The 70,751-nt window shown below is 45.8% G+C and overlaps 2 protein-coding genes and 1 long non-coding RNA gene across 7 annotated transcripts; 2 read left to right on the top strand and 1 right to left on the bottom strand.

Annotated features, from left to right (window-relative positions):
* Positions 1-16,674: 16,674 nt before the first annotated feature.
* CAPG (capping actin protein, gelsolin like) lies at positions 16,675-31,717 on the top strand. 4 transcript variants are annotated; one of them, XM_079955201.1, is made up of 10 exons: positions 16,675-16,833; positions 21,133-21,166; positions 22,281-22,453; positions 23,148-23,302; positions 25,109-25,276; positions 27,715-27,864; positions 28,703-28,795; positions 29,335-29,467; positions 29,763-29,851; positions 31,546-31,717. In XM_079955201.1, the coding sequence occupies exons 2-10, from the start codon at positions 21,144-21,146 to the stop codon at positions 31,609-31,611; spliced, it is 1,050 nt and encodes a 349-aa protein (XP_079811327.1). In that variant the 5' UTR covers positions 16,675-16,833; positions 21,133-21,143; the 3' UTR covers positions 31,612-31,717. The 4 variants fall into 4 exon arrangements, with proteins under 4 accessions (XP_079811327.1, XP_079811325.1, XP_079811326.1 ...); XM_079955199.1 differs by lacking the exon at positions 16,675-16,833 and adding an exon at positions 16,867-17,012; XM_079955200.1 differs by lacking the exon at positions 16,675-16,833 and adding an exon at positions 16,898-17,012 and having other exon boundaries at positions 21,130-21,166.
* A 952-nt stretch (positions 31,718-32,669) lies between these two features.
* LOC307203856 (matrix metalloproteinase-17-like) lies at positions 32,670-61,145 on the bottom strand. Of its 2 annotated transcripts, none has more exons than XM_079955055.1 (11): positions 60,954-61,145; positions 58,186-58,621; positions 55,792-55,924; positions 52,147-52,324; positions 50,906-51,189; positions 49,066-49,242; positions 43,654-43,744; positions 41,096-41,178; positions 38,001-38,153; positions 36,349-36,606; positions 32,670-34,745 (listed from the first exon to the last, which is right to left on the bottom strand). In XM_079955055.1, the coding sequence occupies exons 2-11, from the start codon at positions 58,375-58,377 to the stop codon at positions 34,447-34,449; spliced, it is 1,848 nt and encodes a 615-aa protein (XP_079811181.1). In that variant the 5' UTR covers positions 58,378-58,621; positions 60,954-61,145; the 3' UTR covers positions 32,670-34,446. The 2 variants fall into 2 exon arrangements, with proteins under 2 accessions (XP_079811181.1, XP_079811182.1); XM_079955056.1 differs by lacking the exon at positions 32,670-34,745 and adding an exon at positions 35,212-35,575.
* LOC307204042 lies at positions 38,168-59,745 on the top strand. Its single transcript, XR_013833485.1, has 2 exons — positions 38,168-38,356; positions 59,457-59,745. It is a non-coding gene; the product is annotated as an uncharacterized lncRNA (long non-coding RNA).
* Positions 61,146-70,751: the final 9,606 nt, after the last annotated feature.

Here is a 70,751-nt window from a genome sequence, read left to right as displayed (position 1 = left end):
AAACAACTTTAACTTCAGCTTTACAGACACGTAGATCATCTGTACCTACTCTGCCGTCAGCAGGGGAAGAAGAAATTGTGTCTACTCTGCCGTTGGCAGGGGAAGAAGAAACTGAGCAGCTACGGTTGGAAGATATGGCCTCAGGAGCAACTGCTTCAATTCTAGAGAAAATTTATGAAAAATTGGAGTCTCTGGATAAAAAAGTAGAATCTTTGGATAAGAAAGCAGATGAACAAACAGCCAAAATTGACCAAAATACAGCTAGTCTAAATAAAATAACTGGACAGGTGGCACAGAACGTACAAGCAATTGGGCAGCTAACTGAGGCCACTGTAGAGAATCGTAAATTGGCTGAAACTACTAGCCAAAAGGTTGAAAATTTAGAACAAGAGGTAAAACCATTCTATAATCAAGTTGGAGAGCAACAAATGTATTTGTCTATGATAGAACTGCGGAATCGGGAAAATAATTTAAGGTTAAGGTCAATACCAGAAGTTGAAGAAGGAAACTTAGCTGAGTTCCTGACCAAAGAATTTTCCAAGTTCTGGCCTATCCAGGAAGAAAAGGACTTTAAAATTGTGTCGGCCTTCAGACTAGGAAAATTTGCAAAGAAAGATAAGCCCAGAGACTGTTTGATAACTTTGAGATCGAAGGAGGAAAGGGACAAGATATTGGGCCAACACTACGAAAAGTCACTGGACATTTTGGGTAGAAGAGCTGAAATTTACAAGGACATCCCGAAACAACTGCTGGACCTTAGATCCGCCTATCTTGAATTGGTCAGATTGTTAAGGAGCAACTCAATCATCTTTAGGTGGGAATTTCCTCAGGGATTATCCTTCACCTTCAGAGGGAAGAAAGTCAAAATTAAAACAATTGAAGACAGAGATAAATTTTTCACTGTCTACGGAGAGGACCTTCAGAAAGGAATTGAAACACCTTTGGGGCCTGGAGCATCCCCTGTACCTTTACCCTTGGAACCTGAAGACCCAGAGAAAAAGATACCACCCTTAGAGAAATAACAGAATTGTTCAGGATGTCTCTGCAGCTGTTGAGTTGGAATATTAATGGGTGCAATTCCCCGGAAAAAAGGAGAAAGTTATTTCATATATTGAAAAAAGAACAATTGGACATTATTTGTTTGCAAGAAACACATGTGACTAGGCTACACAGAAAAGTGCTAATAAATAAAAGATTAGGCCAAGAATTTATTTCTTCGGATCGAGTTAAGAAAAGAGGAGTGGTGATCTATGCAAAAGAGAGCCTGTCACCTAAATTTTTGTTTAAAGACGAGCAAGGAAGAATTTTGGCAATTGAGATACAGCACCAAGGAGAGAAGTTTTTGATATTAGGAATCTATGCACCAAATGAGGGGAAATCGGAATTTTACAAGAAGTTGCATGAGAGCATCCTGGACTATCTGGACTATGACAACATCATTATGATGGGAGATATGAACGGCGTGGTATCAACCAACATGGATAAGTCACAAAACCAAAATGTTACAAAAGATGGCAGACTACCTAAGACCTTTTTTGAACTGACCGACAATATGGACTTGATTGACATCTGGAGGACAAAGAACCCCTTGGGAAGAGAAGGAACATTCTTTTCTGAAGCCCAACTGACATGGACGAGAATCGACCAAATATGGATATCTAGAGGTCTGGCACCTAAGACCAGAAAGGTGGAAATCTGCCCAAAGACCTGCTCCGACCACAATGCTGTAAAGATGGATATGACACTACTACCAACCGGCTCCTTTAGATGGAAGATGAATGACAATTTGTTCAGAGACCAGGAGATTACCAAGAAGGCCCAAAAAGCCCTGAAGGACTATTTTGAGATAAATTTGAACACTACAGTGGAAAAAAGAACTATCTGGGACGCAAGTAAGGCTGTGATGAGGGGTTTTTTGATACAACAGAATGCTGTAAAGAAAAGGACACAAAATGAGAAAAAAGATAAGATTTTGAAGAAAATTAAAGAATTCGAGAAGAAGTTAAGATTAAATCCGAAGTCACAGCCGATTCTGAGAGAAATTAAACTTTATCAAGCACAATATTCCAAATGGATAAACCAGGAAATAGAGTGGAAAGTTAAATTAATGAAACAAAGAACATTTGAATCGGCGAACAAATGTGGAAAACTGCTAGCATGGCAGTTGAAGAAGAGACAAAAACTAAATACTGTTACAAATTTAGAGATTGAAGGAAGAAATATTCAGAACCCTGTGGATATCAGAAAATGTTTCCAGAGATATTTTAAAAAATTATATTCTCAAGGGCCGCAAGATGAAGCTGAGATAAAACAATTTTTGAAAAAGAATGGACTATCAAAATTATCACAAGAAAATAGAGTAATCCTGAACTCTAAAATAACACGACAAGAGATTGAACAAGCCATTCAGAACACGCAACTGGGCAAATCCCCAGGGCCAGATGGGCTCACCTCCAAGTACTATAAGACATTGAAAGACTATTTGATATAACCATTGCTGGAGGTTTGCAATGAAATTTTGGAGGGGAAGAAGGCGCCGGAATCGTGGAAAGAAGCGTTTATCACATTGATACCAAAAGTGGAAACTGAAAAGACCCAACTTAAGAACTACCGCCCCATCTCTCTTCTAAATGTGGATTACAAAATATTTGCAGACATTTTGGCAAGTAGATTTTAAAAAGTTTTGAACCAGGTAATTCACAAGGACCAGGCAGGCTTTCTCCCAGGTAGACATTTGTTTGCTAATACAAGGAACATTATTGATATTTTGGAACTCTTGCAAACAAATATCAATACAAAAGCAGTGTTAATTTTCATCGATGCGGAGAAGGCCTTTGATAATATTTCTTGGAAATTTATGGAGGAAAATTTGGAAGGGATGGGAGTGGGACGGGGTTTTGGAAATGGGATAGATGCAATTTATTCTGAACAAAAAGCTAAACTGATAGTAAACAATGTGATTACAGAAGAGTTCAAAATTGAAAAAGGAACACGACAGGGCTGTCCTATTTCCCCATTGTTATTTATTTCGGTCCTGGAGGTGCTCTTGAACACGATCAGAGGGGACCGGTTGGTTAAAGGGATTGAGGTCGGAGAGAAACAATATAAACTTAAAGCGTTTGCAGATGACCTAGTTTACAGGAGCCAGAATCTAGTACGAAAAAAGTATTACAACTAATTCAAGAGTTTGGTCGGGTAGCGGGATTTAAATTAAACAAGCAGAAAACTAAGGTGCTGGGAAAAAAATTGACAGTTACAGAGTCAGAACGGTTTCAGAAAGAGACAGAGTTAAATGTGGTTAAAAAAGTAAAATACCTAGGGGTGAACATAACAGCAAAAAATCTGAGTCTATTTAAAGATAATTATGAGAAATGTTGGGTTGAAATTAAGAGAGACTTAGAAACTTGGACAAGATTGAAACTTTCCTTGTTAGGCCGAATTGCTGCTGTAAAGATGAATGTATTGCCAAAAATGCTGTTTTTATTTCAAACATTACATTGTGGACAAAACAGAGTGTTTCCGGAAGTGGCAGAGAGATATTTCCAAATTTGTCTGGCAGGGCAAAAAGCCCAGAATTAAGTTTAAGATATTAACTGATGCGAAAGAAAGAGGGGGCTTTGCCCTGCCAGACTTAAGGTTGTATTATGAATCAGCAGCTTTCTGCTGGTTGAAAGATTGGCTGCTTCTTGAGAATACTGATGTATTAGATTTGGAAGGTTTTGACAATGCGTTTGGTTGGCATGCATATTTATGGTATGACAAGGTTAAGATTAATAGGAATTTCAAGAACCATATTGTCAGAAAAGCATTGTTTAATGTCTGGACAAAATATAAAGACTTATTGGAAAATAAAACTCCAAGGTGGCTTTCACCATTGGAAGCTAAGGCCCGAAAAAGACTCAATATGGAGGCAAATGGCTGAAGTATTGGGAAATATTAGAAAAAGATGGAGACAACTGGAAATTGCAGAGTCAGGAGAAAATGAAAGACAAAGTGCGAGATTGGTTACATTATGCTCAGATTAAAGAAGTTTTTAAACTTGATAAAAAATTAGGATTCCAGGTGGAAAAATCGAAGTTAGAAACGGAACTGTTAGAGCCTAAGACTAAGGTACTTTCAAGAATGTATAACTTGCTGTTAAAATGGAACACACAAGATGAAATGGTTAAATCGGCTATGATAAAGTGGGCACAGGACATTGGGCATAATATTATGTTTGAGGACTGGGAAAAATTGTGGGTTACTGGGCTGAATTTCACTGCATGTAACGCTTTGAAAGAAAATGTAATGAAAATGATATATAGATGGTACATGACCCCAGTCAAACTTGCAAAAATATACCACTTGTCTGATAATAAGTGTTGGAAATGTAAGGAAAATGAAGGAACGTTCTTTCACCTTTGGTGGACTTGCCCCAAAGTGAAGGCTTTCTGGGAAATGATATATAATGAGCTGAAAAAGGTATTTAAGTATACCTTTCTTAAGAAACCAGAGGCCTTCCTTTTGGGTATTGTCGGCCAAGGGGTATTAAAGAAGGATCGAACATTTTTTATGTACGCAACAACAGCAGCAAGGATACTCGTTGCCAAGCATTGGAAAACTCAAGATCTACCCACACTGGAGGAATGGCAGATGCAACTGATGGACTATATGGAATTGGCCGAGATGACGGGCAGAATCCGAGACCTGGGAGAGGAGACGGTGGAAGAAGATTGGAGAAAATTTAAGATATATTTGCAAAAGTATTGTAAATTGTATGAATGCTAAGCAGGATGTTTGATCATAAACAATTGGGCACCATGGAAACAGATGAAGTGAACTATGAAGATAAGTTAAACTTATGAAGAAACCAAATTTTTAGATAACTATTGGATTAATTTTAATGCGCCAAAGAGGAAACAAACATATCTAAAATTTAAGATATAATATTGTAAAAATTGACTTTAAGGTGGGGATAAGGTGATAAATTGCTGGTTTAATTTTTATAAACTTGGAATGCAGGAGCGGGAGATGTGAGGAAGTCCAAAGAGGATTAGAAAATATGCTATGACACATGATATTTTTGTATGTTTTATTCGGTTTGTTGTATTTAAAAAATCCTTAATAAAAATTTAATATATATATATATAAAAAAAAAACCCCTATCCTGGCAGCATTACTGCGTATCTTTGAATAAAGAGAGCAGTCCTAGGCCAGACTCACATGGGACACATTTGCAGAAATCTGCATCTCCAAACGGGCTGAGAAATCACGAGGATCTGTGAATGACTCAGTCGCGTGTCTCACGAATTCATGCAGAACATTTTTCCATGTATGCAGTCATGGGAATTAGAAGCGGGGGGGGGGGGGGGACGGGACTGCTCTTCTAAAGAAGAGTAACATTTGAGTTGGCTCTGAGATGCATCACAGCAAGTGTCCTCTGGGTGGTTATGAATAAGCCGAAAGGTCTGAAAGAGAAATGTCAAGAGCTGCTTGGAACAGGCATCCTGGCTGGCTGCTCTGTTGCAGTGCTGGTCAAAGGCAACGGCGATGCCACCTCCTGCCGCTCTCTGCATTCTGATGTTTGTTTTCATAACAGCTGGCCAACATGGCTTTGGCTCATTTTCCCTCCTGATCCCTCTGGAGTCAAAGCCAAAGTCAAAGTCCTTGCAGGCAGAATAAAAATGCAGATCTGGTTATTTTTACTAGGGAATGGGAGGTTTTAGAGCAGGCGTCAGCAACCTTTTTTTTTTTTAAAGATAATATTTATTACCTTTTCCAACAATTTAAAAACTACAAAAAATAAAAACAATACAATACAATACAATACAAAAAAACCCCACTATATTACACTAACCAAACACTAACATTAAACTAACAAAACAAAACAAACACAGTTTAAAACACATCAAAAAAATTCAATATCTTATCTTTCATTCACTTATTTCCGCGACCTCCTCACACCTCCCTTTTTGTATTCCACTTCTATTAATTTTTCCAGCAATTCCTTTCCATCTTCCTCTATTTTTAATCCTATAATTATCTTAACACATTCTAACCTTATTTTCCCTTTAATACTCTATTAATCTATTTATCCTTAATTCCTTATAACATTTCTACTGAAGCCATATAACTTCATTCCAACATTTTCTTAACATTCATTAATCTTACAGTATTTCCGTAAATAGTCTTTAAACTTTTTCCAGTCTTCTTCCACCGACTCTTCTCCCTGGTCTCGGATTCTGCCAGTCATTTCCGCCAATTCCATGTAGTCCATCAACTTCATCTGCCATTCTTCCCGGGTGGGTAAATCTTGTGTCTTCCAATATTTTGCAATGAGTATTCTTGCTGCTGTTGTTGCATACATAAAAAATGTTCTATCCTTCTTTGGCACCAATTGGCTGACCATGCCCAGGAGAAAGGCCTCTGGTTTCTTCAAGAAGGTATATTTGAATACCTTTTTCATTTCATTATAAATCATCTCCCAGAATGTCTTAATCCTTGGGCATGTCCACCAAAGGTGAAAGAATGTACCTTCAATCTCATTACATTTCCAACATTTATTATCGGGCAAATGGTAAATTTTTGCAAGCTTGACTGGTGTCATGTACCACCTGTAAATCATTTTCATTAAGTTTTCTCTTAGGGCATTACATGCCGTAAATTTCATACCTGTGGTCCATAACTGTTCCCAGTCAGCCATCATTATGTTATGTCCAACATCTTGTGCCCATTTAATCATAACTGATTTCACCATTTCATCCTGAGTATTCCATCTCAGCAACAAGTTATACATTCTTGACAAATGCTTAGTTTTTGGATCAAACAATTCTGTTTCCAATTTTTATTTTTCCACCTGGAAGCCAACTTTTTTGTCCGAATTATATGCCTCCATTATTTGGTAATAATGAAGCCAATCTCACACTTTATTTTTCAATTTTTCAAAGCCCTGCAATTTAATCTGTCTCCATCTTGTTCCAAAATTTCCCAATATTTCAGGCGTCAGCAACCTAAGGCCCATGGGCCACAAGCAGCCCACAGCGTTGTTTAACTGGCCCCGAGCCACCCCCGAACCAAGCTACTCGCTTGGCGAGTCCCCATGTGCTGCACTAAACCAGGACTTGCTTCTGCTGGAAGTCGTGTCTGCGCCGGAAATCGCGGGTGTGCACTCATGCGCGTGCACGATCCAGCCCACGGAAGGATCTCTGCTGGAGTGAACCGGCCCAGGCAAGGTAAACCTTGCTGACATCAGATGGGAAAAGAGCAGCAGCGGCAGTGAGAGGGGTCTGGGTTCTCATAGGTCCAGCTGCAGATTTGGGATTAAGAGCAGCTGGCATGGAGGGGGATGCTGTGTGGACGAGAAAGGCAGGAAATTAGATGACAAGTGGTCTGGCTGGTCAGAGCAGGTCATCTGAGTGCCCCATTATATCTGGAGCCCATCTCAGGAGGAGGACATTCATGCAACACAGAAGCAAAGGAATGCCACTCATGACAGGTCACCTCCCAGTCAGACTTTGCAAGGGTGCTCCCCAGTCTGCGTTGGACCCAGGCTACTCCGCATTAAAGGGCTGAGGATAACAATGAAAAAGAATCCCCTTAAGTCCACAAGAGTCCTAGGGATGCCAACCATCCATGAGAGGTGATAGGGAGGTCAGACATTCCTGGTTCCACAGGCAGGCCAGACAGTACCTGGGCAGGGGATCAAGGTGGTGGTTCAGTATCATCAGCGGGTGGCGCTGTGGTCTAAACCACTGAGCCTCTTGGGCTTGCTGATAGCAAGGTCGGCGGTTCGAATCCCCATGACGGGGTGAGCTCGCATTGCTCTGTCCCAGTCCTACCTAGCAGTTTGAAAGCACACCAGCGCAAGTAGATAAATAGGTACCGCTGTGGCAGGAAGGTAAACAACGTTTCCATGCACTCTGGTTTCCATCATGGTTCCCTTGTGCCAGAAGTGGTTTAGTTGTGCTGGCCACATGGCCTGGAAAGCTGTCTGTAGACAAACGCCGGCTCCCTCGTCTGAATGCGAGATGAACTCTGCAAACCCATCGTCGCCTTTGACTGGATATAACCATCCAGGGGTCCTTTACTTTACTTTTTTTTTTACCTTCAGTATCACAGCTAGCCAAGCCTCAGCACTTCATTCACACCCCCTGTCTATAATCCTGGACCGTCTCCCGCCAGTCCGTGCTGACAATATGGAACTAGATGCACTCAGTAGGCAAGGCTGCCTTTAAAGCACCATGTCATTAAAGAACAAGGCACTACCTCCCAGCCTCAGAAGAATTCTGGGTACAGTGGTACCTCGGGTTACATATGCTTCAGGTTACAGACTCCGCTAACCCAGAAATAGTATCTCGGGTTAAGAACTTTGCTTCAGGATGAGAACAGAAATTGTGCTCCGGCGGTGCAGCAGCTGCGGGAGGCCCCATTAGCTAAAGTGGTGCTTCAGGTTAAGAACAGTTTCAGGTTAAGAACGGACCTCCGGAACGAATAAAGTACTTAACCCGAGGTACCACTGTACTGTCATTTGTTAAGGAGTGCTGGGAGCTGTAACCCTGTGACGGGTAAACTGCAGCGCCAGAAGTCCTTGAGGGGAGGATATGTGCTTCGGATGTTTACTACAGGTATAATTGGGTCCACTTACGTTTTTGTTTCGAGGAGACTGGTTCCATCTCAGCCTTGAAGCTGCTTTGAGGTTTAACACTCATTGTTTGCTCCTGCTTTTAATGAAGGCTGCTGGCATCTCGGCTTGAGCCACATGAATCATTTCCATGCCCACATCCCTCCTTACCAGGATGCCGCTCTGCATGTGATGTGGGAAGAGAAGCATCTTGTTGTTTGCCCTCCCTGCCCCCTCTCCCTGCTAGAGAGAGAACCAGATCTCCCAGCAGAAGTCATGTTCAAGCCCTGGGTGGATTGTCTTGCATGAACGTCCTCCTCCTGAGATGGGCTCCAGATATAATGGGGCACTCAGATGACCTGCTCTGACCAGCCAGACCACTTGTCATCTAATTTCCTGCCTTTCTCGTCCACACGGCATCCCACTATCTATGCCAGCTGCTCTTAATCCCAAATCTGCAGCTGGACCTATGAGAACCCAGACCCCTCTCACTGCCACTGCTGCTCTTTTCCCATCTGATTCCTATTATCCTGCCAGATGTCTTAGGCTGGATCTACACCGATCTGTAAAAATGCTATTAAAGGCTATTAAAAAAAATTATATAGCTCTCAATGCAATTGCTGGTGGAGCACTGCTCTGCAGCGCCCTCTGGTGTCACATTTTTATAACACATTCTTAACGTTATAGCCACACCAGTGTAGGTTAGCACCTACTTTCAAACCATCCTTTGTCAATGGCTTCTTGGCTTCTCCGCCACTGGGACAACCTACAGAAAAACCCACAGAGAGTGTGTTTGTCGAGAGCCAGTGTTATGTACTGAGTTGAATAGGCTCCAAAAGGCAGCAGTCTGCTTGGTTTCAGAACAATAGGATTCAGAATGCAGCTGTCTGATTGGTCCTAGAACAATAGGATTCAGAATGCAGCAGTATGATTGTTCCACAGGAGCCACCCAATTCAGCTCCTAGTGGAAGGGAATCCACAAACTGATTGGCCTACAGTAGAATCCCGGAATTAGCCAATCACGTGGGGCCCATTGTGTAAATAATGTACCATATTTTTCGCTCCATTGGATGCAGTTTTTCCCCTCCAAAAATTGAGGGGAAATGTGTGTGCGTCCTATGGAGCGAATGCAGGCTTGTGCCATAGCCGCGCGCAACCCCTCCGGCAGGGAGAGGCTGCACGGGGCTGTGGCTTCTTTAGCCCTGCGCAGCCTCTCCCGGGGCTAAAGAGGAAGCCAAAGCAGCCAGCGGGATCCATCCTGCTCGCTGCCTTGGCTTGTGCCAAGCTGCTCTTTGGGGCTGGGGGGGGGAAATATTTTTTTTATTGATTTCCCTGTCTAAAAACTAGGTGCGCCCTATGGTCCGGTGCGCCCTATGGTGTGAAAAATACGGTATATAAGGCAGACATTCTGGGGGAACTTCCATTCCTCCTCACCACTATGAGCTGAATAAAGAGCATGAAATCCACTCTCAACTCCAAGTATATTTCAGCCAGCCATTCAGCATAATAGCTACAGAGCCTCCATATCCAGGAGTATGGTGCTGGTTCCAGACGCTGAGGACAAACAACATGAAGGCAGTGTGTCTCTGAATGCCGGTTTACTAGGGATTGTAAGTGAGGAATGAGCTCCTGAACCTGGAAAGCTGTCTGTGGACAAATGCCAGCTCCCTCGGCCTGAAAGCGAGATGAGCATCACACCCCATAGTTGCCTTTGACAGTCCAGGGGTCCTTCCCTTTTTTTTTTTTAACCATAATAACGTTGCGGTGAGGTGCTGATGCACACTTCTGCATGGAAGAGGAATTAAAGACAGACTATGTTTAGAAGATGGGACGTAGGTGGTGCTGTGGGTTAAACCACAGAGCCTAGGACTTGCCGATCAGAAGGTCAGCGGTTCGAATCCCCACGACGGAGTGAGCTCCCGTTGCTCGGTCCTTCTCCTGCCAGCCTAGCAGTTCAGAAGCACATCAAAGTGCAAGTAGATAAATAGGTACCGCTCCGGCGGGAAGGTAAACAGTGTTTCCATGCGCTGCTCTGGTTCGACAGAAGCGGCTTAGTCATGCTGGCCACATGACCCGGAAGCTGTACGCTGGCTCCCTCGGCCAATAAAGCGAGATGAGCGCCGCAACCCCAGAGTCGGCCACGACTGGACCTAACGGTCAGGGGTCCCTTTACCTTTATGTTTAGAAGGATGCCCAAATTTCAAAGGTTTGAGGTGATCCAGTGCACAGGTAGACATGAGACAGTTCAGGTGGCCTTGCATGCAAGAAAGCTGGGAATCATCTGAGTAAGCTCACCCAGATCTGCGTTCAGAGGTTTCAAATAGCGAGCCACACTAGATGCTGCATTTGGGTCATGGAGAAGAGAGGAGAGACACCGTGGATTTGAGGTAATATAAGGAACAGTCCTCAAACGCAGAAGAGACAGCGTCTTCTTCTATCGCATCAATCACACAGACAGTCCTGACATTATCAGGCAATATCGATTTCGCGGGTCTAGCTCTTCTCCTTAGGGGGAGGGCGACACCTTGTGGTCACAGGATAGTAGCACAGCAAACTTTTTATAAAAGAATAGAAATGGTTCATTGAATATTTACAAATAAACTGTAAACATATAAGAACATTGGCAGGATTATTGTAATAACCTGCAGTTTCATCTTTGAAGATGAATAAATGAACAAATTAAGTTAATTTGGATATGCAGAAGATATTAAAAATAAAAGAGCGGGAAGGAAGTCAAGTTTTGAAATGTCAAAACGATTGTAAAATCAGTGAAATGTATAAATTTGAAAAGTATAATTTTTTTTTTTAAAAAAGGATAGTAGCAGAGCCACGATGTGAACAACCCTTTTAAAGATGTCTGGGGAGAGGACTGAATTTTGTGCCTGATTTTTGTACAAGGAAGTTCATATCCACAGCTGAGACGGGCTGCCAGTATGCTTTGTTCTGATACACTCCGTCATGATGTGGTCGCTCAGCTTTTCAGTACACCCTAGCAGTTTGAAAGCATGTCAAAGTGCAATTAGATAAATAGGTACCACTCCAGCGGGAAGGTAAATGGCATTTCTGTGTGCTGCTCTGGTTTGCCAGAAGCGGCTTAGTCACGTTGGCCTCATGACCCAGAAACTGTATGCCGGCTCCCTCGGCCAATAAAGCGAGATGAGCACTGCAACCCCAGAGTCAGCCACGACTGGATCTCATGGTCAGGGGTCCCTTTACCTTTACTACCCTCCTTCTCAGAAATGCATATGACCATATGTGTTGAAATGTGACGTGATGAACTGCAGGCAGCTGTAGGATGGGATGTATGGGAGAAGCCTTAGGAAGCTTCCTAGCTCTGTACTGTCAGCACTGACTGGCAACAGCTCTCCAGGGCTTCAGAAGGGGTATCATTTCCCCCCCCCCAACCTGGGGGCGCTGGGGGCTGCTCCTCTTGCATACTGTTCCCTCCTGAGCTGCTTTTCCCGAAGTCTGTGCCTACGCAAAAAGTGAAGAACTTGCCACATTCCAGATGTTGTTAGACGATAACAACTACTATTACTACTATTCTGTGGTTGAAGCAGGCTTAGGCACAGGTCTTATCCTAGTAAGACTGCCATCGCCCTCTCAAGATTTAAAGGCTTCAGGCTAAAAACAAGGCCAGGGATGGCTAGAACAGCATATTTCTGTTCCGTGCAAGCTTTACCTGCAATCAATCAAAAGTCTGTTCTGAAGCAATTTCAGCTTTAAAAAAAAAATGGAAAGGGGAAAAACCCACACTTCAGTTGTACACATTTTTGTACCCACTTTCTCCTAAAATATACCGTATTTTTTGCTCTATAAGACTCACTTTTTCCCTCCTAAAAAGTAAGGGGAAATGTGTGTGCGTCTTATGGAGCGAATGCAGGCTGTGCAGCTATCCCAGAAGCCAGAACAGCAAGAGGGATTGCTGCGCAGCGAAAGCCAGCTGTTCTAGCTTCTGGGATTCAGAATATTTTTTTTCTTGTTTTCCTTCTCCAAAAACTAGGTACGTCTTGTGGTCTGGTGTGTCTTATAGAGCGAAAAATACGGTACATTTCTAAGCACTTCAACACATATTTTTGTATTTTTGAACTGAATGTGCATTGCAAAATTCAGAGCAGGACACAGTTTAATTGTTAAGTGCGTTCCAAATCTCATGCAAGTCCAGGGACCTGTTTTCTGCCTTACAAACTTCCCCCTCTTTGTTTAACATAGGGAAGGACAAATCTGTTGTTTTTTGTTTCTCTCCCTTTCAAAGACCCACTACCATTTCTGCAGAAGGGTCCCAGAAGGGTCCCTGGCTCCAGCACCCAAGAGCCACCTGGTCAGCACAAATGGGGAGCTTTGAAGCCACTAAGAGGGAGACTTTGCACCCTTTGTGCTGATTGAATTGGAGTGAAAGGAAGTGAGTCAGCCACTGAGAATTGGCTCCTGGGAGAAGGAGCGCAGGAAGAACACCAAGGAGCTGTTGTTGTGTATGCTCCAAAGGTCAGCATTTAGGAACACTGAAAACGAGATGTTTCAGTTCCTAGTGGATGGTGCGCAAGTTATAATAATAATAATAATAATTTATTATTTGTACCCCGCCCATCTGGCTGGGTTTCCCCAGCCACTCTGGGCGGCTTCCAACAAAGATGAAAAGTACACTAAAATGTCACATATTAAAAACTTCCCTGAACAGGGCTGCCTTAAGATGTCTTCTGAATGTCAGGTAGTTGTTTATCGCTTTGACATCTGATGGGAGGGCGTTCCACAGGGCGGGCGCCACTACCAAGAAGGCCCTTTGCCTGGTTCCCTGTAACTTGGCCTCTCGCAGTGAGGGAACCGCCAGAAGGCCCTCGGAACTGGACCTCAGTGTCCGGGCAGAACGATGGGGGAGGAGACGCTCCTTCAGATATACTGGATCGAGGTCGTTTAGGGCTTTAAAGGTCAGCACCAACACTTTGAATTGTGCTCGGAAACGCACTGGGAGCCAATGTAGGTCTTTCAAGACTGGTGTTATATGGTCTCGGCGGCCGCTCCCAGTAGCCAGTCTAGCTGCTGCGTTCTGGATTAGTTGTAGTTCTGTTATGTACAATGGAACGTCAATGGAAATGGAACTTAATTTACTCAAAAGAAGATGATACAGGAGCCCTCCAAAGCATTTCTGCATTTATGTGCAGAGAAAATAGTATATCTCGTCAAAGAGCAATGCATGGCAATCTGCACTGATCATTGCGATGCATCCCAAACAATAAGTATTATTGTATAATTATAAGATTATTGTATAAATCTTAGAAGGTTGTATAACCTGGCGGGGGGGGGCTAATTGGGTTGTTGTTTTTACTTTTATCAATCAATCAATCAATCAATCAATCTTTATTAGGGTCCAGAGGCCCAACAAATCGTTACAAAGCAATGCACAATTCAGACAGCCTACCTCCAGGTTAAACAAGCGTTTTGTTCAGACTTAAAGATAGGGATCATTGGTTCTTGCAACCACCAATAAAAACTTCGCCACTGCTAATGTTCTAGCATTTGTCCGGTCTTTTATTATGTATTTTGTGGTTTTATATCTTGATTTTATTCTGGGAACCTGAATAAGAGACACTCAGGTATAGGGCTGTATATTATTATTATTATTATTATTATTATTATTATTATTAATAGAAGCATGGCTGCAATTACCTGCATTTCTGAATTTGCCACTACACTGCTGGTATCCACCCTCAGTTGAGAGGACTGGAAGAGCTGGCCTGGAACAATGTTGTCACAGAGTCTTTGATGTGCCACATTATTCACAGGGCAAAAGCCACTCTGGTACGATTCCTCACCCTTACCTTGGGAGCAGAAACAAGTCGTGAGTGCCTGCAATGCAAAAATAAAATTTAAAAACAAAAACTTAGATAACATTGTATCAGATAAACATTTACAGTTAAAACTGTGGTTTCCTTGGCACGAAGCTCCCAAGAGATTTGATTCCCTGATATCATTGCAGCAAATCAGATTAGCATCTAGACCTTCATGGTGTTGAGAAACACGCAAGCAGTCATTTCCCTACCAGCAGCAACCGAAAGCCATAGATATTTGTGGGTTGTTGTAATAAATCACAGGGACAAAAGGACTCTAGGCAGCAGAATCTGGACTGTCCCTTGCTACTTCCTCAAGCACCACCAGGAGAACTTTCAGACAAAAGTAGTCAGTGGCCCAGTGAAGTGTTTCTCAAACATGAGTCTCCATCATCCCTGACCACTGGTCCTGCTACCTATAGATGATGGGAGTTGTAGTCCAAAAACAGCTGGAGACCCAAGTTTGAGATTGACCCAGTCTCTCTACTGTGCTGCAAATGCAACCCTCACCAGGCCCACAAAGGCGACACTGCCCATGTGAAGACCACCTGGTGGAAACCCTCACACATATGGTTCTTAATTGTAAACTATATGCTGATCTCCGTCAGCAATTTCTAGATCAACTCTGTATCCTCAAATGGAAACCAGACTTGGAGGACATACATTATCTCTTACTGGGGAACGATCAGGAGCTCACCAAGTTAGTGGCTAAATAGCTCTATTTGGTTTTTGTCGTCGAAATACACTGCAGACGTCTGATCTCCCTGGAGACCTGGAGATGTGACGATAGACTGCTCTGCCTCCTTTCTTTTAGCAAAAGTTTTTACCACTGGGGAAGTGGTAATTCTGTATTGATTTGTTTTTGATCTTTGTATGTGATGCCAATACAGTGGTACCTCTGGATCCGAAAGGGATCCGTCCCGGAGCCCCGTTCGCATCCTGAAGTGAACGCAACCTGTGGGTCATGATTCGCTGCTTCCGCGCATGCGTGTGATGTCATTTTGAGCGTCTGCGCATGCGCGAGTGACGAAACCCGGAAGTAACGCGTTCCGTTACTTCTGGGTCGCAGTGGAGCGTAACCTGAAAACGCTCAACCCAAAACTACTTCAAACCCAGGTATGACTGTAAAAGGTTTGATGATGATGATAAAGGTGACAGTTTTCCATCAATGTAGCTGTGCCAGTCGAGCTAAGGAACGCTAAGTCACTCTGGCGTGCACCCCACTCCCATGCGTGCCCTGTCCCCATGGCGCAGTGCGCCTGCCCACCCCAGGTGCTGGCACGGCTCCCTACACCACTTCTGGGAGCCCAGGGAGGTGGTCAGACCAGGGAGGTGACCTGGGCAGCTCCTAGGGCTCCTGATCCGTGCCTGCCTGGCCCACCCCAAACACCAGGCCTGACACTTACCCACAAAGATGAAGGAGAGTAAAATTACAGAGTTGTATCCAACTAACACCTACGCAGAGCAAATCCACTGAAACTAATAGGCCTAAGTTAGTAGTGTCCATCAATTTTAGTAGGTCTACCCAGAGTATGAAATGGGTTGGATACTACCCATTATTTTAGCTTCGGGCAGCAAAATAGTTTGAACCAGCCCTGGGCAGCAAATGCTGATGTGGTGTTGAGCCCAGAAAATAAGAGACACAACAAAACATGTAAGTCAATACCTTCTGTGGGCTCAGTTCTTGTTATTGGACCTCTAGTTTATTGTGTGAGAAGGAACTACTGAAACATAAGTCAACTTTCCTGAGATGATGAATGAGTCCTGGTGGTGTCTTTGGCCAGGCTCTCTCATGGACATAAATGGGATTGGGGGGGGGCAGCCAAAGTTGTTGAGTTTTTCCTGGGAAATCACAGGTAAAAATAAATAGGACATTGTGGAGAGCAGGTTTCTGCTAGGAGTTGGGGACATAGAACCTCAGATTATTGAGTACTTTCATTTTTTTCAATAACATTTTCAATAAAATATGCCCCCCCCCCGGCTATGCCCACGGGCTCTCTGTAAATATTTTCGTGTTATCTACGGTGGGGCTCGGCTTGGAATATAGGTGTGCCAAAAACCAACAACCCTGGAATGTGATGACGCTTAAAGAGGAGACCTGAAACGCGAGCCGATTGGGTTTCCGCTCTTGGCTTTGCGAGGGAGAAGTGTCTCATTTCCCGGCATAAAAATTGCAGGATGTTTGTAACTGTTCCACTTTGGTGGCCTGCATAAAGAGGCAAGCCCCAGTCTCTGCTCAAGCAAACGACAAAGGCTTTGCGGCTGGACTTCATTCGAGGTGCCCTTGACCACTGTCCGTGGCTGCCCTATGGCAAAGTGATACTGGCAGGGTCAAAGGGCATCAGCAAAGCAAGCGAAGCCCAAGGACGCAGGACAAGAAGAGCAGAATGATGGCAGATCAGAAGTGAAGTGAGTCACTCATCTCCTCGACCGCATTTTTTTTCCCTTTCCCCTGCAGCCACGAAAGAAGTGAGGCAATGAAAAGCTTCAATAGACAGGAAAGTCCCCGCCCAGGAAATCTAATATTACATCCCCTCTTCTGAAAAGTTTTGCTTTAGCAGAGGCTGCCGGGGAGTGGACCCGTCTTGGTGAGTGGATGCAAACCTCTTCCCCTGCGCCGTGCAGATGTTTAAAGCTTAAGCTAGGGCTGGAAGGCTGCTTGTGCCGGGGTGCCTGTGGAAAAGATTAGGCTTGCAGGCAAAGATATTTGCAAACAGCCCGGCTGAATTTGCACAAGCAGTTCCTGGCCGCTTTGTTCTGTCTCTCAACACCTCGCACATCCCTCCCCAAGAATCCTGGGGACAGTCGCTTGTCAAGCATTCTTGAAATTGTACCTCTGGGGGGAGTGAACTACAGTTCCCAGGATTCATTGCAGGGGGTGCACTTTAAATGTTTGGTGCGTGCAACGCCTCCCTCCTTCAGCAAACCCCCAGTCAATATTCTGAGAGGGGAAGGGGGGGTTGGGGGGGAATTTACCATATTTTTTGCTCTATAAGACTCACTTTTTCCCTCCTAAAAAGTAAGGGGAAATGTGTGTGCGTCTTATGGAGCGAATGCAGGCTGCGCAGCTATCCCAGAAGCCAGAACAGCAAGAGGGATCACTGCTTTCGCTGCGCAGCGATTCCTCTTGCTGTTCTGGCTTCTGGGATTCAGAATATTTTTTTTCTTGCTTTCCTCCTCCAAAAACTAGGTGCGTCTTATGGTCTGGTGTAGTCAATCATACCTCCCTCCTTTAAGCTTTCTCAAAACAGTAGCTAATGGGACCATCACAAAAAAAGGGGGTTGCCCACCCCTGTCGTTTCTCTACCCCTGGTGATTGAAGTACTAGCATAACCTCCATGTGTATTTCCATTTTTGTGGCTGGCTGATTCATCACAGCTTCCCCGTTTTCAGATAAGACCGAAACAAGTGGGGACCTGCAACAATTTGCAGTATATCCCCAGTTCCAAGCAGTAGCTTGGAACAAGAGGAGCCTCTTAGCCCATTGCAGATGGGATCAAGTGGGACCAGTTTTCTTCGTTCCTATTCCTTGAGGCCTTTCCTGGCTGCATTAAAAGGATCAGGTAGGAGATGAAGAGAAAGAGTTTTGCCGTAATGTGCCAGCCTCCAGAGTCCTTTCCCCTATTAGGTGTGAAAAGGGTTTTTGCCTGAATACAATGCACAGAGCATGAGATCTGCCCCTGATCTAGGCGTCTGGTCCAGCTGAGAGCTTTCTTCCTTTAAAATAAGTAACTAAGTAAGTAAATGGGGAAGTTAGCATCAACTGGCCCAACTGCCCTTCTCCATTGCAACAGATTGGCACCCCCCCATCAGAAGCTATCAATGTGGCAATGGGTGGCATGTGACTTGAGCATATTTTTCCGAGCTTAAAGCACATTACAAAACCCAAGGCTGGTTGCTTGAGTCATTTCCATGCCCCTGGGACATGATCAGCCACAGCTGGCTGCTAACTTTGCAAATAAATTGCTTCAGCAGACTGAAAGGCAGTACTTAAACAAGGACTTAGGAAGATGAGCCCTGCTGAATTAGATCAAGGTCTTTTTGGCCCAGAGTCTTGCCTCCCATGGCAACTGGTCAAATGCTTCAAGGAAATTCTAAGGGTAGTATGATCATCCCCCGCAATGGAGTGCAAAAATGCTCCCCTTGACCTTGACATTTAGCCATTGTAGCCAGTGATCACAAACAAACCTGGCCACTGTCATCTACCTCCAGGCTAGACTACTACAGTGCACCCTCTGTGGGGCTGCCCCTTAGGTTGACCCAGAAGCTGCACCTAGTGCAAAATTGCGTGTCCTAACTGCTCATTGGGGCAGAATATTGCCGCATTGCTGAAAGCACGCTGGAGGCCAATTTCTTGCTGGGCTAAATTCAAGATGCTAACGCTGGTACCCAAAGCCTCATACAGCTCAGAAGCAGGATTCCTAAAATGCCATCCCCTGTGTACCCAACTGATCACTGCACTCTGCAGGAGAGAAGGCCACCTCAGATACCATCATATCAGGAAGTCTGTTCTGTATGATATAGTTATGGGACCTTTTAGTGCAGTGAAACCCACCCTTCAGAACTCCCTCTCATTATATCACAGACAGAGCCATATTTGTCTTTTGGACCTATCTTTTCCAACCAGTGGAGATTTATTATCCCAGCTTTTTTCTTCATCGGGCTAGGAACTGTATTTATATATATATGTTTTTATTGTCGATGGGTTTTTTTTATTGTTGAATCGCTTTGGGATGTTTCATGGGAAGCGATTCATGAATGAATGATGAATTAATTAATTGAAGTAAAGCAATACTCCGGGAAGTTGTCTAATCCCCACCGGAAAGCCCCCTGAGCCAGTGGCCCTCGCTACTTTCCGTAAATTTATTTGCCAGCAATGTCTCTATATTAGTGGCCAGGTATTCCATGCTGCGCAGAATATTTTACATAACGGAGGAAGGAAGGAAGATCAAGAAAGAGACTCAACCAAGGATGGGGAACCTGGGGGGGGCACTAGGTGGCGCATCAGAAGATGCCTGACAATAACATCTCTCTGACCCACACGAGGTAATTTGGAGGCTATGATGGGGGGTAATTAGCCTCCTTAACCCCCCCAGTATTGTGTGGGGGACAGCCCTTGCCTGCTGTGCCCTATACCACCCCTGAATTTGTGGGGGTGGGGGCACTAGGCACAAAGCCCTCCTGTGAGATTTCGGCACTCCTGGACGCCGTCTCTGGTCCGCACCAAAAGAAACAATTTGGATGAGAAGAATTGCACATACTTCAAGGAAGGAGGGGGAGTAAAGACTGCTGACAGAAGAGATCTCTGATAACAAGACAAGAATAAAATATGAGAAGATATGTCAATATACGGTACGGCTTAAGGGGAATAACAGAAGAGATCGTAAAAGAAAAAGAGAAATTATATGAACAAGATATGATGTGGAAACACCAAGATAAGACTGGATAGAATTATGAACTTTGTCTGGACTGATTGGGACTGATTTGGACATTAACGCAGTAATAAGAAGATGATTTGAATCCCCCTTTGGATCTTGAAGTATGGGTTCCCCCAACAAAATTTAAAAAATTGGCTTTGTAATTTGGAATTTATGTGATGTGATTTAATTTGATGTGATTGGCCAGTTAATAAAAATTATTTTTTAAAAAAACAAGGATGGGGAACCTGGGATGTTCCAGTTGTATCATCAACATCAATTGGATTTCTTACCAGGTCTTCACTATTAGGTCCCAATTACAATAATGTAAAGCTACAATATTGTAACAAACAGAAATTATATATATATATATATATATATATATATATATATATATATATGGCGCTGGGTGGCGCTGTGGTTTAAACCATAGAGCCCTAGGGCTTGCCGATCAGTGGTTCGTATCCCTGCGACGGGGTGAGCTCCTGTTGCTCGGTCCCTGCTCCTGCCAACCTAGCAGTTCAAAAGTATGTCAAAGTGCAAGTAGATAAATAGGTACCGCTCTGGCAGGAAGGTAAACGGCGTTTCCGTGCGCTGCTCTGGTTCACCAGAAGCGGCTTAGTCATGCTGGCCACATGACCTGGAACCTGTACGCCGGCTCCCTCGGCCAATAAAGCGAGATGAGTGCAGCAACCCCAGAGTCGTGCATGACTGGACCTAATGGTCAGGGGTCCCTTTACCTTTACCTTTACCTATAATATCAGTTGAAGCAATTTGCAACCAGTTTACACTCACACATACTGTATCTGTTAGGTGTCAAAGGCCAGTAAGAGAGCTGTATCTCCAGAAATTGACAAAGGCTGTATAGTGAAGGTACCAGACACAACTCTGTAGGTGGGGAATTCCACAGCTAAGGGGCTGCCACAAGGAAGGCCCTGTCCCAGGTCGGCCATCCCTGAGCTTTCAAGGGCAAATGAACTATGAGAAGGTACCCCCTGCTGATCTTAACATGCAAGAGGGAATGCAGGGAAGGATGTGGGGTTCTCCCCCCCCCAAAAAAAATATTTGATACACATTGTCATCTCAAGTGCACCCAAAGAGACATGTGGTCCAAAATCAAAAATTGCTTAACCGCACCACTGATTCAACAGTCAACCTTCGATATTCTACTTGCCAAGCATACACTTCTCACTGAGCTATGTCCCCTCTGTCTCATTCAGGGTGATAGCAATCTGTGGGTGGACTACTCTGTTCCAAGCGTGATAACCCTAAAATGTTTATTTCTCTGCAGATCCCGGAACCATGTACACAGCAATCCCCAAAAGGTAATGAACTTTTTTCACTGCCCATCCAACAGCATGTTCCAGACAGGCTCCCTGGAACTGTGTTTTATTTAATGTAAAATCGGCTAGTTTAAACACCTTTTTAAAATAATAATATTTAAAAAGCTTGTTTACTATGTAGGGCACTCCCAGACTGTTGCTGTTTTCGGGTGGGATGGAATCACAAACCGGGTAAATTTAAGTCGCACAATTGTAATTGGTTGGGAGGTCTTGCGCAACAAACCCACTCCCCCGAAATACTGGACTTTTTGCAATAAGGAAAATGATGTGGAAATGCCCTGGAAAGTGTGGAATGTTTGACACATTGTCATCTAACCTCCCTGCAAACAAATCAGAAGAAATACTAATCAAATCTTCCTGCAGACAAATTGGGATGGATGTTCAATAAACAGGTCATCAGGAAGCACCCATAGTTTGTTCCTCAGTGGAAGGTTCCCCAGTTTGAGGTTCAGAAGGTAATTGGCTCTATTACCACTGTGCTACCATTTTGCATCTGACTCCAGCTCATGGACCTTGAGATGCTAATTAAACAAGATGCTAATTAAACAAATGCAGACGGAGTCCAGAGAGAAAAGAAACTGATAATACTTTACTGGGTAAACAACAAAAAAGCAGTAAATAAGATGGGAAGAAATAAACAGAGATTTCTTGCCTTATTTACAAGCCTTGTTCAGAGTAAGGCATACTCCCCCAGAACTACACAGACAGAGCACAAATGACCTCAGCAAAGATCATGCCTTTCTGACTGGTTGCAAGGCAACATTTCCTCCACCACCCCCTGGTCAGCTGACTGTCAACAGAATTAACCCTTAAGCGACAAACTGAATAATCCTTGCTGTTGTACTTCCAACATCATCTGTCCCAGCTATCATGGTCAATGATTAAGAATGATGGGTAGTTGTAGTCCAACAACATTTGGAGGAGCACAGGTTCCCCAAAGCTGATCCATCACTTTTCATCTTGTCCTCTTCGAAGTCTCTCTTCCTTTTCGCTTCTCCTTCTCTACTTGCATCTTATTCTCCTGTTCCTTTGGTCTCATCCTATCCTGGCCCTTCTGTCTTGCAATCCATTGCTTTCTTCCTTTTTTGCATGGCAGTGGCTCACCCTTCGATGCTTCGGTAAAAGAGCCAGGCCTCCACATCTGGCGAGTGGAGAAGATGAAGCCTGTGTCGGTACCAGAAGAGATGAAAGGCATCTTCTATTCTGGGGATTCTTACCTGGTTCTTCACAATGGACCTGATGAGCAGTCCAGTGTGCACATCTGGATTGGTAAGCAGCAAGGCTTGGCAGAGATGAGACGAATTATCCATATGCAGAACGCATCTGTGGGCTGATTCAGTAGGAAAGCAGCCTCCATCCGCACTTTCTCTTGAGCCAAATATTAAAACATGAGGAAGTGACACACATCAGGATATGAAAAAAAGTGAGCTTATAGGGTTGCCTTATTTCAAGATCACCCAAAAAGTTGATGAGCTTTTTTTCTTTCTTTTTTGGCAACACTAGATCTTTTTCTTTCTTTTTTGGCAACACTAGATCTTAAGACACGATGACATGTGTGACACAGGTTGTACCTATTGGAGTTTAGGGAAATCTCTCTCCCATGTTATTATTATTATTATTGGGCAGTGTCCAACCAACATGTCTTGTCGGCACAAGGATTTATGCTTCTGTAACAGGACTTTTTCCTCCAACTCCTTCTTAGTTCTCAATGAGCTGTTGCCTCCCCCTTGGGGTTTTTCACATGCTCCCTTTGAACTTCTGCAGTCCTGAAGGTTTATCTGAGCATGCTCATGCTACGCTCTTGTTTTCCAGTGGCCCTATTTTGGTCTCATTTCTGTCTGTGCTCAACACCCAAGTTTGCTATTTGAGGGAGTGGTATACACGAGAATTATCCTGGGAATATCCATCAGAAGTGGAGCTGGAACGATTCCTATCAAATAACTGCTCTCTCCCTGTCACCCAGGTCAGAACTCCTCCCGAGATGAGCAGGGAGCCTGTGCTCTGCTCTCCACCAACCTCAACTTCTTCCTGAAAGAAAAACCTATCCAGTACCGGGAGGTGCAGGGCAATGAGTCCGACATTTTCATGGAGTACTTCCCCCACGGCATCAAATACCAGGTAAGACAGGCCCGACCTAACAAGTCTTTCAGGTTTCTGCTTCAATCACCTGGGAGCACTGTTGCCAATTGCGAGCACAGTCACCTTATGAAAGAAGGCTTAGGCAACAAATCACGTGCTCATTTGTGCCACATTTATCTGCCCAGGCCAGATAATAATAATAATAATAATAATAATAATTATTATTATTATTATTATTATTATTTATACCCCGCCCTTCCTGATTCAGAAAACTGGGCTCAGGGCGGATAACAACAAATTAAAAACTCTTAATTTATGCAACAAAAACAGCATAAAATACAGTAAGGTAAAGGTAAAGGGATCCCTGACCATTAGGTCCAGTCGTGACCGACTCTGGGGTTGCGGCGCTCATCTTGCTTTATTGGCCGAGGGAGCTGGCATACAGCTTCCGGGTCATGTGGCCAGCATGACTAAGCTGCTTCTGGCGAACCAGAGCAGCGCACAGAAACGCCGTTTACTTTCCCACTCTTACTGGAGCGGTACCTATTTATCTACTTGCACTTTGACATGCTTTCGAACTGCTAGGTTGGCAGGAGCAGGGACCGAGCAACGGGAGCTCACCCCGTCGCAGGGATTTGAACCACTGACTTTCTGATCGGCAAGTCCTAGGCTCTGTGGTTTAACCCACAGCGCCACCCGCGTCCCTATAAAATACAGTATAAAACGTGAATAACAATAAATTCAGAATTTAAAAATCAATTTAGGGGGGAAATCCATCCAATAAACATTAGATGATCACCAGGACTAGCTATCTAAATTAGTCCTATTTGGGCCAGTGAGGAGACCAGGGGAGAATTAGCTGTGGGAGGGGAGGGGGAGCGAAGGAAGGGGAATAAAAGATCAGGCTAAGTTCAGATTGAAAGCCAGGCATATGAGAAGCAGCAATTCAGTCTAACCTACCTCCTAGGGATGTTGTGAGGATGAAATGAGGAGGGCAAGAAACCCACATCTGCCACCTTGACATCTTTGGAGGGCAGAAAGGCCATAAAGATGCTCAAGAGAAACAGAAAAGTTGGTTTGTGCACAGTGCTTTTCTTCCGGGGGGGATGTGCCAGTACTCCACAGCAGCCTTTTGCCACCCTGGCACCATCCAGATGTTTCAGACTACAACTCCCTACACTGACTGGGGCTGATGGGAATTGTAGTCCAAACACCTGGATGGGTCCAGGGGGGCAAAGGTTGCTCTTGAGCAGTGTTTCCCAACCTTGGGTCTCCAGCTGTTTTCAGACTACAATTCCCATCGTCCCTGACTACCGGTCTTGCTAGCTAGGGATGATGAGAGTTGTAGTCCAAAAACAGCTGAAGACCCAATGTTGGGAAACACTTATCTAGAAGAAATGACAAACAACCAATGCACTTTGACCAGGAGTTGGTCTTCTTCTGTGGTCTAGTAATATCACAAAAAAACCACAACGTACAAAACTATGGAAAGCAGTATCCTTATTCTAGCCAAATCTGCCAAATTCAGGGCGGATGGAATAGTGTAACAGCAGTGCCACCTGTAAACGACTCAGAAATTGCCTCTTTAAAAAGGCTAGAATGTGGCGTTAGATAATTTGGAATTTAAAAGATATAAAATAGCGTGGTGTAGTGGTTAGAGTGTTGGACCTTGGAGACCAGGGTTTGGATCCCTGCTTGTCCCTGGGTGACCTCAGGCCAGTCACTGCCTCTTGCGACAAACAAATTAACAGCTTATCTCAAGGAGCCTATCCCCTTCACCACGCCAAACTCCAGCATCCTCCTGCTTCCTTACAGACCTCAACCTCTTTTGTCTGTGCTCCACAGGAAGGAGGTGTGGAATCTGCCTTTAACAGAACCCAGGCCAGCCAGCAACCCAGTCCTATTCGCACACTCTACCAGGTGAAGGGGAAAAAGAATATCCGAGCCACTGAAAAAGAACTGAGCTGGGCTAGTTTTAACACCGGCGACTGCTTCATCCTGGATCTAGGAGAGGTGAGCCTGAAAAGAGGAGAAGAAGAAGCCTCTCTCGACCTGTGTCTGCTATTTATAATTGCTGTGTTGTTTTTAATGTGTGGTTTTGGTGGGGGGTTTTGCATACAGTGGCACCTCGGGTTAATTCGTTCCGGAAGTCGTTCTTAACCTGAAGGGTTCTTAACCCGCAACATGCATTCCCTACATAGGCCTCCCGCGGCCCCGGAAGCAGATTACGTTCGTATCCTGGGGCAAAGTTCGCAGAATGAGTTGATTTTAGAATGCATTTCAGTTAATTGATTGTGATTTTATGTAAATTGTGTTACTTTTATTGTTGTTAGCAGCTCTGAGCCTGGCTTCGGCTGGGGAGGGCAGGATATAAATAAAATGTTATTATTATTATTATTACTTGCCCAGTTTGTAATCGAAGCATTCGTAAGTAGGACAGTTCACAACCCGAGGTACCACTGTATTTTAATTACAAACATTTATGTTTTAACATTTTTATGGGGTGTGAATGTGTGGGTGGGTGTTAAATATGGTTGCTTATCTTTTAATGTTTGCTCCATTTGCTTTTCGCACATAAACCGCTATTTTGGCATTTCAGTGGCACATAAATAATGTTAAGAGCATAAGAGGAGCCTGCTGGATCAGGCCAAGGGCCCATTTAGTCCAGTATCCTGTTCTCTCAGTGGCCACCCAGATGCCCTTGGCAAACCCACAAGATGGACCAGAATGTAAGGACAATCTCTCCTCCTGCAGTTCCCAGCAACTGGTTATCAGAAACATTATTGCCTCCATCATGGACAATGTTGATGGTGCTGTGGGGAAGAGAGGGGAAACATACAAGTTTGGAATATGGGCTAGCATGTTCTGCTAATGCCCTGTGAATAGGGATGGAAGGAGGCAGCTCTTTGCATCCCAGTTCGGTGTTCATCAACGTCAGCCCTCTTTCCACTGCAGTTCAGCTTCCCCTAATTCCTGCATAGTCTGTCTTGCTATTTGCTATTCAGTGGTACCTCGGGTTACAGACACTTCAGGTTACAGACGCTTCAGGTTACAGACTCCGCTAACCCAGAAATAGTACCTCGGGTTAAGAACTTTGCTTCAGGATGAGAACATTAATCGCATGGTGGTGGCAGGAGGTCCCATTAGCTAAAGTGGCACCTCAGGTTAAGAACAGTTTCAGGTTAAGAACGGACCTCCGGAACGAATTAAGTTGTTAACCCGAGGTATCACTGTATCTGAAACTGATGCAATTAATTGCATAATCAATTTGAGTAGAAGGGAAGCATCAAAGACGATGCAGAAAACAATGTATTTATTTATATGATGTTTACAAATTAAGAAAAGAACAGCATATGCTCCTACTCGCTTGGGTCATTTTCATTACTGACCCCTGACAAAAATGAGAATTGCAGCAAGTCTCGCTCCTGTTTCCTTTTCCGACAGTATTCTCAAACATCCCTAGTTAGGAGAGTGCACAACTACGTACATTGGGCGGAAAGAAATGTGCTCCTTTGTGTAGGATCAGGGTGGGTGTTCTGGATGACCATTAAGAGTCTGGATGTAATCTTCGACACCTCCCTTTCCATGGAGGCGCAGATTGCAGCTATAACAAAGGCGGCATTTTTTCACCTCCGCCAAGCTAAGCAGTTGGCTCCTTACCTCTCTCGCCCTGACCTAGCCACTGTGATCCACACAACGGTCACCTCCAGACTGGATTATTGTAACTCGCTCTACGTGGGGCTGCCCTTGAGACTGACCCAGAAACTCCAGCAGGTGCAGAATGCTGCGACGAGACTCCTTACGGGATCCTCGTTGCAGGATCACATTCACCCTGTGCTATACCAGCTGCACTGGCTCCCAGTGGAGTACAGGATCAGGTTTAAGGTGCTGGTTTTGACCTTTAAAGCCCTATATGGCCTAGGACCCTCGTACCTACGGGATCGCCTCTCCTGGTATGTCCCACAGAGGATCTTACGGTCTTCAAACAAAAACATCTCGGAGGTCCCGGGCCACAGAGAGGTTAGGCTGGCCTCAACCAGAGCCAGGGCTTTTTCGGCTGTGGGCCTGATCTGGTGGAACGCTCTGTCACAAGAGACTGGGGCCCTGCGGGACCTGACATCTTTCTGCAGGGCCTGCAAGACAGAGCTGTTCCACCAGGCCTTTGGCCAGGGCACAGCCTGACCCCCTCCTTTGGTAATTCTTCACAGAACTCTAGCCCAATGGTTGCCATCAATTTGATTTGAACTGATTTTATAATGAATTGATTTTAGAATGCTGTATTATTTCACTGTTGTTAGCTGCTCTGAGCCCAGCTTTGGCTGAGGAGGGCGGGATATAAATAAAAATTTATTTGTTTGTTTGTTTGTTTGTTTGTTTGTGGTGGACGTGGGGCAAGGTGTTCTGGCCGCAAATGGATTGAGAAAGTTTCTCCTCTTGGTCTCTCCTTTCAGAACATCTTCACTTGGTGTGGCAGCAAATCCAACATCCTAGAGCGCAACAAAGCCCGGGATTTAGCAACGGCAATTCGGGATAGCGAGAGGAAGGGGAAGGCCAAAGTGGAGATAATTGCAGATGGCGAAGAGCCGGCTGAGATGATAGCGGTAAGTTCCTTGCAAGAGAGGAAAACGTTTTGGGGAAGCTGTGGGTTGGTGTCTAGGAAGCAGATGGGCATTGACTAAGTTCTCGGCAACAAGCTGGAGCTGGGACCTGTCTTGGTTTGGTGGGATATAAAACCCCTGCCAGAGGAGGGTCTTAGATATGGGTCGTGTTTTGGCTTCTTAATTGAAAGGATCATATTGAAAGGATCAAGGAAGTGGTCTCCCAACAGGGCACACCAAACAGGTATTGAGGTACCCTAAGAGTCTATTGAATACCTCATTACTGCAATATCTGGCAATGACTTTCATGTGTGGACATAGGAGATAAGAAGCTGCTTTGTCTGTCCACCCAGCTCAATATTGTCTACTCTGGCTGGTAGCATCTTTCCAACATCTGAAGCAGAGCAGGGCCTTTTTTATGATCTGCTATTTCAGGGGTGGGGAGCTGGTGGCCCTCCAGATATGTTTGGTTTGCAACTCTCATCATTCTTACTCATTGGCAATGCTTTGTTGGGGCTGGTGGGAGTTGGATCCTTTAAAAACAACAACACTAGAGATGCACTGGACTGGACCCGAACCTTCTGTGTGCAAACAATGTTCTCCCCAATTTTAGGAAGTTGCCTTATGCTAGATCAGCCCATTGGTCCATCTAGTTTAGCACTGTCTCCAGGATCCCACCCCTCCTTCTCTCCTGCTAGGGACTGAAGAGAAGACCACCTCTCTGCCACTGCGACTCATCCTTTCGTAATTGTCAAGCAAGGCACAGGGGTGGGGTTCTGAGCCCAGAAATGAAATGTCTGGAAGCTGGGTATCAGTATTACCTGCCACTGTCTTTTTCTAGGTCCTGGGTCCTAAACCAGCTCTGAAAGAGGGCAGTCCAGAGGAAGATGTCATGGCTGATCGGAAAAATGCAATTGCCGCTGTACTTTATAAGGTAACAACCTGTCAGGCTGCTGTTAGCAGATCCTGGATAGTTGCCCATGAAAGTATAAAGACAAGGGAAAGTTTCTTACTGTCCTTTTTTATTTCAAACTTTACAGAGAGAGGCTATAGAACCCAGCATCTTGGATAATGGCGTTGTCCCAAGTGAATCTCCACCCCCCGTCTCTCCCACTTCCTCATTCGTCATTCTCGTTATCTCCTCTACGGGTGCTACTACGTGCCCTCTGTCTTTGAGCTCTTTGCTCTCCTACTTTTAAGGCTCACTGGGTTCTGGGAGATGGAGGGTCTGGAATGCTTTCTAATGACAACGTGTCAGTCCGCTGTTGCTCTGGTTATCCCATTATTTCCCAGTTGCCATTTTGTATCTAGCTCCACCACCATTCCAGCTGCCATTGGGCACTTGGCTCTGTTTGGTGGATCCTAGGGTTCCAGTAATAAACAAAGTAGGTCCAACCATCTCGAAGTCCTGCCACACATGAATGGTCTCATGTCAACGAAGGCATTTGCTCCTCTTTTCTTCTCATCTCCCAGGTATCCGACATGACAGGGAAAATGAACCTGACTAAGGTCTCAGAGTCCAGTCCATTCCATCAGGACCAGCTCATCACAGATGATTGTTTCATCCTGGACAACGGGCTATGTGGGAAAATCTACGTTTGGAAAGGTGAGACACGCAATGCACTACTATGAGAACAGCCTCAACACTTGGTGTTGGGACTCTGTGAGTCGGAAAGGGGTCTCCTAACAATTCTCAACACCCTTAAAAAACCACAGTTCCTAGAAGTCTTTGGAGGAAGCCATGATGGTTTAATGACAGATGGTTCAGATTTAGGAGAAGGTTTTCTTTCTTCCTAAGAATATTAGTCGTCCCCCCCCATCCTTCCCAGTAAACACCGGTCTTCTCTGCTTGCTCTCTCTCAGCTCTTCTGACCTGTCCTTTTCCATCTTTCCTCAAACAGGCCTCCGAGCAAATGAGCAAGAGCAACAGGCAGCCCTGAAGGTAGCTGAGGACTTCATCACTCAGATGAAGTATCCCCTGAACACACAGGTAAGCAAGCAGAGGCTGTGCAGCCTTATCAAAGTTTCCAGAAGGCTCTACTAAATGAAGGAAATATTCCCAAACTTGGGCAATGAATGGCAATTTCATTGCCATTTACTCTGATTCGAGTGCGCTCCCACCACGGGCATTTGAGGCCATGCACACTTTTGTTAGCCACAACCCACATCTATCCTGTAGTTTATTGAGGAATCCTGCTGCTGGATGCATTTTCCTGCAAACCACATTCTATCTGATTTGAAAATGAAAGCCATCGTTAAGCTTGAAGTGTGCACATTTGAGACAGCTTTTGCACATGTGCAGGCGACATCTTTGTGAATAGGAGCTGGGGGGGGTTGCAGGTGTGGGGAAACAAAATATGCAATGTGCTTAAGACCTCCTCCCCCCCCCTTGGTGTGCACAGCAGTGTGCAAATACAACTTGAAATGCAGTGGGGTAAAATAAATTAGCTGCACTTCAAGCCCTTAGGATGACCGAATGAGACCTGGGAATGTTGCAATGTGCTTGATCACTGGTGAAGCTGTTAAAAACTTGAGAGCAGCCCTGATGGAACAGACCAAATGCCCATCTAGCAAGGGAGCCTGGTTCGCACAGTGCCCATAGCTAGCCGCTCTGGCAGCTGGAGTGGCGGGGGGCGAGCTGCCCACGGGGGCATCGTGGCCCCCAGTGATCTGCCCAGGCCTCACGCTGCCGTTTCAGGCAGCGCAGGGCTCTGAGCCACCGTGTAACTCCCAGGAGAGACGCGTGGCTCAGGCGCGTTGCAGGCCATGCCCCACGGTAAGTGCGACCCCCCATGGTGTGCCATTTTGTCACACACACCCTCAAGGATGACACCCGGGGTGGACCGCAGCGCCTGCACCCACCTGAGGCTGAGCAAAATCATCTGTAATGTAGAGAGAATGGGTAGAGTAAGAGTTTTTTCTCATAATATTAGAGGCTACAGAAGAGGCATTGTGGGAAATATAAATAGTGGCAAGATGCCACAAGTTGGCACTGCTTAGAGCATTGCAGCTGTCCACTGCAACAAGGTAAGACTGCCAGGGCCAGAGGAGGGAGCCCAGCAGAGGGCAACTTGCCCTGGCCCTCTCAAACCTAGAAGCAGCTTGGCCCATTTCTTTGGCATTGCTGGGGAAAAGAGGGGAGAGGTTGGAATAAAGCTAATCCTTGTGTACCATTAAAGGTAAAGGGATCCCTGACCATTAGGTCCAGTCATGACCGACTCTGGGGTTGCGGCACTCATCTCGCTTTATTGGCCGAGGGAGCCGGCGTACAGCTTCCGGGTCATGTGGCCAGCATGACTAAGCCGCTTCTGGCAAACCAGAGCAGCGCACGGAAATGCCGTTTACCTTCCCGCTGGAGTGGTGCCTATTTATATACTTGCACTTTGACGTGCTTTCAAACTGCTAGGTTGGCAGGAACAGGGACCGAGCAACGGGAGCTCACCCCGTCATGAGGATTCGAACCACCGACTTTCTGATCAGCAAGTCCTAGTGTGTACCCGCATCCCTGTGTGTACCATTACACCAGGGCTATCCAACTTGGTACCCTCCAGATGTTTCGAACTCCAGCTCCCATCGGCCCCAGCCAGTATGGCCAGTGTTCAGGGATGAAGGAGTGGGAGACCCATAATAGAGGGGTGCCTGCCATGGGTGTCCTTTTCTCACGCATCTTTATCCTGTTTCCAGTTGGAAATCTTGCCCCAAGGCCGCGAAAGCCCTCTCTTCAAACAATTTTTCGTAAACTGGAAGTGAAACCGAGTCGACATCGTGAGCTGGAAATATTTGGTGCATGTGCCTTACATATCCTGTTATTGACCATTACGCCTTATTAAAACGGAGCCACTGTGGCCTAACCTTCTTCTTTGGACTGAAGCTATGTTTTCGCTCATTCACAGCATTCCAGGCACAGAAAAGGGGGAGGGGCTGTTGCTTGGTGGCCGGACACATGCTCTGCATGCAGAACATCCCATGTTCAGTGCCTGGCATCTCTTCTTTAAAAGGCTCTCAAGCTGAAGGAGAAGTGAAAGACCTCCACTTGCCCAAGACCTTGGAGAGCATCTGCTGGGCAGAGTAAATAATATTGGGGCAATGGTCTGACTCTGCTAGGGATGGGGGAAAATTTTATTTCACTTTGCATTTGAGGGTGAACCTATCTAACCCACACTTCCTGAAGCAATGTAGGAACTGAAACATGGCAAGCCTTCAAAAGTGGCCCTTCTCTGAATTTTGCAACGCAGCTGTGCAGACAAATAATGTGTACAAGAATGTATATATAGTCGGGGGAAGTGTACGTGGACAGCATACAAAATGAATGGCGTTGGGAGAAATCGCTTTGCTAAACTCTGCATATTAGGTAAAAAGGCATACAAAAATAGCAGAAATTCACACTAATGTCCTGACGTTGTTTCCCCCCACCCCACCCCCTGCTGCTTTCCAGGAGTGTCAAATGTTTTTTTCCATAAAATACCATGAAAACAGGCTTAGATTGTTCCAGAACTGAAATGAACAATAACCAAAAAACCCAAACAAACCCCACAATGGCATGATTTGACATTAATTTTAATAACTGCCGATAAATGTCCAAGGCTCTTTGTGGCCATTTTGTGCCTCTGGCAAGGTGGAACCTGGGTTAGGTGCCCCTACTGCCCATCCAATACAGTGTTGATTTTGCAGTGTCCCGTGCACAGTGGAATGATGAGGAATACCTCAGGTTAAGAACTTAATTCGTTCCGGAGGTCTGTTCTTAACCTGAAACTGTTCTTAACCTGAAGCACCACTTCAGCTAATGGGGCCTCCTGCTGCCACTGCACCACCGCCGTGCGATTTCTGTTCTCAACCTGAAGCAAAGTTCTTAACCTGAGGTACTATTTCTGGGTTAGAGGAGTCTGCAACCTGAAGCATCTGTAACCTGAAGTGTCTGTAACCCGAGGTACCACTATACAAGAAAGGTGAGCAACGGGCAAGCTGGGGGTATCTACAGAGAACAGGTCTCTGTGTGTTTCAGGTGGAGAGGATTGGACACCAGATCTACATCCTCTTAAAAGCGGCTCTTAAAAGTCTCAATTTACAACAGAGTCTGGAATGCCTAGTGACTCGGGTGCTGGATGGCCCTCCCTCCCTTTGGGATTCCTGTTTCAAAAACAGCAGATCCTGCGCGCACACTCCCTTCACCCCTCCTCGCCTTAGGCATCCCTATTCTTTTCAGAAGAGTCTCTGTGGTTTTCAGCCTACAATGACGCTTTGTCAGTCAGCCCGGCAGGCCCCGGCAAGCGGTTCTGAATCATTCCACAGCTGCGCTAATGGCCCAACCACAGGAAGAGGCTGCCGACGAGCTGCTCCTTGGAGTGAAAAGTGACTCATGGTTTCCTTTCCAAAACAACAAATTCTGTCCCTGGTGCCAGTGGCTCACAGTGAAGCGCTTGGGGGTGAAGGCATCATCACAGAAGGAAGCCACCTTTTTGCCTTTTGACGTACAAAAACATTCTACGAAAGACTAGCTAGGGGTGGTCATCTTCTAGCTCTGAGGGCTCCTCCACACAACCTGGTTTGCTTTCACAAAGCTTCTATAGCCAATCTTTATTGAGTATTCGTTCTTATTTGTTTATGGGGCTTTAATATGTCAATAAGCATTCGCCCTGTATTCACCCCATTTTGCTCATGGGGCGTTTAAAAGTCTTCCCATTAATCATATTTTCACCCTGCTTTCCCAACCGCTTTCCAAATGGCAAAAAGTCTGTTTTGATGTGTTGTTTTAAAGCGGTTATGTTGCAGACAGGCAACAGAACAGTTTAATCCAGTTTAATTGAGCAAACTTAAATTTCCCAGTTATGCTCTTGAATCCCTGCCCCCAGCAAAATATTGACAGTCTATAGGGGTCAACCTGGGGCTTGTCAGCCTGGGAAGCTAGCCCATCTAGGAGAACTCTTGTCCTAAACCTCCACTGCCTTGGGGGACATCTTTGGGAGGAAAAAAAAGGCTCAAGAGTAAACCCTACACAAATACAGAGTGAAGTCCCAAAGATGCTTGCCTGGCGCCTGACATGCCTCTTTTCAGCAACTCCTGCAGCCAAACTGGTGCCCAACATATTGCTCTGCTTTCCTTTGGACCACATCAGCTAGGCTGGGGTGGGGCCTTCTCATCTGGGACAGCCCAAGACCTCCATACATACTGCCCTGACTTGTGCCCTGGGGAGGTCACTTTGGTGCCCTGGAAGCGCACTCTTACTGTCTCTCAAGACAGACAGATGTCAACACTGCAGGCGTTCCACATAGGACACTCCTGGATCCTGAAAAACCTTTTGTACTGTGTCCCCTTTCCTGTTGCATTTGCACCAAAGGATTCCCATTTGAAGAATTTCCTTTAACCATAGGCAGAGCCGCTGCCCCTATCACTGAAGGACTGCAATCTCATCCTTGCATCCAAGTTGCTTCCCCGCATCATGCTTCGCTGGGGATGTCTCTCCCTTTTCCCTCTTTCTTCCTATTCTTTTCCTTCCCTCCCACGGACGTGCAACGTGGCAATTGGGGTCGGTGCTGCCGAGGATCCTTGTGGAGCAAAGTGATCGCCAGGTGAGGTTCTGTGTCCTTCCTAGGCAAATCCTTGCAGAGCCAGGAGAGCCACTAGCAGGCAGCTGAGCAAGCCCCATGACACTGCACGAAAGGCAGAGCAAAAGCACACGCATCGTTCCACCTCGAGCTGCGGGCCCCGCAAATCTGGCCGGTGTTCGGCTCCTGACGCAGGGCTGGTAGGCAGGCTCCGGGGAGGGTACAGATCTCCTGTGCAATCCAGCCAGTCCTTAGCTATGGAACGAGGGTAGCCAGTCTGGGGCTTGAGGTTGCGTGGCTCAAACTTCCAGTACTCCCTGCCCTTAAAGGCATACAATGTTCCTGCAGCAAGACAAAAAGGGGCATCAGCAACAAATAAGCGGGATATTTAAGAGGACAGGACAAAGGGTCCCGTCAGACAGGGTTTCTGTTTTTTGTGGGTTGTATTCTGCAACATAGGGACACGGGTAGCACTGTGGGTTAAACCACAGAGCCTAGGACTTGCCGATCAAAAGGTCGGCGGTTCAAATCCTGGTGATGGGGTGAGCTCCCGTTGCTCGGTCTCTGCTCCTGCCAACCTAGCAGTTTGAAAGCATGTCAAAGTGCAAGTAGATAAATAGGTACTGCTCCGGCGGGAACCTATTTCCGTGCACTGCTCTGGTTTGCCAGAAGTGGCTTTGTCATGCTGGCCACATGACCCAGCTGTACGCCGGCTCCCTCGGCCAATAAAGCGAGATGAGCGCCGCAACCCCAGAGTCGGCCACGACTGGACTTAACGGTCAGGGGTCCCTATACCTTTACCTTTTATTCTGCAACATGTCATTGAGGCGATAATAACGCATTAGCGGCGGATTGATCATTCCACTTCCTTAGTTGTTCTGCGCTGCTTTGGCAATGTTATTGCATTATTATCGGAACGTGTTTCCACCATTTGGGAGCCACTAGACAGGACTGCAGGCAACTCCAGTCAAATGCAGAAAAAAATTAAGTACAAGCTAGTACTTTCCAAAAAAACAGCAACCCCAGAGTCCTTTCTGTTGGGGATAATTCAGACTGAAATTCCCAGGTGTCAAAAAAGGTTGTTTATGTATGCCACTGCTATGGCCTGTGTTTTGTTAGCTCCAAAATGGAAAACAAGTGAGGTCCTAACTAAAGAAGAATGGCAACTTAAGCTGACGGAATATGCGCAGCTTGCAGACTTAACATATAGAATAAGAGAACAAGAAGAACATATGTTTAGAGAAGATTGGGAAAGGTTTATTAAATATATGGGAGGAATTTGTGCACACTTGAAAATGTTGGGAGCATTAAAATAAATTCAACGGTGCAAATAAGCTTTGGTGGATGTCATAATGGAATACTGAATGGTTTAGTTTATGTAAAATATGCAGGGATTTGTGATATGCAGAATGAACCACGGAAAGAGAAGAAGGGAAGTCATTGATATTTTAAGGATGTTTAAATGAGTATTCTAAATTGTAAACAGAATTTTTTTAAAAAAAATAATACTGTATTTTCCTGTGTATAAGATGCCCCCATGTATAAGACACGGGGCAATTTGGGAGACTCAAATTTAAGAAAATGGGGGGAGATAGCACAGAGTTGTTGAGCTTCTTTTGGGGAGGATTGCTGAAAATCGCTCCCCTGCATGCGTTGCAAAATTCGCCTTTCATCTGTCCCATCGCCAGCAAAAGCTGCCAATCACCCGCCCAATTGCTGCAGCATCAGCGAAGCAACACCAGCCATTGACGCAGCAACCAATAACACGCCCAATAGCTGCTGACAGCCATGGCAGCAAGCAATCAAACACCCACACTATGCACTATCCATGTATAAGACGGCCTCCCCACTTTTTAGCATAATTTTAAAAGGAAAAAACCTAGTCTTATACACAGAAAAGTACAGTATATATATATATATATATAAAAATTAAGTACAAGCTCACCATCGTTCTCACTCAGCACAGCATCTACAGAGGAGGGGAAGTGTTCCCAGGGTTCTCTGTGGACAGGGAATTCTTCTTCCATGTGCGCTGTGGCTTCATCATAGCACCAGTGCAGATCTCCCTTGAAGAAATAGGTTTTCCTGTCAACAGGCCACGAGAAAGCGCCATCGATGCCCCCCTGGGGCAGCCCAAAGTCTGTGACAGGGCGGGGGTAGCCCTCTTCCACACCGTTGTCCTTAAATACCCAGTACAGAGGTCCTTGAGCAGGGAAGAGAAAGAGAGGACATCAATAGCAAGGCAGTGTTGTGTAGTGGCTAGTGTGTTGGCCCGGGACCTAGGGGACAAGGGCTCAAATCCCTACCCAGACATGAAGCTGACGGAGTGAGAATGGGCCAGTCCATCTCTTTCAACCTAAACTACCTCACAGGGTTGTTATGAGGATGGAGAGAGGGAGAACCACATCCAGCACCTTGAGCTGCTTGACGAAAGCATGGATGTAAAGGAATACATAAATAAAAAAAATTTGAATGTCCCAGCAAACACAACAAGTTGTAGTGCCTCAAAAACTAACAATTTTATTATAGCAAATCCAGCTTTCATCAGTTGGAAACAGGATGTGAGATGGACCTAGGTTTTTTTTGAATGATTTTTATTAAATTTTCTGTTTTACAATTTCAGATAAATATTTTACATCTTGAGATATAAATGACGTCCCTTCTTCTCTTTCCATTGATCATATTACATATCTCATATCCCTGCACATTTTACAAAAACTATACCAATTGGTTTTCCATTATTGCATCGTTCAAAACTTATTTACACCGTTAAATTTATCTTAACGCTACCAGCGTTTTCAGCTGTACACAATTTTTTCCCACATTTGCAATAAACCTTTTCCAATCTTCTCTAAATGTATGTTCTTCTTGGTCTCTTACTCTATACGTTAAGTTTGCAAGTTGTGCATATTCTGTCAACTTAATTTGCCAATCTTCTTTGGTTGGGACCTTGCTCATTTTCCATTTTGGGGATAACAAAACACGGGCCACAGTTGTTGCATACATAAATAATCTTTTCTGACACCTGGGAATTTCAGTCTGAGTTATCCCCAGCAGAATGGACTCTGGGTTTTTTGGGGGGGAAATACTTTTAAACATTTTTCTCAATTCATTATAAATCATTTCCCAATACTCTTTTACCCTTTTACACGTCCACCACATATGAAGGAATGTTCCCTCCACCTCTTTACACTTCCAACACTTATCTGATTCGGTCTTGTAAATCTTAGCAAGCCTACTCTGAGTTAAATACCATCTGCCAATCATGTTCAGGTAGTTCTCCTTCAAAGAATTACTTGCTCTAGGACAGGCATGTCCAACAGGTAGATCGTGATCTACTGGTAGATCGTGGGGTGTTCCTGGTAGATCCTGGTTGATCTCTGGCCCCTCAGCAATTTCCTTACAGAAAAGCAGAAAAGGAAAAAATCCCAAATCTCCACAAATTTGGCTTCCTAAAATCACTGCCAGTTTTTTTACATTGTGAGTAGATCGCAGTCTATTGGGAGATGGACGTCCCTGCTCTAGATGAACCTAGTTTGGACTTTCTTATGCAAGCCAGCCCAGTTGCCTCGCACACAGGAACACCCACCCCCTTACCGCTGAAGAAGAGGATGCGATGATCTATGTGTCTCTCATAAACGGCGTCTACTTTGCGGAGCGTGGAAGGGAGGCCTCGCCAGAAGCCGGTAATCAAGGCTGGGCGCAGAGAAGTGAGGTGACGACCTTGAGTCAGGCGCCAGAAGTACTGACCTGCCATGGGGGGGGGGTAGGAAAAATACAACGTCACATCCCAGCTAGGAGAAGCAGCTTGATATCTCTTGGTCACTCTGCAACATGACAGAATATTGCAAGCTGACCTACCACTATTCCAAGCACTCTGTCATAAACACACACCATTCTCACTGCTACAGATTGCGAGAGAGCAGCTATGATTTCCTTCGACATAACACACCGTCAGTTTGCATTTCTTAGTGCAGAAAGTATTGAGCTGATGTGTAGAGATCTTTCCTATTCTAATTAATTCAAGAGGGTTCTGGAAGCTTCTGTGTGTGGAAGAAACAAGGAGAAGGTTCATGATGTTTGGGTTATTCCTTCTGAGAAGCTGAGTACCGCTGGCTTAAACTGGTTCTGTTATCTCTTCTAAGTCAGCGGTTCTCAACATGTGGGTCCCCAGATATTGTTGGAGTACAACTCCTATCATCCCTGAGCTCTGGCCTTGCTAGCTAGGGGTGATGGGAGTTGTAGTCCAACAACATCTGGGGACCCACAGGTTGAGAAAGGCTGGTCTAAGTCATACTGACTATAATAGTAAGGCCAGAAGGAGAATGGGTTTCACTTTTCTCTTTCTACCTCTTTTCCTTTCTGGTGTGGTGTTCTGCATATCATATGCTTAGCGTTAAGTTTTAGTCTTATTATAAGTTATTTAAGTTTAAGTCAAGTCTGCTGCAACTGGACTTCTAGTGGACAGTGCTAATCCTGAATGTATTGGATTTGTGACCATTATGTTCATTTGCCTTCAGTACCAGTAAAGCTCTGCTGGATGGAATACAACTGCCTCTGGTCATGCAGCATGCTTAAGTTTTTACTCTGCTAACTATATGTTGGAGTTCTGCTCTGGATCATATTGAGTAGAATTACATGACATACATATTCTTACTGGGAGCAGAGTCTCTTGTTCCAACTCGATGATTCGATGTGCCCAGGGCAAGGAAAGGCACGACCCATCCATGCTTTTCATAAAGAGCAGGAGCTTCGGAATGTGCCTTGCATACAGAGTCAGAACATTGGTCCATTTAGCTTAGTTCTGCCTATCTCTGGTGTAGCCATAAAATATGCCCTCCATATCATAAAATGGTAGAGATAGAAGGGCCCGTTTGCAAGGCCTGTTCTTGAGCTCTAGGTCACAAGCTCCCAGAAGCTGCAACAGGCATGCCAAGTAAGAGATGGGGCAGACCCCCCCCCAAATAAAATTCAATGAAGGGGCCAGGCACCCTCAAAGTTCCACGGCAGCTGTGCACACACGGCATGGGGCATGCTCATCTCATGTGCACAAGCCACGGAGCATCTGTGCAACACAGGAGCATGCCCCATAGTGTGCACAAGTAGGTAAGGTAAATGTAAAGGACCCCTGGGCAGTTAAGTCCAGTCAAAGGCGACTATGGGGTTGTGGCGCTCATCTCACTTTCAGGCCAAGGGAGCTGGAATTTGTCCGCAGTTTTCCGGGTCATGTGGCCAGCATGACTAAACCACTTCTGATGCAATGAGACACCATGACGGAAGCCAGAGTGCACAGAAACACCATTTACCTTCCCGCCAGAGTGGACCTATTTATCTACTTGCACTGGTGTGCTTTTGAATTGCTAGGTTGGTAGGAGCTGGGACAGAGCAATGGGAGCTCACCCCATCACGGGGATTCGAACCATCAACCTTCTGATCAGCAAGCCCAACAGGCTAAGTGGTTTAGACCACAGAGCCACCCACATCCCTTGTGATGTGCACAAGTGACATCAGCACGCCATGGGGGGGCTCAATCACAGGGGCAGGGTGGTGCATGTGAGCTACAATGAGCTTAGTTTGGCTGCTGGTCCTGTGGGATTTTTAATTTAAAAAAAAAAAAATTGCCCCAACATGCATTGCTTTGGACTAGACACTATTTTGGAATCTGGTTACAGGACAATGGATTGGACCCCTGTGGCTGGGCCGCAGCTCCAATTATTCCTGACTATATAAAGGTAAAGGGACCCCTGACCATTAGGTCCAGTCGTGGCCGACTCTGGGGTTGCGGCGCTCATCTTGCTTTATTGGCCGAGGGAGCCAGCGTACAGCTTCCAAGTCATGTGGCCAGCATGACTAAGCCACTTCTGGCGAACCAGAGCAGCGCATGAAAACGCCGTTTACCTTCCCGCCAGAGCGGTACCTATTTATCTACTTGCACTTTGACATGCTTTCGAACTGCTAGGTTGGCAGGAGCAGGGACTGAGCAACGGGAGCTCACCCCGTCGTGGGGATTCGAACCGCCAACCTTCTGATCAACAAGTCCTAGGCTCTGTGGTTTAACCCACAGCACCACCCCTGGCCCTTCAAAGGCCATACAGTGGTGCCCCGCAAGACGAAATTAATCCGTTCCGTGAGGCTCTTCGTATAGCGTTTTTTTCGTCTTGCGAAGCAAGCCCATTGACAGCTTAGCGGATTAGCGCTATTAGCAGTTTAGCGGCTTTTAGCGATCAGCTGTTAAGCGGCTTATTAGCGGATCAGCTGATAAGTGGCTTAGCGGCTTAGGAAAAGGGGGGGAAAGGGGAAAAAACCCGCAGGAACTCGCAAGACATTTTCGTCTTGCGAAGCAAGCCCATAGGGAAATTCGTTTTGCGAAGCGCCTCCAAAACGGAAAACCCTTTCGTCTAGCGGGTTTTCCGTCTTGCGAGGCGTTCGTCTTGCGGGGCACCACTGTACTCATTGGGGCTGTTGGGCACTGGAGTCCAGCAACATCACATTGGCCGCTCCAGAGTTTGCTGACTGTGGTTGGCTCTCAAGGATTTCAGACAGGATTCTTTCCTGCTGGCCCTGACGTTGCCAGGTTTTGAATTTGGGGTTTTCTTCCTCTTTCGCATGCAAAGCAAGCATGTTCTGATACCACTCAGCTACTGCTGGAAGAAATGACTTCACAGAACAAGGTCACAGAAAACGCCACAGACCTTTGAAAAAGAACGTTTCACCTCTGATCTGAGTGACAGCGTCAATGTTGGAGGCGCAGCGATTGGGGAATTCCTTCCCGGACCTGAAACGAAGAAGTGGGGGAAAGGCAGCGATGTGACTCCTCAGTGCAATGTTTTTAAATTTATCTTCAAGGAGGAAAAGTTGGCCTCTCCTTCTGCATTCATGTTCACATCCCTCAATAGGACCTCAGGGGGGTATACATTGTTCTTCCCCATTTTATCCTCACAATAACCCTACGAGGGAGATTAGGCTGAGAGGAAGTGATCCCTACATGGAGGATCCATGTATTTCACCCCGCACACTTAAAAAAAAAAAAAATCCAGGCCAAGAAAGAATTTGGGGCAATAAAAAGGGATGCAGCAACATCTTGATTTTCCAAACCGCAGAGCTATGAAAGGAATGCTCATCTACCCAAGTGAGTTGGTCAGTGAATCAATACAGCAGTTTTGAAGGGAAGAGGATAGATTTGCAGCCTCCCACAGTCCAGATGTACTGACGACTCTGCCATGCCTGTTTACAGCAAGGTTAGCAGTGACCATGGGGTCAACCCAGGGGCATGTGCAAAAGGCAGAAAGCTGCAATGGCACATATGGACAAAGCTGGAATTTGAAAGGTGCCCAGTTGATCATCTCCCCAGACTCCCGGTCTACTGAGAGGAGCCTAGGAAGTTGCCCGTACACAGCACCATAGGAAACAAGGATTATTCCACTGGGGAAAGCTACAGAGTATTTTCTAAACAAAAAAAAAAGTAAAAAGCCTGGGTCCGCATTTGTTAATGTCGGATTGGGTATGATTTTGAGCTGCATAAAACCCTCAGACAGGAGGAAGATTTAGGATGCAGAATTCTCCGTTAACACAAGAAACGGCAAGATGCTTACCCAGTGAAAAACATTGCAATGCCTATTTTTATTTTTATATGCCATGTGCTCAACAGACAGCAGTCCGACATTTCACATAGCAAACCTAGTGGGCAAAGCAACAAATGTGAGTTTAACTTTTGTACAAAGGATTGGTGTGTGTGTGTGTGTGTGTGTGTGTGTGTGTACAATGGAACCTCGGTTTTCTAATGTAATCTGTTCCGGAAGAGCATTTGAGTTCTGAAACATTCGAAAACCAAAAACTCAATATGGAAGCCTCAAAACGGAAAAATTAACACGAAAAACTCAATACAGAAGCCGCCTCAGAATATCGATTTCCAAAGCGCTATCGAAAATGGAATCATTTACTTCTGGGTTTACAGCGTGAGGTTCCAGTGGGGGGGGGGCAGCACAGCTGCTGAATTATTGTGTGTGAATGAGGGCCAGAAATCAATTAGGGAGCTATACTTGGGTTGCAAGTTAGCCATACATGTTTTATATATAGTTCATGTTGCTGAAATACAACTCAGCCTCTGCAAGCACGGCCAATGGCCAAGAATGATGGACACTGCAACTCAGCCACATCTGGGGGGCCCCAAAGGCTCCCCACACCTGCTCTGTGCCATCATTTGCAGCATCACACTCAATACTGCAGATGTATAGCCGCTGGGAACAGCATCAAAACTGACAAACTGGAACGTGTCCAGAGGAGGGCAACCAAAATGGTCAAAGGCCTGGAAACGATGCCTTATGAGGAACGGCTAAGGGAGCTGGGCATGTTTAGCCTGGAGAAGAGGAGGTTAAGGGGTGATATGATAGCCATGTTCAAATATATAAAAGGATGTCACATAGAGGAGGGAGAAAGGTTGTTTTCTGCTGCTCCAGAGAAGCGAACACGGAGCAATGGTTCCAAACTACAAGAAAGAAGATTCCACCTAAAAATTAGGAAGAACTTCCTGACAGTAAGAGCTGTTCGACAGTGGAATTTGCTGCCAAGGAGTGTGGTGGAGTCTCCTTCTTTGGAGGTCTTTAAGCAGAGGCTTGACAACCATATGTCAGGAGTGCTCTGATGGTGTTTCCTGCTTGGCAGGGGGTTGGACTCGATGGCCCTTGTGGTCTCTTCCAACTCTATGATTCTATGATTCTATGATTCTATCTCTGTAGAATATGTATAGCGCATGCATATGCTATAAGGAACCCTTTGTCTATCCCTCTCCCCAAGGTACCATATTTTTCGCTCCATAAGACGCACTCCCCCCCTTAAAATCTAAGGGGAAATGTCTGTGCGTCTTAAGGAGCGAATGTGTGGTCCCTGGGTTGGGCGGGGGGGGGGGGGGGGACCCAGGCTTTCCCTGCCAACCCCGCAAGCTCCGGGAGAAGTGGCAAAGCTGTGCGCAGCAACGCCGCTTCCCCCCAACCTGTTTTGGGGGCTGGGGGCAGGGGAAGCTGGGGCTCCCCCCCTCCCCCAGCCCCGCAAGCTCCGGGACCCAACTGGTTTGGGGGGCTGGGGCTGGGGGTGGGGGGAAGCCCGAGCATCCCCCACCCCAAGCCCCAAAAACAGGTATTTGGGGGGTATTTTATTTTTTAATTACCCCTCCCAAAAAAGTAGGTGCACCTTATGGTCAGGTGCGCCTTATGGGGCAAAAATACGGTATATGGTAGAAAGGGCTCTTTCTAACCTGAGGGCAGGGAAGTCGTGCGGCAAGGAGAGAAGATCTGGGAGCAGCGAGGTTACCTCTGGCTTCTCTGTAGAATGAAGAACTCGACTTCCTGAAAGAAAGAGAGAAAGAAGAAGAAGAAGAAGAGTTTGGATTTGATATCCCACCTTTCACTCCCTTTAAGGAGTCTCAAAGCGGCTAACATTCTCCTTTCCCTTCCTCCCCCACAACAAACACTCTGTGAGGTGAGTGGGGCTGAGAGACTTCAGAGAAGTGTGACTGGCCCAAGGTCACCCAGCAGCTGCATGTGGACGAGTGGAGACGCGAACCCGGTTCCCCAGATTACGAGACTACCGCTCTTAACCACTACACCACACTGGCTCTCAAAGAGAGAAAGAGAGAAAGAGAAAGATAACATGGATGTGCAAACATAAATACACAATTTGCTTGCTTGCTTATTTATTTCCCAGCACAATTCAAAGTGTTGGTGCTGACCTTTAAAGCCCTAAGTGGCCTCGGTCCAGTATATCTGAAGGAGCGTCTCCACCCCCATCATTCTGCCTGGACACTGAGGTCCAGTGCCAAGGGCCTTCTGGTGGTTCCCTCACTATGAGAAACCAAGTTACAGGGAACCAGGCAGAGGGCCTTCTCAGTAGTGGCACCCGCCCTGTGGATGCCATCTCACCAGATGTCAAAGAGAAAAACAACTACCAGACTTTTAGAAAACATCTGAAGGCAGCCCTGTCTAGGGAAGCTTTTAATGTTTGATGCATTACTCTGTTTTAATATTTTGTTGGAAGCTGCCCAGAGTGGCTGAGGAAGCCCAGCCAGATGGGAGGGGTATAAATAATAAATTGTTTTATTTTATTTTATTTATTTATTATGGCATCTTCTATCCCACCTTTACTCCAAGGGGGTCAGAGTGTCGTGCTTTGCCCCTCCCCAGCTCCATATGATCTTCACAACAACCCTGTGAGGTAGTTTGGGCTGAGTGTTGGCGGCTGGCCTGAGGGCACCCAATGAACTTCATGGCCAAGCCTACTACTACAACAAACTGGAGTAAGGGGTATCTGGAGTGGGTAGCCCACATCCTGAACTGCATGCAGGCCCTTGGCCTAATATCATGTGATCTGGCACCCTCCAGATGTTTTGGACAACAAGTCCCATCAGCCAGCCCAGCACTGGAAAGCATGCAGGAACCTCTAAAACAGGCTTCCTCAAACTCAGCCCTTCAGACATTTTGAGACTACGATTCCCATCATCCCTGACATTGGTCCTGCTAGTTAGGGATCATGGGAGCTGTAGGCCAAAAACATCTGGAGGACCGAGTTTGAGGAAGCCTGCTTTAGAGGGCCTCAGGTTGGCGAAGGTTGAAATCTGCAGTTCTTGAACCTTGGGCAGTCTACATGCAAGGTAGACACTGTAGCCCTGAGCTACAGCCTCTGTGCTGATAGGTTCTGATACACCTATAACTTCATTGGACGTGTCATGTTGTGCAGATGCCTGATTATCGTATTCCAAAGCAACTACTCTATTCGAACTTAAAAATGGAAAGGTGGGAATGTAAGAAAGTGAAGGGCTTCTGGGTAATGATTTAAAATGAGACGAAAAAAATGTTGAAATATACATTTGTCAAAAAACCAGAAGCCCTTCTATTGGGTACTGTGGGTACAGAAATTCATAAGAATGATAAAAAACAACTGTCTTTATATGTGATATCTGCAGCAAGGACACTATTAGCCCAAAGATGGAAACAAGAAGAAATACCAAATAAATACGAATGGCAAGAGAAATTGATGAACTATGCCGAGATGGTGAGACTAACAGGGAAAATTCAGAACCAGCTGGACCAGACTTTCCTAAAGGAAGAAGTTTTTGAGATATCTAGGAAGCAATTGTAATCAACTGACATCGCTTGGAGGGTTAAAAGAAGTTTTGTAAGGAGTAATTTATAAATTATTGTGAAGAGAATTAAGAATAGATGTATTGGAAATTAGAGTTTATAGCAATAACTATAGTAACAAAATGCATAACTAGAAAGACTTTAGAAAACCATCCATCGAGGTTGAAGGAAGTCTCAGGATGTGATAGCCAAAAAATTCAAAAGGATGTTTAAAAGGATGTTATGCTGGAAATACGTGTAAAAACTAATAAACATTATTTATTAAATAAAAATTTAAAAATTAAAAATGGAAAGTGTAATGCTGGTGGGCAAAAGAGGTTTAAAGACTCTCTCAAGGCAAATCTAAAAAAAATAGTATAAACAACGACAACTGGGAAACACTGGCCTGCAAGTGCTCCAATTGGAGAACAGCCTTTACCAACGGTGTCATGGGCTTTGAAGACGCTCAAACTCAGGACGAAAGGGAGAAATGTGCTAAGAGGAAGGCACACTTGGCAAACCCTCACCGTCATCAACTCCTGCCTGGAAACTTATGTCCCCACTGTGGAAGGGAGTGTGGATCCAGAATTGGCCTCCACAATCACTTACGGACTCACTGTTAAGGCCATGTTTATGGAAGACAATCTTACTCGGCTACGAGTGATCGCCAAAGAAGAAGAAGATACAGCCAAAGGAAAAATATCCCATTTCATCTGCCAGAGTGCGAGAAGTTGACTCTGGAATACAAGCATGGCTCTGCTTTTTCACATCCCTAAGGACGTCTTTGCAAAAGCCCAATGATTTCATTTTCCAAACCAGATTCGGGACTAGTTTTTCCCAGCCTGCACGTGTTTTTCTGCAACTCACCGAAGGAGCTGTCAGGATTCTCTGACTATAGAAGGACAGACTGGGCAATCCTAACAGGCCTTTCCATGGATCTTAGGAAAAAACGGTAAGTCTATTAATCTAAATGCGGCTCTGTTAGGAATTTGCCCAGCTGGAGCAAATACGAGCATACAGTTTGACGGATCAGAGATGTGCACGATTAACACTCTTTGGCCCTAATCCTCTTTAAGAGGCCTATTTGACCTGCTACAATATGTTATCTAGAGAAGGGGAGGACACGCTTCAGTCCAGTGAGATCTGTTTTGTTTCTTCCCAGAACCGCAAGATGTACCGTATTTATTTTAGGTAAATATACTGCTCAGTTACTGAAGTCTCTGTCAGGAGCTTGTCCTACGCTCGAGTAGGACCCTGGCAGAGACACATGCCCGACTGGCATGTTCTCTCCCTCCTGGTCGATCGTTCGGGAGCTTCAAAAGCTTTCTTCTGCCCAAACATCACAGTGACCGATGCCAACAGACACCGGCACACTTAGGGATCTGCAGAGTTTGCGCATCATGCGTAACAGACCTCAGCAACTCAGCATTTTGGCTAATCTACTTTATTTACAGATAAACACACACGGAGCACTTAAACATGGCTCCCTCTCTCTCTAGCATCAGACAGTAAAGAGAAAGAACAAAGGACAATTGTCCCACTTCACGGAACACAGTAACACAAACATCCTGCCTCCGTCACTTCCCACTCTGTGGAGTCAAAACATATACCGTCATGTGAAAGACAACAATCCCATGACTGCAACCATGGAGCAGGAATTCTAACAGTCTCTAAGCGGTGTACATAGACATGCACTGGTGAGTGCTGGGGGTACCCAGATACACCGTAGTGTTTCAAAAAGCCAGGGCTCGTGGCAAGCAGGAGAGAGTGCCAAAGGACAACCCACCCCCGTCAGTGGTCGTGACCTGCAGGGAAGCAGCAGTGGGGGAGAGATGAAGGGAGGAGGAAGGAAGCAGACATGAGAGAGACGTAGGCAGAATAAAAAGGCTGGAGTGGATCTATAGCTTCTGCCTCTGTTTGCCTCTACAAGCAGCAGTGGGACGATTTGCTCCAGTGCTGGCAGTAAAGGATGAAGAAGACTCAGCTACAATGGCAAAGAAAAAACGCTTTATATGCTCTGTTTATGCATTCTAACACTGTGACACCAGATGGCGCTGTGGAGGTCCATTTTTGCTAACTCGATTTCTCCTACAAAGTTTAGGTAAAGGTAAAGGTACCCCTGCCCGTACGGGCCAGTCGTGTCTGACTCTAGGGTTGCGTGCTCATCTCGCTCTAGAGGCCGTGAGCTGGCGCCGTCCGAAGACACTTCCGGTTCACGTGGCCAGCGTGACGAAGCTACAGCTGGCGAGCCAGCACCAGCGCAGCACAGGGAAACGCCGTTTACCTTCCCGCTATAAAGCGGTACCTATTTATCTACTTGCACTTAAGAGTGCTTTCGAACTGCTAGGTGGGCAGGAGCTGGGACCGAACGACGGGAGCTCACCCCGCCACAGGGATTCGAACCGCCGACCATACGATCAGCAAGTCCTAGGCACTGAGGTTTTACCCACAGCGCCACCCGCGTCCCCCTACAAAGTTTACAATGCTTTTAACTGAAATGCTTCTTTGTTGTGTCTAGATCCAGCCCCATTCTCCAGGACGAGGGCAATGGTTTGTCTTGGATCTTTGGCGAGTAAACTAAAAAATCACAGTTTGGGGGTGTTTTTGTAAGCAACCTTGGGATTTGTCTAAAAAAAGCTGAACAAACTTTGAGGGGGTTTTTAAAAAACAAAGTAAAAAAACTTTCGGGGTGTCCTAGTTGTTTTTACTTTTTAAAAAATATGGCAACCCTATCCAGGACAGGCAGATGAAGACATCTGTTTTGATCAACTTGGGTAAGCTTGTTACAGTGGTGCCCCGCAAGACGAACGCCTCGCAAGACGGAAAACCCGCTAGACGAAAGGGTTTTCCGTTTTGGAGGTGCTTCGCAAAACGAATTTCCTATGGGCTTGCTTCGCAGGATGAAAATGTCTTGCGAGTTCCTGCAGGTTTTTTTTCCTTCCCCCCCCCCTTTTTCTAAGCCGCTAAGCCGCTTATCTGCTTATCCGCTAAGCCGATAAGCCGCTAAAAGCCGCTAATAGCGCTAATCTGCTAAGCCGTCAATGGGCTTGCTTCGCAAGACGAAAAAACCGCTAGACGAAGAGACTCGCAGAACGGATTAATTTCGTCTTGCAAGGCACCACTGTAGTTAAAGGTAAAGATCGTGAAAATTAACTGTACCTTGGTATACTTCTGGTTATCATTATAGATGTGTTAGGAGACCCTCGCCTACACAATTCCCAGAGATTGATTGTTAAACCACTTTGGGAATTGCAGCTCTTTAAGGGAAACAGGAGTCTCGAAACAACTCTCAGCACCCTTAACAAACTACAGTTCCCAGGATTCCTTGGGAGAAGCTACAGCTGTTAAAGCAGTATCGTAGCCTTTTAAATGCGTGCTGCAAATGTGGCCTTTGTTGCAAAATGCTAAGCAACTGGGAGTCAGAAATCCTTGCCGATCTACTACAAATCACCCAGAGACTTCTCAGTAGGTCCCAATGATCTAGAGAGACTTAGATGAAGTCCTCCCTAGAGTAGGTCCATGTTGCTCAGCAATCCACCCACTGCACATACCGTAAAGCTTCTGTATCTCAGTCCGGTCATCCGCTTGCAGCTGGTATTGCAGTGGGTCTCCCACTGGTCCCTGGTAGTAGGGGCGCATGATCGAATGCTTGGAGGGTGAATGTGCCAGCCCTAGGCTATGGCCAAACTCGTGAACTGCCACTGCAAAAAGGTCGGTGCCAAAGTCATCTGCCAAAAGAAGAGTGTGACTTATCGGGAGAATCACAAACACATTGCCAGGGCAAACCAACCACAGAATAACCTTTGTAAAAAAAAAAAACCCAAAACCCATTATTTTGGGAATTATAGGGACAGAACTACCTAAAATGTATAGAAACTTATTTATGTATGCAACTACAGCGGCAAGAATGTTACTTGCCCAAATATGGAAAGAAGCAGAAGTCCCAGCAAAGGAAGAATGGATACAAAAACTTATGGAATATGAAGAAATGGAGAAACTTACTGGAAGAATAAGAAATCAAGATAACAAACTTTTTATAAAAGAATGGAAATGGTTTATTGAATATTTACAAACAAACTGTAAACAGATAAGGACATTGGTAGGATTATTGTATTACCCTGCAGGTTTCTAAGAGTATATATTTAAAGAAGATGAATAAATGAGTAAATTAAGTGAATTTGGATATGCAGAAGATATTAAAAATAAATTTGAGGAACTGCAGGAAGAGGGGAAAGGAAGTCAAGTTTTGAAATGTCAGAATGATTGTAAAAATAGTGAAATGTATAAAATTAGTGAAATGTATAAACTTGAAAAGCATAAATTTAAAAAATGGAAACTGGAAAGAAAGAAAGAAAGAAAGAAAGAAAGAAAGAAAGAAAGAAAGAAAAGAAGTCCATTTAGCCCAATCGCTTGCACACGGCATACATGTCAATTCAGCACCAATCTAACCATGGCTGGGGTAAACAACTTTTTCAGATCCGTGGGCACGTTTAGATTTTTGAATGAGTGCAATAGGCACCAAACCATGTGGTTACTTCTCTGCTCCCTAACCCCAGAGCTCCCTAACCCCAGAACCTCTGCTCCCTACCCCTGAAAAACAGAGGGAGAGAAAGCATGCACAGAGAGTCTAACTTCCCCTGTGCTAGAAGGAATCTGAGCCTTGAAAAGCGCATAGGGCTGAGAGAGGAATCTCTCTGTGATTTCAAGGAAGGAAAAGATAACCGTCACCACTAAGAGGGTGGTGGGGAAGGGGCTCAGAGTCCTCACAAGCACCAGTGGAAGAGCTGAAGGGTCCCAGATAGGTGCAAAACAGTCAAGAGCAGATGAACTGCTGAAAAGGTGTCTACAGAGCAAATGGTGCAAGGAAGCCTTCATCAACCTTCCCAATGCAACAGACATCAACGCTGATATCACTTCAGCACCGAGTTAAAATCCCAGGCAGTTTAAATGATTCTAAGTGGATGACTATTTCGCCAGCTCTAGGGCCACATTCTAAAAGGGTGTTGGGTGTCAATAAGATCAACCAAAGGCCTGGTTAAAGAGGAACATTTTTGCCTGGTGCATAAAGGTGTATAATGAAGGCGCCAGGCGAACTTCCCTGGGGAGAGCATTCCACAGACGCGGAGCCACTGCAAAGAAGGCCCATCTCAAGACGTTACGATGATGTCCACTGATGGTCGGTGCTTGCAAAGCCCATGGCAAAGCACTTTGTAAGCCTCAACCATCAAGTGGATAGTGACTAAATATCCCAAAAGGAAATTGGGAAGACAAATCCTTCTTCTAGTTGTGGCAGCGGCCCTGCCTCCACTGTCAGTGTTTCCCTTCTCTTTATGGTGAAATGCACCTTGACTCTTCCATCCCCAACCCACCAAGCAAAGAAAGCCAAGTCACCTGGTGAACGGAACGTCCATTCCTCGTCGCCATCAAAGTGGACGTTGCCAGCCCTCTGAGGGTCTCCAGGAAAGAAGGCATGAGCGACCATTCCACCCGGCCCGTCGAAAGGGTAGCCGTCGCGGTGGTCCAGGCGGAGGAACTCCACAGATATGTCAGCCATGTGGCTGCCCACCTCGTGGAAGTTCAGGGGTGTAGCTTCACTCCATACCTTCAAGGCGTAATACATCAATACGCGCATGGTCTCTCGGCTGAGGCGAGCTTCCCGTGGGTAGGTCTTCACTCTACGTTGGAGACAATGTACAGATGGGAAGCAACCAGATCCCTTGCCTCTTTGGCCTGGACCAGACACAGAATGGAAGGTGAGGATACCCTTCTTGGATCAAATCAAAAACTCGTCTAAGGGAAGTCCCATTGGTGAAGGCCCATCGCAGAGATCTCCTCGTGACCCCCTCACAGCTCAAAAAAACTGATTTGCAAGGAGTCTATAATCCAATATTTGTTGAGGGATGATACTTCCAAAACTACCAAGATTGTTTCGGAGTACTTAACTGAGATCTTTAAAGCTAAAGCTAAAGTTGCTATTCAATGGTTGCTATTTAGTCTTTGATATATTGTATGTGGATTATTAATGAATTTGGATGGCTTTGTATGATTTTACTGTTTTAACTTCTGCCAATAAAGGCTAGTTACAAGTGAAGGCCCACGTAGCGAACTGATAGTGTCAGGCTTTGGGGAGTCAGATCCCTCCCACTACCCTCAATGCCCACCTGGTCTTGGGAGAAGAGGGGTCAGGAATACTTTCCAAAGACACTGAGTCTGTCAGCTGTCTCTCTCCTGGTGCTTCTTCTTCCTGCTGTTCCTCTTCCAACATTTCCCAGCTTCTGAACTACAGTATGCCCTTCTGCAAACCACTGTTCTAAATCTATGCTGTCCTCCTGTTGTCAGGAAGGTTCAGGAGAAGGGGGAGGGGGCCCCCACCATTTCTCCTCAGTTCAGCCCAACAGGTAGACTATCTAGCATGCAGAAACCCTTTCTTTGTTTCCACGTTTGTCATGCACCACCAGCTTGCTTCATCTTTCAGGCATAACGAAACAAGGATGGGGACCATGAAGCCTTCCAGATATTGCTGGGTTTCCATCAGCCTCTGCCAGGGCTGATGGGAGACACAGTGCAATGACAATTTACTAGTGGGAAATGAAGCAAATAAATACATTGGCAACAACAATGCCGATACCTACCTCCAGGAAATGTTCCGCTTCATCCAAACCGAGCCTGCGCTCCGCTTGCTCCGACTCTTCCTTCTCTTCCTCCTTTTCCTGCTCCTGCTCTTCTGCAGAGGAAGCTTTTCTGGGAAGATGCTGATAACGTCAGGAAGCGAACAGCGGGGCATTCGGATCAGAGCCAACGTGGCATCATCTGTTTGAGTTCAAGGGAAATAGAAACAGGGGAGGGCTCTGTAATATGGTGCCATGAACGAGGACTACACACACACACACACACACACACACAAACTTTGAGTAGCTACCAATATAAATATAGATGGTTGCTGTTGTTTTGTGCCCCCTGGGCTTGGTGCCCTGTGTGGAGGAATCACCCACGCCACCCTAAATCCGGCGCTGATAGAAATGTAGCTCAGAGTGTAGGACATCTGCAGTGCATGTAGAAGGTCCAAGGGGTCAATCTCCAGGCAGGGCCAGGAGAGACTCCTGTCTGGAATCCTGGATAGTTGCTGTCGGTCAGTGTAGACAATACTGAGTTAGATGGACCAACAGTCTGACTGTGATGGCCTAGGACTCGGGCTCGGACTCAGAACCAGAGGAGACTCAGTCTGCACCAGATCCTTTGCCTCAGGCATCATCTGAACCAAGTCTGGGGCCTGACCCTGAAGAGTCCCAGTCTGCACAGGTTCACCTGCAACAAACACCAGCTGGGCCGAGTCAGGGGCCTGAGCCTGCCCTGGCTCTAGATGCGGGGATTACCTCGTTGCCTTCAGCTGGGCCATCACTTACAGCTGCTCCACTACCGGTTGGGTCAGGGGAGGGTGAGGCGGCCCCTGGGTCTAGTAACCCACCGACATCTCCCGAGCTGCAGAGACTAAGGTCTGAGAGAAGGAGAAACCTGAGTACTTGCAGGAGGAGTGCTCGCCTTCGGGCGAAACAGGGAGATGAGTCGCCGGAGGATCAGGACCGGCCACTACCCCAACCGAAACAAGGATGGGGACGCTATCCCCTGGCGACTCACCTCCCTGTTTCGCCCGAAGGCAAGCACTCCTCCTGCGAGATAAAAGGCTGTCAAACCCCGCCCCAGGTTGCGGGAGCAACATTGCTATATGTATGCCAGATCCTGCCTGAGATCCTGTACCTGTCCTTGCCTGGTTTCCTGCCTCGTGTCTGTTGGACTGACTCCTAGCGGAACCTTCGGATTCTCTTCCAGTCCTGGACCGCGTTTCACGGGTTACCCCCGGGCCCAGCACACTGACTCAGTAGAAGCTTCCTATGTTCCTAGTCCAGAATCTTGCATCCCTCAAGTTTAGGGGTCACCAATATGGTGCCATCCAGATGTTAATAGACTACAGTTCCCATCATGCATATGTATGGGGCCATTGGGAATGCACTCATCAGGAGGTCTCCATGTTGCCTACCTGAGCCTAGTTTTTACCAAGATAGGGAATCAGTGCCTGAGACTTACCACATCAGTCTGCAGGCGAATGCTCACAGTTACATTTTGGGACGGAGGAGTATTTGTTGTGTGCACGCTCATGTAAAATCTGAAGTGGCACAGTGTTGACTTGCATGCAAACGTTGAAACATAATTAAAACGTTAACTGTGGTTTAAGGCAAATTACGGGTGTGCTCATATAGTGTGCTCAAACACAGCTCATTTTGCTCCCAGAGTCTGGTGTTTTTCTGGTATCCAAATCTGGGCTTGTTTCCTCCAAACAAGCTGCAAGCAATAAGCCAAGAACAAAACTTGCGTTCCAGCCATGGTTTGTTTGGAGGGGAACAGACCACAAGTCTGGATTTGGATGCCATGATATTTAAGATTCTGGTCATCTCTGAAAGCCCTCTGAAACTCATCAGTTCAACTTGGCCTCAAGAGTATCTTGCAGACTTGGAGTAACAGTGGAAAACTATGTGTAGTTTTATTCAAACAGGGTTAGGCAGCATGGTTTGGGACTACAATTCCCACCAGCCCCAGACAGAAGGCCAATGGTCAGGGAAGATGGAAGCTGTAGACCCAAAAGTTTGTGGGCCAGGAATCACATTGACGCCTGCCTTAGAAGATTAGAGGTTTTGTTTTTTGGGGGGTGCATATTTTGACCCCCCCACCCCACCCCCTGGAATTTTACTTTAGTCTAGCCTTTCTGAGCATAAATCCTGGTCTTATCTGTACTTGGATCAATTCCAGATTCAAGGGATTACATCTGCAGAGCTCACTTATATGGGATACAACTGGAGATTTTTGGAATCCAGCTTTAGAGCTGTTCATTATCTATCTGTTTGTTTACAAACAACAGCAAAGTTTTCTGGGCAACTATTTATCTATATAATAGAATAGAATGATTGAATAGAATTATAGAGTTGGAAGGGACCACGAGGGTCATCAAGTCCAACGCCCTGCAATGCTCAAATCTTTTGTCCATTGTGGGGCTTGAAAACGCAACCCTGAAATTAAAAGTCTCATGTTCCACTGATTGAGCTATCCCAGTTGGGAGAATGATTGATTGATTGATTGATCGATCGATCGATTGATCGATCGATAAAGAGACCCCTGACCATTAGGTCCAGTCGTGGCCGACTCTGGGGTTGCGGGGCTCATCTCGCTTTATTGGCTGAGGAAGGCGGCGTACAGCTTCCATGTCATGTGGCCAGCAGGACTAAGCCACTTCTGGCGAACCAGAGCAGCGCACGGAAGCGCTGTTTACCTTCCCGCCGGAGCGGTACCTATTTATCTACTTGCACTTTGACGTGCTTTCAAACTGCTAGGTTGGCAGGAGCTGGGACCGAGCAATGGGAGCTCACCCCATCGTGGGGATTCGAACCGCTGACCTTCTGATCGGCAAGTCCTAGGCTCTGTGGTTTAATTCACAGAGCCACCCGCGTCCCATGATAGATAGATCAACAACAAACTATAAAGCAGAGAATAAAATCAGGCTAACGAAATCTCACAGCAACACCAGGAAACAACGAAAACTGATTTTAGATTTTAAAATTAGGAATTTAAAATGGCTGGGCTGGGAGGGAGGTCTTAGCCTCTCACCCAAAAGACCATAAAATAAGTGCCAAAGGAGGAGCCAGTCCAAGTCTGTGCAATGCAAGAATCTTTTACCCAACGCGGGGTTCAAACTCACAACCAAGAGTCTCATGCTCTACTGAATGAGCAATGGTGAAACTTTACATACTGGCCAGCATGCCGTTACGAGCTACAAGGTTAGTGCTTCAATACAAGTCTGGCGTGAATATAGTAAAGTTAAAGGGACCCCTGACTATTAGGTCCAGTCGTGACCGACTCTGGGCTTGCGGCGCTCATCTCGCTTTATTGGCTGAGGGAGCCGGCGTACAGCTTCCGGGTCATGTAGCCAGCATGACTAAGTTGCTTCTGGCGAACCAGAGCAGTGCACAGAAACGCCGTTTACCTTCCCGCCGGAGTGGTACCTATTTATCTACTTGCACTTTGACATGCTTTTGAACTGCTAGGTTGGCAGGAGCAGGGACCGAGCAATGGGAGCTCACCCTATCGCGGGGATTCGAATTGCCGACCTTCTCATCGGCAAGTCCTAGGCTCTGTGGTTTAACCCACAGCACCACCCGCGTCAACATAGCTGGTGAGAAATAGCAGGAACTAGAATTCTTAAGAGTTGCTTTTTAAAAATATAACTGTACCTGGAATCCCAGTCTCTGCAATGCCTGCAAAACGTTGCATTACACGGATTGCACTGGTTACTGCTTCCCAAGTCTGCAACTGGCCTGTTACGGGATCCGCTGGAGGAAGGTATCCATACTGGGTCAGCCACTCCTAGGGGAAAACACAATAGGTAAAGAACTCTGGTCAATGTAGCTTTCTCACCTTTCTTTCCAAGATCTCAAATCCTCTAAGCCAAAGTCCTGTCCCTTTGTGTTATTTGTCTCTTTCACATATTCATTTGCTGGGAGCTGAAATCAATACTCATGTCATGCAAAGCATGAAAAGGCACGAGACTCAGAAAGCAGGCACTTGAAACAGTTCTTCACAAATTGCACGTGGCACATGCCCACGTGGAAAAACTCACTAGCAGAATATGTCATCAGATGACCTGAACAACTCCCATCATCCCTGCCCATTGGCCATGGAGGCCGAGGCTGATGGGAGTTGTAGTCCCAAATATCTAGAAGGGACCAAGTCAGAGAAGGCTAGAATACACCAGCCAAAAAAAAAAGGCCTGTCAAATCGAGCATCCTGTTCTCAACGCGGCCAGCTAGACGCCTATGGGAAGCACAGAAAGTACCACATTCCAGTCTTTTAGGAAGGCTTTGAATACTTCTCTGTTTCAAGTGGTTCTGCACATTGATGCCTATTTTGCTATGAAGCCCCTTGATAAGAGTTGGATTTGTGGAAAATAAATGTCATAGTATCTGCTGAATGTATATTTTATTACTCCTGGGTTGCAGCAGCAGAGCATATGCCCGCACTGCCCAGGGCAGGTGCGCTCCCGAGGGGGAGCGGCGCAGAAGGTGCCCTCCCAGGCGTGGGATAGCCGCTTGGGTGCACAGAGTGGCACATGCGCCCTGCAGCCAGGGGCGGAGTGAGCTGCCCATGGGGAAGGAGCAAGCCGCCAATCCCGCCTGCGACTCCCAAGCTATCAAAACAAAGGGGGAAGGGGAGAATGCCGCCGGCAAAGTGGTGCAGTTCCCCCCTTCCCCCGACGACTCGGGGTTGGCTTGAGAGTTGCAGGTGGTCGGTATGCCCCCGGCGCGGTATGCCCCCACCCACCCCCCACCTTCCTCCGCCCCACAGGGTTTTTTTTTTTTTGTAGAAGTCGTCCTTCTTGAGCGATCTGGAAGGCGGCAACACGAGAACGGGGCCTTCTCTGCAGTGGCTCCCCGCCTGTGGAATGTTCTCCCCAGGGAAGTTCTCCTGGCGTCTTCATTATACACCTTTAGGTGCCAGGCAGAAACGTTCCTTTTTGACCAGGCCTTTGGTTGATCTGATTGACATCCTAAGCCCTTTTAGAATGCGGCTCTTTTTGGGGGTGGGGAGCAGGTGTTATTGGGTTGTTGTTTTTATTTTGATTATATATGTTGTGGTTTTTATGATCTTTTCTGTGAACTGCCCTGAGACCTCCAGGTATAGGGTGGTATATAAATTCAATAAATCATAATCATCATCTTTTCATATAATACAGTGTCAGTGTATATAAGCACTGATGTATTTTGACTCATAAACTACTATGTAAGTCACCTTGCGATAGGGCTGCCATACATCCAGGTTTTCCTGGACATGTCCTCTTTTGGGTGGCCAGCATGCCCCTCCCAATGGATTTTTGAATTTTGTATTTTTTTTCTAATGGGGGGGCGGTAGGATTTTCCGTGACCACCAGGCTTTCCACAGCCCTCTGTGGGTGATGCTAGGCCCAGTGGAGTCTCCAGAGGGCTTTCCTGGCACAGTCTTCCTGGGGCTGCTCAACCTCTCACCTTTCAGAGGGCAGGAGACCAAAGAGAGGGGAGGGGAGGAGGTGGCGAGTAGGCAGACGAGAGGGAGGGAGGGGTCATTGGCAGGGAGGGGGCAAGCAAGGGAGCTGCAGGGTGGTGGGGAGGTGCCCCAAACTTGTCTGGGTTTTGGGGCTCCGGAATATTCGAACCCTACTGTTATGTACTGAAGTTCTCACCCTGGGCCAGCAGGGGGATACTGTAGATAGTTTTCACTCACGTCCACATATGCAAATAAGGAATTGAAAGTGACATTCAGTGATTGGATAGTTACAGAAAGTTTTTACTGTAGTGGAGCTCTAAGCAGGTTGACTGAACCCTTGAGTTCAGTTCTGTTCTGGGCCTGTGAATAAACAAGAGCTGTTTGAAGAATCGCTGTGTCGTCTGATATGTTCACCCACAACCTAACACCTACCTTGAGAGGGTTTACTTGGAAAAGCAGGGAGTGCATGTTTTAAAAGGAATCAGTAATCAATCGGCTTTCAGTCTGTTGCACAACATTGGATTCTTTGGTTGCTGCACAACCTTAAAATTCACGCTAGCTGGCAGAGAACATTGGATCTGGGGTACCATACTCCAGGAACAACTTACCACAATCTCTCCGCTCTCATCGGTGGGAGTAGGCCCAGGATGGGCAAAGGATGGCAAAGCCAGAAGCAGAAGCAGCAGGAGCAGAACCAAGAACCCAGGGAAAGGTAACAGCTTTGTCTCCTGCCTGCACTCCGGGTGGCAACGCTGCTTCATGGGAAGTTTCTTGGGCAAATACCCTTTCCCAGTCTCCATCCAGTTAGCAAAACACACTGGCTCACCAATTCTCCCAAGTCTAAAATGAACGGCTCCAAAACCAGCCTTCACAATCCAGCCAATCTTGCTGATTTGGTTTGAAAGGCCTTGCCGTCAGCTCCGATTCCAGGCTGGGGATCTAGGAAAGCTGCCGTTTCGTTCCTGAGGTTGGGATGTGGGCACAAATGCATTTCTCCAGCTGCAAACGTCACCTCCCACACCAGAGCCTCAATGGTGGAAAAGGCTGAAACAGAGAGAGGTCAGAGTCTTCCTATGGAATCGTTCAACAAGTAAACCAGACTAGGCAATGTACTTCTTTCTAGCAGTTAACATCAACATTTCCAAACTCATCCCTGCATCCCCATTCTTTCTCCAAGAGGCCCAGGGCAGCAAATACATGATTCTCACATTTATCTTCACAACTAGTGGCGTGAGGAAGTGTGGAATACAAAGTAAAAAAAGGCCTGACTACACTCCCACTTTTTCCACCATTCCCCCCTGGAAAAACCTGCTCCTTACCTCTGAATCTGAGCAAATTGATATTTGCTCTGGTTCAGCAGTAGCTACAGAGTGGGTTTTCCCAGGGGAAGCAAAGAGGCAAACAGAAAACCACTCAGACCTATGATTTTTAGGTACAGGACAAGTGTGGATGAGCCTTAAATCAAAATGATCTTCATTAAAGGCCTTGTGCGTTTTGAGAGCAGAGTGCTTCGTTTGGCTTGGACTGGGTAGCGTGTAGAGAAAGGGGAGATTTATAAGGAAAGGAAACTACAAGAGAGAAAGCTGCTGAACTGCAAGGAAATTTTAAGAGTTGCCAGCACAGCTCTTAGCATATTATCCAGCGGCACTGGGACTTTTCACAGCATCCAGTAACAACACATGATAAAATATCAGGACTTGGTTACAACAAAATCCTTTGTGCTTTTCACACTCTCTTGTGTCTACTAAATGTTGTTAGAACTAGCTTATTTTACAAAGCAACAATGTGCTCCTTTTAAAAAAAAAAATTTTTTTTTAAGGTTGCAAAAAAGAACTGCCAATAAACCTCCACTTTTGGTTTTATTTTGTTTTGTTTTTAGAGTTTGGGGAAGGTCCACAGTCAACAAGGACCCTATGAAGAGAGAGCGATTTGCTTTTGTCCTGTTCTGCCTGTTGCTGCTGTCGCACCAGCAAAGATGCACAAAGAGAAAACCGGAGACAAGGCACACAGACTGAGCCTGGAGACATGAGATTCAGGGTGTGGCGGGCAGGGAAGCTGAGACCCCTTCCTATCTGCGTGCCCACATGCTCCCAGGCAACCTGTTTACTGAGCATTCACCCTGATTTGTTTGCAGGGAGATTAGATGGCATTAAATAGTCAGGGAGCAATTGCTCTGATTTGTTTGTGGGGAGGTTAGATGAGATTGCGTCAAAGGAAGTGGTTTCCAACACATTCCTGCGCATTTCCCCAACACCTTTCTTAAGTGTTAAAACGTCCCGTCTTATGCGAAGCACATTTGTTGCACAATCAAAAAACCGAGCAATTTGAATTTGCTAGGATGTAATTGAATCCCACGGCAAATAAGCGAAAGTCTGAAAGTGCCCACACTGTGTCCGCAGAGTCGTACACACACAACTACACAAACATGAGTGAATGAATTGTTAGGGCCAACTCTGCACAGTCTATGCCAGTCCCAAAAAACAGGTGAATTGATCCTTGGCAGAAACTGCAAAAGAACTGTTTGCCAGCCTACCAACCCTTGCCATTTCTGCTCCCCAACTACAAGAAAACAGAACTAGAGGCCACACAAAGACACCTAGTTTGGCCCTGTAGCTTTTAGCAATGGGTGGGCAAAGCACCCCTGATTTCAGAGACTGAGCACTGGGGCAGCCAGCATGGAGTCCTCAAGATGTTGTTGGACCACAGCTGCCATCATCTCTGACCACTGGCTGTGCAGAGTGGGGCTATTGGGAGCTAGAATAGGGCAACGACATCTGAACAGCACTCCTCTAGCTACCCCTGGTGGGGCCTTTTCCAGTCAGTTTTTCCCTCTCTGGGATTACAGGTCCCTGGTGTCGTTTCAGCGGGTCATCGCCATTCTGAAACAATCGTCCCTGTTCATAAAGGCCAGAAATTCCAGCACAGATTCATGGACCATGCATCTAGGAGATCTAAGGATCTGCCTCTGTTTCCCATCTGCAAAACAGCAACATGACTGATTTCACCCGTTTGTTGCAAAGGCAAACCTATTGAGACTTTTACATATACGGTTTTGTTGTTTTTAATATACACAGGGGCTCGCCTCATCCATTAGAGATTGGTACACACCCTGCTGATACTCTTAAGGAACTGTCTATTAGAGAGGGATGTTTCCCCTCCACCTTGACCAGAAATATCACTCCTGCTATTGGGTGTGTGATCATTTCCCAAGAAGTAAAACAGCCATTCGGGCTCATCAGCCCCCTTCCCTCATTCCCACAGAATTCGCTTTCCTCTCTGTCTTCTCCGGCTTCCAATTCACCTCTTCCAACTGGAAGCACTTGGGGATTTACAAGAGTTACCATCTTAGGATCCTAAAACGGGAGCTCTTACTCACGTATTCAGAAGTGCCAACACGCTCCCCTCCTTCTGACTGGTCCCCCAAGAAGAACTTTGTTCCAATTCCGCTCTGCCTTCAGTGGAGGGAATCTGCCGGCTGGTGCTCTCTGGAACAGGGCTGGTTAAAGCACCCATTCCTAGCGTGGGGCTAAATATCAGCAGCTAAGACCCCTCCCCATCCAATCCCACTCCATCCAAGCCAAGCCCAGCTAGCTCTGCAGAGACTCTGGCGGCGGCTGTAATCTGCTTTGCACAACTTAATAAACAGCTGCAAGCATCTCCTGCCTTTGCACTTAACTATTATTGCCTCTGGCTGCTGACTCCCTCCCTCTCCCTCTTTCGGGGGTTTTTTTTTTATGCTTCCTTAATAGCCTAGAGATGGGATGCTGGAAGATTTCAGAGGAGGCGTATTTCAGATTAATATTGTCAGGGGCTATTTTCATGTTCTGTTCCTTGTGCTTATTTAAATGGTCAAGTATTTTGTGAATGGAAACGAATGCACACAGAGAGAGGGGTGAACATTTTGAAAGCTTCAGAAAACACCAGCTCTGCATCCTGAAAGGATGCAGTTAATCATTAAAAGAAAAAAAATGGGGGGGGGAATCCTCTGTGATCTTGTTGAGATTTTTGTTCAGAAAAGCTACTCCCTCCCATATTTGCCTATCCTCAAACCTAGAGAAATAGGAAGCTTCCCTCCCAAAACACACCCCACTCATTTGGAGACTCAGATGAGAAAGCAGATCCCAATCACAGTGTAATCCAATGGTTAGGGCTAATGGGGGGTGACTACAACCTCTGGGCCTAACCACTGGGCATGCTGGCTTGCGCTGATGGGAGGTGGGAGTCCAGCATCCTTGAGAAGGCTAACTGGTTTCCCATCCCTAGGCTAAGCATTAGAAACTAACTGAATTGTATGAAATATTATGCAGGGTCATAATAAACATTTAACATGACCACAATTGCAGAAGTGGTTGAACAGAGAGGCCTTCTCATCCCTTCAGCTGGAGATACTGAAGACTGAACTTGGACTTTACACTAGAATAAGTGGGGCCTCTACAGTGCTCTTTCTATAAAAAAAAAGACAGAGATTTTATTTAAAAAAGAAAAAGAGAGAAAAGGGTGCCGGTACTCACCATGAAGTTGTTGCAATAAATGCCACACTTTTAACCTTTTTGTTTTAATTTTAAAAAACATGGTGGTGCCGGTACTGCGTACTCTTGAGTACCCCAAGAAAAAAAAGCACTGGGCCTGTAACAAAATGTTGCAGCAGAGTGCTCAGTTCAGCACTTCAGTCAGTCAGACGTGCCCTTCTCCATATATACAGCCACGCAGTCAGTCAATATTGCATGGCCACGGAGCATGTCTTCATTAGGTTCTTCCTCTTCTAAATCTTTTCTAAATATTCTGTATACTTTGGATTTTCCCCAAATCTGCTTATACTTCCTCCTTGTACACGAATGGTACTGTTTTGTCTACACAGGAAACCGCAATCACCTCTGAACATTGGAAAGAGAGGAAATAATTGCATGTGCGTAGGAGATATTGACCATACCAGAGAAGGTGTGCGCTGATTCCAATCTAAGATGTGCTCTTACATCATACGAGGAGTTGCATTGGCTAAGTCAGATGCAGCCTGCAGTGACATCATTTCCTGGGTGAATTTGGGACACAAGCTGTACAGAATCGGAAAGGGGGGCAGTTGGTCGTTCCTGGATTAAGATATTAGACACACCCTGAGCATTAGGATGGATGCTGTGGATGTATTACCTAGATATCAACATCCTCGTACCTAGATGTTGCTGTCTTCTAGGACAGTGCATATTATTATTATTATTATTATTATTATTATTATTATTATTATTATTATTATTAGAATTAGAATTTATATACTGCCCTTAGGCCCTTTTGGCAGGCCACATAACAATCTTTTTCTCCCTGTTGTAACAATTGTAACACACTGTGTAAGATGCTGTGTTATTTTTAACTGCTTCTTTTATTTCTTATATTGTATTTTGTATTACACTGTGAACTCCATAGTGTTCAAATTGTAAGTGTTCCTTACATACACTCCTCCTGGATGAAGCTCATCCGTAGGCCACTTGGGAATCCCCGTTCTAGGAATCTGCTTATTTGAAGGAAGAGAGGAAGGAGAAAATGCTTCGTTCATGCTCTTTCAGTGACAGAACATGCGCATGTCAAATTCCTTTAAATCTCCATGCTGATTATGTTCACAAAGAGAGATAATTGTGATGAATTATATTAGCTTCCTAAATCGACAATCTTTGCTCTAAAATGATCCGAGTTCCCCCACCATCATCACCACCACATAAAAATAAAAATCTGTCATTTCTCATTCCTTTTCTCCTCCTCTGCCCTGTCTGAAAATTAAGCCACTGGCTGGCTGTCCAGACAGTGTCCCCAGTGCTTGGAGTTGTCATTCTGTGCATGCGACCTCAGAATCAGGTGTTACAGGAAGAGCACTTTCGTGTCCCTTTCGTCCTGTCTCCTTCCCTTCCATTACTGGCTGCACACATTAATCCCCAAGGATGCCATGGCAACTGAGCAGACGCCTTTCGGGTGCCCTGGTAGTGAGACTCGGCCGGGGTGTGCGAGATTGTTTAGGAAGTGATGGGGCCGGTGCTGCTATTTTGGGTGACAGGGTCAGCCGGGGCCTCGCTAAGCTCAGGGGCAGAACAATACTGACTGACAAAGCAGCCATTAATCTGCTCGATGGCTTGCTCTGCCCAGCTAGACTGGGGGTCGTGGCCATGGTTACCGAGACTATGGGACTCTTATTTCTCACTGGGCTCTCGACAGTGCGGGGAAGGGGCAGACACAAAACCCACCCCCCAAATAATTCTTAAAGCAGATTGTTGAGGAAGCGATGAAATGAGGGCTTGCTTTTTGCCTCTGGGTACTATCAGACTGGGTGGTACCAGATTGTGATAAACTGGGTGGTCTTTTGTGGGAGACTGGCTGAAGGACCACAATAGGCAGGGATACAGTGGTACCTCAGGTTACAGACGCTTCAGGTTTACAGACACTTCAGGTTACAGACTCCGCTAACCCAGAAATAGTACCTCGGGTTAAGAACTTTGCTTCAGGATGAGAACAGAAATCGCGCGGCGGCAGCAGGAGGCCCCATTAGCTAAAGTGGTATCTCAGGTTAAGAACAGTTTCAGGTTATGAATGGACTTCCAGAACGAATTAAGTTCTTAACCCGAGGTACCACTGTATAGCCATGGGTTCGGGGTCTTGGTCCCCTTCCCGGACTATTCTGTTTCTGGGTTTTAAAATTTATTCTTAATCATTCTCATAAAAAAAAATAATATCTCCCAGCATCTCATCTCACTGGATTGTGAAATGCCAAACTAAATGCCTCATACTTTGACAACCTTGAACACTTTATGCAGGAACACAGAGCCCTGAGTGATGCCATATTGCTCCTGTTTTGGGTAAGAAGTCAAAGAAGAAGAGTATATGATCATTAAATCGCCAATATTATGACATGTTTAGCCTGCCATATCAAGGAGCGTACAGTTCCTGGGGATGACCAACAGACCACCTTTCATCTCGTGCAAGCGCTCTGAAGGTGGTTGCTGTAGGAAAACAGAGCACTGGACTAGATTTACAGCAAATTCTTTTCTGTCTCCTTATTATGCCTTGTGCATTGCTCAAGGAGCTGCAGGAGAGAAAACTGAATGGACAAGGAAGTGGCAGAATGCCCAGGACATAAGCGGCATATGAGTCACTTCCATTGCACCCATATTTTGCTACAGCATAGCATGCCAATGTTATCAGAGTGCTATTAACAAAGGCAGAAGCCAAGCTCATGGGGAGGGGGGGCAAGGATGTAGTGGAAAATATACATCTGGCCTGTGTTTGGAAATGCCTCCAAATTTCTCGAATCTCATTGTACTGATGGAGCACCAGTTGGCACTGCTTTCAAATAAACTACTATAGCTGTAGCACAACCTAAGGAACGTCCTTTGATGTTTTGGGAAGAGGAGGCACAAACCACCAAAGCAGGATGTGTGTTTATGTGTGTGCATTTATGACACTGCTCACTCAGAATTTTGATACTGTGGATGGGGCCATGGCTATCCCAAAAGAACAGTGTTTTGCAGTTGCTTCTTGCACTGAGTAAGGAAATACATTTGCTCTTGCCCTACAGCAAGCAAGCACAAAAGTTGAAGAAGTGATGGAGGGAGAAAGAGAGAGCATCTGTGGAAAAATGAAGGCCAGAAGGTCAATTCAGTGCCTGCCTATAAGGTTGATTCAGTTGGCAGGCAATAGAGACTGGACCTTTTATGTGATGGCCCCCAGAGAATGGAACACCTGCTCCACAGAAGGGTAGATGGACCTCAACTCTCAATTTATTTTTATTTAGTTATTACGTTTATATACTACCTTTATCTTCCAAGGATTTCAGGGTGATGTACATGGTTCTCCTCTTCCTCATTTCATCCTCACAACCCTATGAGGTAGGACATACTAAGAGGTGGTGACTGGCCCAAGGATTCCCCAGTGATCTTCATGACCCAGTGGGGATTTGAATCCTGGTCTCCAAGGTCCCAGTCTGACACTAACCACAATGGCGTGACCTCGCTTTCATATGAATAAAACAACAAAAAAGAAAACCAACACATTATGGAAGTGTCCGTCCTAACTAACAGGTAGCCTCTCTCTTTAAATACTTCTACTGTTGCTGTTTAAATCAATCAGTTTTGTTTTGAATTATATTGCATTTTTATATGACAGCTAAAAAAAGGGGGACGCGGGTGGCGCTGTGGGTTAAACCACAGAGCCTAGGACTTGCCGATCAGAAGGTCGGCGGTTCAAATCCCCACAACGGGATGAGCTCCCGTTGCTCAGTCCCTGCTCCTGTCAACCTAGCAGTTCGAAAGCACATCAAAGTGCAAGTAGATGAATAGGTACCGCTCCGTCGGGAAGGTAAACGGCGTTTCCGTGCGCTGCTCTGGTTTGCCAGAAGCGGCTTAGTCATGCTGGCCACATGGCCCGGAAACTGTACGCCATCTCCCTTGGCCAATAAAGCGAGATGAGCGCTGCAACCCCAGAGTCGGCCACGACTGGACGTAATGGTCAGGGGTCCCTTTACCTTTACACCAAAAAAAGAAATCAGTGGTGCATAAACACGGGACATTGAAGGCACGTGACTCCCCCCAAAGAATTCTGGGAAGTAGATTTTGCTAAGGATGCTGGGAATTGCAGTTTGGTGAGGGGTAAACTACAGTTCCCAGGATTCTTCAGTGGAAGTCATGTGCTTTAAATATATAGTATGTACAGTTCAAGAAAGAGGCAGCAGAGAAGGATTGTGTGGTCACAGTTGCCAGCATAGAAGTCAGAGATGGGATGGTAGCAAGAGTCACAGAAGGGAAAATTAGGACCCCATTTGCACCCAGAGAAAAAGAGTTTATCTGAACACTGACCTCAAACAGACAAGGTTGTGACCATTCAGAATATCAAAAGGTGGGTCACTAAATATATATAATTTCCGGGGCGGGGGGCAGGTTATCTCACAGAGGAAAGGGAAATAAGGCAGCCTAGATTCAAGCCCAGAGTTCATCCCGGGACAGGAGATTTGGGTATCCAAATCACTTGTTTGTGGTTGAGGGGGAGAGCAAAGAATAAATGAGAGGGGGAAGGATAGACTGAAAACAGGAAAGGCCACAGGAGGGATGTGAAAACTGGTGCATCTGATGTAGATGGCATTCTGGATTTCCACTCAAACCAGCCCAACAGGTAAGTAACGCAATTAATGAAGCAATGGTAGCACCTTTGAGACATACGATCCTGATGGAGACTGAGGCTTCTCTCGAAGGACAGCTCAGAAAGACTTAATGCAAAAAGGTGCCCCCTTCTGCCCCCACTAATAAAAATAGCCCGGACTGTGTGACTCACAACTACAATTTCATCCCAGATGTTTGAGCCCCCACAATTGAGGAGCACCGCCCTCCCTCTCCGCCCCCGCCGGATTATGCCATTTCATCCCTTTAAGAGGATTGCTGCAGAGCCGGTGTCAGGAAGCCTCGCAACATACATGATTTCACGGCCGCCTCCTGCAAAGGCTCATTAGGCCCTGGCCCCAGCTGAGCGGGAGGGCGGAAGCCTCCTGAGGGGATGTGTCACTCATTGACCAATGCATCTTTAAACTGGGGGTGGGATGGGGGGAGACAGCATAGCCCAGAGCACGTATTTTGCAAGAGAAGGTTTCCAGGTTCGTTCTGCAAGAGCTCCAACTACAAAGGAACAGGTTGTCGGAAGTGATTTATTATGTTATTTATAAATCCATCCTCAATGCAAAATTTCAGGGTGGCTACAAGTCAAGAGCAGACGAAAACAGTAATCTTAAAGCAGAAGATTCCAGTATACCTGAAGGAGCGTCTCCACCCCATCGTCCAGATGGGGGGGGTCCACTGCCGAGGGCCTTCTGCCAGTTCCCTCACTGAGAAAAAATGAGGCTACAGGGAACCAGGCAGAGGGCCTTCTCGGTAGTGGCGCCTGCCCTGTGGAACGCCCTCCCATCAGATGTCAAGGAAATAAACCATTTGACTTTTAGAGGACATATGAAGGCAGCCCTGTTTAGGGAAGTTTTTAATGTTTGATGTTCTATCATGTTTTTCATATTCTGTTGGGAGCCGCCCAGGGTGGCTGGGGAAACCCAGCCAGATGGGCGGGGTATAAAGAAATACATAAACAACAATGATGATGATGATGATGATGATTAAAAGTGTGCCATTAAATTACCAGAAAGCTAGGCACAGTGGTTATGTTCCACCTCTGCAGAATGCCCGTTTCTAGGAACCAAAAGCAGGGAAGAGATCTACTGTGCTCAGGGTCCTGCCTTGATGATTTCCCTTAGGCATATGGATGACCTCTGTGAGAGTAGGATGCGTGGCTAGATGATCCAGTAGGTTCTTATGCCATTTAAGATTCCTAGAAGATGGGTTCAACAGACACTCATACAGATGACCTTTTGACCAGCAAGCCCAAGAGGCGCAGTGGTTTAGACCACAGCACCACCCGCGGTTCAAAACCCCACGACGGAGTGAGCTCCCGTTGCTCTGTCCCAGCTTCTGTCAATCTAGCAGTTCGAAAGCAGACCACTGCAAGTAGATAAATAGGTACCGCTGTGGCGAGGAAGTTAACGGCGTTTCCGTGCGCTCTGGCTTCCGTCACGGTATTCCGTTGTGCCAGAAGTGGTTTAGTCATACTGGCCACATGATCTGGAAAGTTGTCTGTGGACAAACGCCAGCTCCCTCAGCCCGAAAGCAAGATGAGTGTTGCAACTCCATAGTTGTCTTTGACTGGACTTAACCATCCAGGGGTCCTTTACCTTTTATACAGATGAATGCTGGGTGCAATGGGCTTGCCAAGTCAGTAGAAGTATAACATGGTTGTTAATGTAGGAGAAAGACCAGGGAGATTCAGGGTCAAAGCTCAACTCATCCACAGAACTCACCATGTGACCATGGACGAGTCACTACTTTTCAGGGTTGCGTGAGGACAAAATGAGATGGGGGCCATGTAAATCACCTTGAATTTTTGGTGGAAAGGTGGGATAAATAAAGAAACGGAAATGCAAAAATAAATAAAATACAGAGGCACCTAAAAATAAAGTATGCTTTTCAGGTTCATAACTGGTTTTTACTCCTACAGTATGCAATGATGGACTACCGTTAATTAAGTTTGCAATCCTATTCTGGGAGTGAGCCCCTATGTACTCAGCAGGAGTTACTTCTGAAGAGACATGGTTAGAATTGCACTGTAGTTAAGTCCTTCATCGGTCAACAGCTCTCAAAATAAGCCTACGTTTCCAGGTCGGAAGACGTCCACTGTAAATGCAGGCTAGATACTACAGTGTAAGGAAAACAATGGGCAGCTGTCAGGATTGGTCCATGCAGTGTAATGCCTACTTGCCCCTGAGCTGTCTCCACTCTAGGGAACCTGGAACAAGTAAGAGATTACTGCTCCCCCTCGGGGAAACCTTACTAGATCTTTCCAAATAGCATTAAATGTGCTTCAGAAGCAAGGGGGAAAAGCTTGTCTGGAGATGCACATCCCAAGCCAGCTATATTTTAAGACAAATGATTCCTCAGCTGGTGGCAGAGGGTCCCAGGGGAGACAAGCTAAAGGAATGGGGTAGAGTGGAAATGAATTTGAGGTCCAGACTGCAATCCGATTATCCATCTCGTGTCTCTGCCACTGTTCCCACTGTGACTGCCTGACCTGGTTAACTTGATCCTGCATCACAGCTGCTACCATCCCCATGCACCCTTTTTTCTTTGTAACCAACTGGTCCACTCTCTGAAGGAAAAAATATTGCATTCTGGCTATCAGCAAGAGGTCTTGTGTATGATCAACATGCCAGAAGGCAAACAGCTTCCCCAAATCTATGTTATGAGGTTGAGGGAAGTCCAGGCAGTCTTTGGGGGCAAAGAATAAGAGGAACATATAAGCAGACAACACTCACAGAGGATTTGCTTTAGGCAACTTGGTACAGTGGTACCTCGGGTTACAGACGCTTCAGGTTACAGACTCCGCTAACCCAGAAATAGTACCTCGGGTTAAGAACTTTGCTTCAGGATGAGAACAGAAATCGTGTGGCGGCGCAACAGCAGCGGGAGGCCCCATTAGCTAAAGTGGTACCTCAGGTCAAGAACGGATCTCCAGAACAAATTAAGTTCTTATCCCAAGGTACCACTGTACTCTCCAAATGTTCTAGACTGCAACTTCTGTCAGCCCCTTCATGCCATAGCTAATGGTCAGCAGTGATGGAAGCTGTAGTCCAAATATCTGAAGGGATAGCAGGTTGCAGAAGGATGCTTTGAACTATCGCCTAGTGAAGTGATTTTTCCAGCCAACATGGCTGTTAGTATTGAAAATATATCCAATTTGCATTTGGATTCGGGACCACCTTACAATAAGCGAATTTAATTTCATTTGTTTATTGGGGAGGGGGGAGAAAAATATCTAAATGCAAGCAAAGTTACTTTGTGATAAGTACGTTTTGCAAGGTGGGTTAGGAATCCAATGCATGGCAGACCCATTCACAAGATGAGATTCTTTGGGAATTTTATCACAAGGAGAATGCTTACACACAATGCTATGTTTAGGGTATGTAAAAATGGGGAGAATCAATGGTTTGATTTGCCTGTCCTTACACAAAGTAACCCCACTATTTGTTATACGGTGGCTTGATTTTGTAGCAGAAAAATGTGAAGAACCTGTTCAGAGAAGCACTTGAGAGGGATGAAGCAATTACAGTGGGACGATTCCGCTAATTGATAGAAACCAAGATAATTATAATTATTATAATAATAATAATAACAAAGAAAGCCAAAGATAATTAATGGCGCACACAGCACCCCAATGCATTACAGTATTAACATGATACATGATACTATCATAATGGGTCTAATTACAGGTGGAGATGAATCAGTGTACAGGGAGAGGTTCAAAAAGTATTTACATGGTGCCTAGAGAATAACTTGCACCTAAATATTAGCAAGACAAAGGAGATGGTGTTGGACTTTCGGAGGAAGAGAGGGGAACTAGCCCTGTTGTATATCGGGGGGGGGGGTTGTGTGAAGAGTCTCTTCCTTTAAATTCCTGGGAGTTTACCTTAGTGAAGACCTCACTTGGAAAAACAATATAACTCAGGTGGTTAGGAAGGCCCAACAGAGACTCCATTTCCTCAGGGTCTTGCGAAAGAACAATGTTAAACAACAATTGATGACCTCCTTCTACCAGTCCACAACAGAAAGTGTCCTCT

This window comes from Podarcis cretensis, assembly GCF_951804945.1.
Source record: "Podarcis cretensis genome assembly, chromosome: 15".
Classification (NCBI taxonomy): Eukaryota; Metazoa; Chordata; class Lepidosauria; order Squamata; family Lacertidae; genus Podarcis; species Podarcis cretensis.
Note: the sequence above shows the minus strand (reverse complement) of the source record. Positions and strands in the feature narration are given on the sequence as shown.

Bases quoted from the DNA above. Each gene is read 5' to 3' on its own strand.
- LOC307203856 (XM_079955055.1), bottom strand. From the start codon at position 58,377: ATGGAGACTGGGAAAGGGTATTTGCCCAAGAAACTTCCCATGAAGCAG. The intron at 55,925-58,185 runs GTAAGTTGTTCC...GTTTTCCCCTAG, and splicing joins ATGAGAGCGGAGAGATTGTG to GAGTGGCTGACCCAGTATGG. The intron at 52,325-55,791 runs GTACAGTTATAT...GAACTCAAACAG, and splicing joins TGCAGAGACTGGGATTCCAG to ATGATGCCACGTTGGCTCTG.
- CAPG (XM_079955198.1), top strand. From the start codon at position 17,915: ATGGGATCAAGTGGGACCAGTTTTCTTCGTTCCTATTCCTTGAGGCCT. The intron at 21,167-22,280 runs GTAATGAACTTT...TTTGCATGGCAG, and splicing joins TACACAGCAATCCCCAAAAG to TGGCTCACCCTTCGATGCTT. The intron at 25,277-27,714 runs GTGAGCCTGAAA...CTCTCCTTTCAG, and splicing joins TCATCCTGGATCTAGGAGAG to AACATCTTCACTTGGTGTGG.